General features: G+C 34.0%; 5 protein-coding genes across 5 annotated transcripts; 3 read left to right on the top strand and 2 right to left on the bottom strand.

Moving 5' to 3' along the window:
- Positions 1–20879: 20879 nt before the first annotated feature.
- LOC142608618 (cell division cycle protein 48 homolog) lies at positions 20880–25708 on the top strand. The gene is made up of 9 exons (XM_075780312.1): positions 20880–21039; positions 21177–21342; positions 22142–22370; positions 22944–23710; positions 23824–24045; positions 24145–24216; positions 24304–24585; positions 24726–25085; positions 25213–25708. Exons 1-9 carry the CDS (start codon positions 21011–21013, stop codon positions 25504–25506), a joined length of 2421 nt encoding a protein of 806 aa, XP_075636427.1. The 5' UTR covers positions 20880–21010; the 3' UTR covers positions 25507–25708.
- A 14498-nt stretch (positions 25709–40206) lies between these two features.
- On the bottom strand, positions 40207–40925 carry LOC142608586 (small polypeptide DEVIL 16-like). Its single transcript, XM_075780276.1, has one exon. It carries the CDS (start codon positions 40825–40827, stop codon positions 40651–40653), a length of 177 nt encoding a protein of 58 aa, XP_075636391.1. The 5' UTR covers positions 40828–40925; the 3' UTR covers positions 40207–40650.
- A 5850-nt stretch (positions 40926–46775) lies between these two features.
- Positions 46776–48185, top strand: LOC142608651 (uncharacterized). The gene is made up of 3 exons (XM_075780349.1): positions 46776–47127; positions 47290–47393; positions 47535–48185. The coding sequence occupies exons 1-3, from the start codon at positions 46776–46778 to the stop codon at positions 48183–48185; spliced, it is 1107 nt and encodes a 368-aa protein (XP_075636464.1).
- Positions 48186–55111: 6926 nt separating this feature from the next.
- On the bottom strand, positions 55112–61567 carry LOC142609381 (syntaxin-81). The gene is made up of 8 exons (XM_075780953.1): positions 61325–61567; positions 59996–60134; positions 59539–59622; positions 59239–59343; positions 58640–58783; positions 57983–58225; positions 57727–57858; positions 55112–55428 (listed from the first exon to the last, which is right to left on the bottom strand). Exons 2-8 carry the CDS (start codon positions 60071–60073, stop codon positions 55285–55287), a joined length of 930 nt encoding a protein of 309 aa, XP_075637068.1. The 5' UTR covers positions 60074–60134; positions 61325–61567; the 3' UTR covers positions 55112–55284.
- An 8440-nt stretch (positions 61568–70007) lies between these two features.
- Positions 70008–70475, top strand: LOC142608650 (polyubiquitin-like). Its single transcript, XM_075780348.1, has one exon. It carries the CDS (start codon positions 70008–70010, stop codon positions 70473–70475), a length of 468 nt encoding a protein of 155 aa, XP_075636463.1.
- The last annotated feature ends 1614 nt before the right edge of the window (positions 70476–72089 follow it).

Below are 72089 nucleotides of genomic sequence, written 5' to 3'. Positions count from 1 at the left end.
GGGGTACAGAGACCGGTTTACTACGTCAGTAAATCTTTGAATGAAGTCGAGGTGCGTTACCTACTTTTGGAGAAGGCACTTCTAGCCGTAGTTCATGCCACTCGGAAGCTTCCTCACTATTTCCAGTCCCACACCGTTGTAGTTTTGACCCAACTGCCTCTCAAGTCAGTGTTGTGCAGTGCTGACTACTCTAGAAGGGTGGCTGAATGGGGAACTATTTTGGGAGCCTTTGATATCAAATACATGCCACGCACCTCGGTGAAGGGCTAGGTTCTCGCAGATTTAGTGGCAGAGTTTGCTGAACCATTGTTGGAAGAAATTGTGAGGGAATCACACATGGATGAAAAATCAGTTGGCATGATTACAAACAAAGGACCTCCGATTTGGAAAGTGTCCGTTGATGGCGCAGCTAACCAGAGAGGGTCTGGTATCAGGCTTGTTTTGATATCCCTTGAGGGAATCGTCTTTGAAAAATCCTTGAGGTTAGCGTTCTTGGCAACTAATAACGAGGCCGAGTACGAAACAGTTTTGGTCGGTATGAACATGGTGCGTAGCATGGGCGGAAGGGAACTTCATATGTTCTCGGATTCTCAGTTAGTGGTCGGCCAAGTGACAGGGACCATGGAGGCTAGGGATCCAAGAATGCAAGAATACTTGACCCAGGTCAAACGCTTACAATCTAGATTTGATTCATTTATCCTTTCCCACGTTTCTAGGAGTGGGAATACACATGCAGACTCGTTGGCTACCTTGGCGACATCCTCGGCTCTGTGCTTACCTAGGATTATCCTAGTCGAGGATTTGCTGGAGCCGACTTTCACCACTGTTACTGCAGCCCATGTCCATTTGATAAGGCCTGGACCTAGTTGGATTGACCCTGTAGTATCTTTTCTGAAAAATGACATTCTTCCAGAGGACAAGTCTGAAGCAGATAAGATCTGTCGAAAGGCTCCTCGTTTCTGGTTATCCGAGGATCAGAAATTATACAAACGCTCCTTCTCCGGATCATACTTATTGTGTGTACACCCCGAGTCAACGGAGGCTCTTTTGGAAGAATTGCATGAGGGAATCTGTGGAAGCCATACCGAGGGAAGGTCCTTAGCCCATAAGGCCCTGACTCAGGGATATTGATGGCCCAATATGCAGAGGGAAGCTCAGGACTATGCAAGAAAGTGTGACCAGTGCCAAAGGTTCGCTCCTAACATTCATCAGCCTAGGGGAGTCCTTAATCCTTTGTCCAGTCCTTGGCCTTTCGCTCAATGGGGATTGGACATAGTAGGGCCATTTTCGAGGGCTGTAGGAAACAAGAGGTGGCTACCCGTGGGAACCGACTACTTCACCAAGTGGGTCGAGGCTGATCCTTTAGCAAATATTAGGGACATCGACTCCAAGAAGTTCATTTGGAAGAATATCATCACTAGGTTTGGAGTGCCACACACACTCATTTCGGACAATGGCGTTTAATTTGATAGTAAAGCTTTTAGAAAGTATTGTGGTGACATGGGCATCATAAACAGATACTCTACCCAGCTTATCCTCAGGAAAATGGGCAGGCCGATGCCGTTTCAAGGTTATAGTCAATGGACTCAAGAAGAGGCTGGACGACGCGAAGGGCAGATGGGTAGAAGAACTACCACATGTTTTATGGACGTATCAAACTACGCCGCGCAGATCCACTGGAGAGACACCGTTCTCTATGACCTACGGGGCCGAGGTAGTAATACCTCTAGAATTTGGTTTCCCAACCCTAAGGACGAGTTCTTTTAGTCCAGAAGATAATGACGGCCTCATGGAGAAAAGCCTTGATTTGGTTGAGGAACGGAGAGAAGCCACCATGGTCCAAATGGCTTATTATCAACAGAAACTTAAACGAGGGTATGACACCCACGTAAAGCTAAGGCCGCTAGCGTCCGGGGATCTGGTGTTGAGAAAAGTTGTGGGTACTGCTAAAAACCCAGCTTGGGGAAAGCTAGGACCAAATTGGAAAGGACCATATCGGATCATTTCTATAGCAAGCATAGGGTCATATCGACTAGTTGATTTAGATGAAAAAGTTGTACAACGCCTGTGGAATGTAAACAACCTTCGAAGGTATTATTATTAATAAAATGCACTTTTGTCGTTCGTGGTTTAAATTATGAATGTATATGGGCTATAAGTTACAACTTCTAAAATATCAAACAGAAACTTAGTAATGCATGGTCCTCGGACCACATACCTTGTGAAAATTGATATGTTCTAAAATATCAAATATAAACTTGGTAATGCGTGGTCCTTAGACCACATACCTTGTAAAAATTGATATGTTCTAAAATATCAAACAGAAACATGGTGATGCTTGGTCCTCGGACCACATACCTTGTGGAAATTGATATGTTCTAAAATATCAAACAGAAACATGGTGATGCTTGGTCCTCAGACCACATACCTTGTGAAAATTGATATGTTCTAAAATATCAAACAGAAATTTGGTAATGCGTGGTCCTCGGACCACATACTTTGTAAAAATTGATATGTTCTAAAATATCAAACAGAAACATGGTGATGCATGGTCCTCGGATCACATACCTTGTGGAAATTGATATGTTCTAAAATATCAAACAGAAACATGGTGATGTGTGGTCCTCGGACCACATACCTTGTGGAAATTGATATGTTCTAAAATATCAAACAGAAACTTGGTAATGCATGGTCCTCGAACCACATACCTTGTGGAAATTGATATATTATTAAGTATCGCACAGAAACTTGGTCAGGGATAGTCCTCAGACCACGTACCTTACATAAATTGATGTCTTATTAGTTGTTGCAAATTCTTAAGCATCAAGCAGAAAGTTGGTAACGTAATGTCCTCGGACCCCATACCTTGGCGAAATTAACGTTTCAAGTTATGAATTCTAACTATCACATCGATATGCACGGTTCTCAGCCTATATGCCTTGTGCAAATTTATGTCGTACTTATCATCAGGTTCTTGAACACTTTACTTCAGAAATGCTAGCAAAAATCTATGTCATGCTAATATGGAGATTTTGATGAAGTATTCTTGATTACTTCATGCCTTAAGTTGAATTCTAAATTAGTTTTTTAAGCGTTATCATTGCGTCGCACAGGTTATACTTTCAAGTTGTAATTTGTAAAGCACAAGTTAAGCGTGTTTAAGGTTATGATAGTTTAGCTATAGGAAGTGGAGTTAGTTGTTCCATTCATGCTTTCTTTATGTGTCAATGAGAGCTCTTATGGTAAAAACAAAAGTAAGATAAATGTAGTTCAAATAAAGACCAAACAAGACAGATTTTCATTAATTGTTTTTTATATACATTACAAAGAAAATCTTAGTTACAAAAAAAAAAAAAAAAAGAAGTCCTAGGTTCGGCCCTAAATTTTTGGAAAGGGGTCTTGCTGGGAAGTACTGGTGGCCTCAGTGCTTTTTAACTCCATTTCAAAGGAAGACATGACTTGTTTTCCTTTGTCTGCTGTAGTTAATGGAGGGACGATGGGCTCAACACTTTGACTCAGGTCCTTCTCAGCACCTCCACCATGTTCCTTCTCTTTATTGGAACCTGTAGGTTCTGTAGGATCTGGAATGGGCTCTAGGATCGCTGGAGGGAGCGCAGAAAGAGCCGTCTTAGGGGTAGGAGCGACAGTAGGAGGCTCTTCTATCTCCTGTATGTCCACGGGAAGCCAGGTGTTCTCGGGCTTCCTCAACTTGGAAGTTAAGGGAATCCCTGCTGCGGTTAAGGCTTCCCCCCAAACCTGCTGGCAGTATTCTCGGCACAGAGCCGCGAATTCTTCTGTCATCTGGTTTTCTATGGCCGCCACCCCTTCGTCGTAAGCAGCCTTCTTCGCGGCCTCTAGCGAACCCTTGAAGGTACGAGCTTCGTCCTTTATCTTCGCAAGCTCCTTCTCAAAGTTAGAGTGCTCCTGCTGAGCTTTAGATAGCTCTTCATCCTTTTGATGAAGAAGCTTGCGCTGCCCCTCCACTTGGGTCCTCATGGTTCTCAGATTGGCCTCGACGCCGTCTCTTTCTCTTTTTAGATTCGCCAGCTAAGAGGTGAGCTTCTCGTTTTCTGCGAGGGCCTGGCCTAGGGACTTCTCGGTTTCTAACTGAAACTCCAGTTCCAGTCCCGCTTTCTTCTGAGAATCCTCCACGAATTTCTCGACAGCAAAGACTTCTTGGATGGCCTGTGACAGAGTATCAAAGAGTCAAATGCATAAAAACATCCACTAATACTTAGATATTATGAAAGACGAAATGGAGATAAGGAGTGAAACTTACCAGGGCCAAGTCCCTTTTCAAAGAAAGGAACAAATGAGGCTAGCTCATTTTCTCCAAGGCCTCCATGTCTTTGGGCAGAAGAAAGGGACGTTCCAACGCATCGGCCAGGTGGAGGGCATGGCCTTGTTGGAACACCCTAATGTTGGACTGGCAAGAGATTGGTGCCCCGTCCAGTTTCAGCTCGGAAGACCAGGTAGTCGGTGCTCGATGCACTTCGGCCAGATCCCTTATCTCCTCGCTTTCTATTGAAGGAGCACGTCCCTTACCTTTGTCCAGTTTCTGCTACTGGGTTTGTTGTTGCTGTTGTTCCAGCTTCTTCTGCTTTTCGCCACCAGCCTCCTCGGCCTATCCCTTCCTCTTCTTCTTGGGCTTCTTGATGGAAGGCTTAGGATCGGCTGGAGGAGGGGGTGGTGGCAAGGATGGAGGAACTTGAGACCCCCCTGCTCCTTTTTTGGCGAATCTCTCGCCCCTTTTATGCATAAGTCCCTTAAGCATGTCCATCTCTTCCTCCTCGAAGCTGGTGTCGGGGCGTGCGACTATCAAGCCTGCTATCCCGGAGGCCTCGACGGGCTCGTCCTCCTCGTCAGAGAATACGACAAACGGGTTTCCTCAGGGTCTTTCGATGTCCTCGAGCTGAAACTGGTCTATCTCCTCATCCAACAAGTGTGACGAGGACACTTACTCCTCCTGGGCAGCGGTTGTCTGAGAGTGCGCCGAAAGAGGGATTGCAGCGATGGGGCATGTGTACAGGATTGTGTTGGGTTCATCGAGGAGATCGTGGTTGGAGAGGAAGCTCGGTCATGCGACGTTTATCCTTCTGCGTCTTTTATCCTCGGCAATTATAGCATTTTCTATCTCTTGGAAGTCCGAGGATATGGGGTTGTATCCTAATATTAAATGAGCCGCTCTTACTTGCAAGTCTTCACTCACAAAGACTTCTGAACGGAGAATGCGGTTTAGGTCAGCAATGTTACAATGGCTCAGGTGTGAGCGCACGTGCTGTTTATCTGTGAGAAAAGACACCCAAGGAGACAAACATGGTCAGACCTGTAATGAATGTGAAAAACCGGAAGCAATAGCGTACAACAAGAAATGAAACATTGAAAGGTGTTGGGATTGAATCATGGGGTAGGGAAATTAGCTCCTAACGAGTCACACCTGGATCTCCCCATACGACTGGGCAGTGAGGGCCGTCGTGCCAGTTGCCTGAGGCGATGAGGTAGTCGTCCTTCATGCCTTTGTTGGACTTAGGTAGACAGGAAATCAACCTAACTACACTAGACCGCGACTTAATGTAATAACCTACGTTCTTGAGTTTGTGGCATTCGTACATGAAGGCAACATCGTGCCATGTGAGGTTCAAGCCCATCTACTCATTTAAAGCGTCGACACTTCCTAAAACCCTAAACACATTGGGTGCACACTGGTTTGAGCATAACCTATGATTGCAAAGGTATTCCCTAGTTACACTTCTCATAGGGAGAGTCATCCCACCTTCTATGAAGGCAATCATAGGGATGATAGCCTCTCTCGTTTTCCTAGAACCACCTACGGCTTCTGCTGGGCAATATTCTAGGCCTACGTCACTGGGAATCTGGTATTTGGCCCTAAAACCTTCCATCCCAGCGGCGGTATCTACTGAACACTTAAACCTACCCATCTAGGAGAAAAGAAAAGGCAAGTTTTGAGAGGAGAAGTAGTTAAGAAGGGAGCCGAGGACAGAATCCAGGAAGAAAGGAGCAAAGAAAGCAAGAACTTACGAGATTTGGTTATGCGAGTTTCCATGGGTTTGTAGAGAGAAGAGGCGATGACTGATACTTTGATGTGATTGAATTTTGAAGAAATGAATGAAGGCGCGGGTTTCCAAGCGTTTTGACGTGCGGGAGACGGCCTTGAAATTGGATTTGTCCTGCTCAAATTTTCAGGGGGCGACCTGGACCGTTAGATGTCCATCTCACCGTTGAACGTGGGGAACAGGGTGTAACTTGCGGCCATAAATGCGCACATTCCAAAATTCGAAGCGCCAGACAGCGTTTTCTGGGAAACGAAAGGACCCCCACACACGTGGCGATGTACGAAACGTGTGGGAGGTATTCTGGTCGGATCAAAACTCTATTTCTCTCCTCGGATGAGGGGAAAAATAAAGTTTTGAGGGGCTATTGTGGGGGGTAAGATTTATAAGATAAAAAAATGGGTCGTGGGCTTGATTGGTTGGTACTAGTTTGTTTTTGTCATTTGGGCTCCTAAGCCCATGAGTCAGCCCATACTACAGATATCCGAGGACCCGTCCGAAGATGAATGCCTCCTCGGATGGGCCCAGCAAGCACCCTGGGATTTACCAAGGAGATTAAAGGCAGAGTTCTGGAAGAACTATTGGGTAAAAGGGGGATTCAAGTACCCTCTAGAGGCAACGGTGTGATGGAAATATCTGAGAAAAAGGCTGCTACCGCCACATTAAAGACCCTGCACCTACCTCCCTGGCCGCATTAATGGGGAAATGACCCTGAACAGTAGGATTGAACTTTCCTACCACTATTTAAAGACTTCAAGAAGGTGGTGGAAAGGAGGAGGGGCAAAAAAGAAAGAAGATTTGGGTGACACGTGGATGTAAGAGGAAAGAAGAAGAATATTTAAGAAGAGAAAGGGAGAAAATGAGGGAAATCCATCCATTGAAAGAAGAAAAAAGGAACTAAGAACTGTAATTTTTAGCATAAAAGACAAATAATACACAAATCATCCTAGGCTCACGTCCGAGGAGGGCCCCTTGTCATATTTGTTTATCATTTGTTAAGATTATGGCATTCTAGCTTGCTTATCAAGTTTCCAGTACCCCTAAACTAGATTTCAAATCCACACTCTACAAATCTTATTGTTTAAGGCTCATTGGACCTGAGCCCACGCCTATCTTTGGGTCCAGGTGCAATTGTGCTCTTACAACAATCACTATTGTAAATATTTTTATTGTTTTTTTTTTTAAGTTTTTGGGTTGGATAGTTACTATTTGGGTTAAGCTAACTAGATTAATTGGGGGAAAGGGAAGTCCAACTATAAAAATGAAATATAAAATGACTAAAAAATATATATTTTTTGGACCCAGGGGGCCGTGGGCCCCTATCTGGGTCCATCCTTGCTCAGTAGACTAATTAAGATTAATCACATCACAAATGTTCTTTTCATCATTCTCTTTTTATCTAAAATCATAGTCTTTGTTTATTCTTTAAGTGATTATTTATAGTGAATTTATTTATTATAAAATGACAATTTATGCCGCAACCCTTCTCCTTTGTTGGGTATGGTTTTAAAAACCGGACTAGGACAAAATGGTTTTTGCCTTTGATTCTCAATTTAATCCAGTTTTTGATCGGTTTTAATTGGTTTTCATTGGTTTTAGAGATTTTTCTAGATTGGATTGTGCTCGGTTCTTGGTCAGACTGGTCGGTCTGGTCCGATTTTTAAAACCATGTTGTTAGGGCTTAAAATTGACTATGAACAAAATACAACACTAAATAAAAAAAGTAGGTGGAAATTTTTTGCATTACCAACCATCAAAATATCCACACATAAAAACAAAAAAACAAACAAACAAAGTTAAATTAGTCGGTAGAACGGAGTATGCCGGATTTTTAACTTTTATAGACCTTTGAGAATAAATACAAATATATAGTTTATCCTCTCTCTCTCTCTCTCTCTCTCTCAATAATATCTTCTTAATAGTAAATAGATTAAAATGAGCGGAAGTCAAGTTTAATTTTGTTTCAATTTGCCAAAACTTCAACAGAAAAAAAAAATGTTTTTCTTATAAGTAGACAATATTGATCTCCCTACTGGGAGACAAAGAATATAACTAAATTACAAGACTCTTTATAGTTAAAAATCTATTCATTTATAAGTTGATTTAATTTCTTTTATTACTCCATTGTCGCCTAGCAATGCAAGCATAAAAAACATTTATAAGCACGGGAAGCTTACACCAAGGAAAAGGGAGATACAGTGCCATACTGATGAGGTTTCAGGAGCTTAATCAGACTTGTTATCAAGCATCATGTAGGTTATGGTGATTCAATATTCTTGTGGCATGATGCTTGACATGAAGATGTACATAATTATATAATTTTTATCCTTTTAATGGCCTTGTAATTACTTATTATGCAACAAATTCTATTCAAGCTAAAGTTTCGTTGAATAGTATAACGGGATTTATGAATAATATCAAAAAGTCAACGGAACCCATGATAATAGCCTCATCAAATCTCTAATTGTACATGTGTTATTACCTATTTTTGTCGCGTAGTGTCAATAAGTCTACACTAAGGGTTTGTTTGGTTGGGAGGATGAAAAAGTGAGAGGATAGAAAATAGAGAGAGGATGGAAAAGTGGGAGGATATAAAAGTTTTTAGTTTTCTTCATTTGTGTTTGGTTTGAGAGAGTGGAAAAATAAAGGGATGGAAATTATTTTGGTTTGGTTGAAAATAAGGTTTGTATAAATTTTTCATCATGTCCCTCTTAAATAAAACAAAAAGTAATACATTATACTTTTTTTTAAAATTGTGTATAGATGAAAGTAGACATTTCCAAAAATATCATTCAGAAGGGTTTTCTTAAAAAAATAATAAAAATAAAAATTAAGAAAAAAAAGAAGGAAAAGAAGAAGAACCCACCGCTTGACAAAACCAAAAAAAAAAAAAAAAAAAAAACAAAACAAAAACAAAAAGCCAAGGTTACCCAAAAAAAAAAGAGAGCTAGAAACATTAATTAGAGGTGAGGGCAGTTTTGTCCAAATATTTTTCTTACTTTTCACTCCAATTTAGAGAGATTTTATTTTGAAGGGGTAGAGAAAACTGGTGTTCACCCTATTTTTCTCTCTCTATTTTTCATCTTCTTTGTTTTCACCTTAAAAACCAGTTTTTTATTCAGGTAAGAAAAAGTACTTGAATAAGATAGTTAGGCCCATCAAGCCAACTACTTCCTCTGCCCAAAACGAATGTGGAAATTAGACTGGTCCCCATTGAGCCATCACTTTAGATTTTATTGGAAATTAGCCCACCAACATTAATAATACGCATTACTTTTATATATATATATATATATATATATTAAATGAGCCCATGACATATTTGGGTCCATACCGTTTCTTCCCTAATCTGTTGTTGGATAAAATTAGAGTGTTTTCACAGATACAAGCCGAATCCTCGGGATGATAAGGATTGTTAATATTCCTATTATTAGGAGTATGCATGAGCGAAGATAGAGGGTTTTTTCAACCTAACTCGATTTTGTTGTGTAAAGAAATTTTCAATTCAATTTAACCCATCACTTGTGTAGTTGTATAGAACTCAACTCAATCTACGATAGTCAGATTGACATCAGGAAGATTAGTGGGTTGTTCTTACATGTTTCATACTTTATTAAAAAAAAATTTGAGTTTTCATCAACTATTTAATTTTTTTTAAAGAAAAAATAAATTACTACAATTCACACAATATGTTTGAATTATATTTCAATCTTCTAAATTCATCAAAATTAATTCACAAAATACCAAAATAAATCAATCTAAAAAATTAAAATAAGGGCAGTAAAAATACTATCATCATAAATCCGACCCAACCTGAGGCTCAAAATAAAATCAACCCACCTACCCAAGGCATTGGGTTATGTTAGGTTGGTTTTGTCAAATTGGTGGGTTAGATGCACATCCCTAATTCCCACATATTTGGTGCTATCAGGATTTGTGGTGATTCTATCGCCTTAAGTCAAACAAGAAAAGAAAAAGAAAAAGGAAAAAAGATGTGCAGTGAGTCAGTGACAATAAGTCTAACAAAATAGAAATATTTCTTATTTTTTCACACTTGTTTGGATGAAAGATTGTATGATGTGATGACTGATGTATAATAAAAATGACACGAGTTATAAATTCACGTGAAAGTGATATTATAGCAATCATAACTTGTGACTACAATTGTAAGTTGTGAAATTTTTTGTTGTCTAAAGTTTATGATTATATTCAGTGCTTGGATGATTGGATCAGCATGTCCAACCTAATGAACGGTCAAATTATGGACTCCAACCTTGGCTCAAGCACCCACAAAACCGAAGTGTGCATTCAGGATTAGGTATTTAAGTATAAACCTTTTTCTTTTCTAGGCATGCTTGGGACCATGTGATTTCTATAACCTATTCACGTACATAAGGGTGAAGGGATAGAATTTCATTTTTCCCATCCCCCTAATACAAAAACCTTAATATTCTGATGCTGCATCATTATCAAGGAGAATTTCTACCAATTGAATGTAAGCAACGCAAGCTAAGGGATTATCTTCACTTTTGCACTATGATTTATAGTTTTAAGAAGTTATACTTTGCATCAAAAGAATGAAAAAGATTGTACTTGGTTCAGTTTTTGATTATATAGTCTTCCAAATTGCAACTTTGTGTTGATTTTTGAACTGAAAATAGATAGGTTGTGATTCAAGGGACGCTTTGCATGCTAGCAGGTCTAAGTTTGTTCTATCTTTGGGCCTGGTATATGGGCATGCATGATGCAAGGTGTATAGGATTATTATGTGAACTTGATGAGCCCATCTAATCCATTAATGGATCTAAGAGAAGGTCAATGAGGGTGGATCAAACTCCCACGACTTGCCAGAGGAAATTTATCAAAATAAATAAATAAATAAAAGAATGATGGGCCTAATACACACACACACACATATATATATATATATATATATATATTAAAGAATCAAGATGGGACTTGTAACAAAGGCATCCATACTTCAAGTCACCTCAACTATCAAATGAATTAAAAAAAAAATAAAAAAAAGGAAGAAATTGATGTGTCAAAGATTAAGATAAAAGGACCTTTTCTATAGATTTTGTTAAAAAACTTTTTTTAAGGGGAGTTCATGACACATTCTGTGCAAAATTATTTTTAAGTACTACAGTCATGCATCAGCAAAAAGTTAGAGTACAAATTCCACAAAAGCAATATATTTATAAGGTTTGAATCGGGTCAATTCATTTAAGAAATAGTGAGAATTCTTGATCTCTCATAATCTCTCTCTAAATTTGAAAATCCAGAATTCAAATAAATTAATATCGTGTTCGTTTGCTATTGTCTTAGAAAGTATACTTTTAATAGTACAATTTTATTTGTATAGTTTTTGTGATAAAAATTTTAAATGAAAAAAAGTAGAGGTGTTCACAATTTAGTCATGATTCCATGTTTGTAAAAAGTGCTTTTGATGGAATCAAGAAGAATTGGTTTCTTTGTGTTGATGCCTCTCGTTCAATGGAGCATGGTGAAAATCAACAGTCCCATATTCCCCGTTCTAACAGCATATATTAGGTAATTATTAAGTACTTTCAGAGTATCATATATGTGTACTCCTCCCTCTCACATAACTGTGAGTTTTATTAATTAAATTTATGGTGAGACCCACAATTCATATGAGATAAACGAGTACGCATTTATGGTACTCTCAGAATATTCAATAATTTTCCCAACATATTAGCCTGTTTTGGCACCAATAATAGTACTTCATTCGATAAGGTTGATCTTCCTTTAGATGGTTCTCTCAAAAGGCCATCCAATATTAATCTTCGCCACTGCTGCTGGCTGGGAGCTACAAGAATGTAAAAGAGAATGTTCCTATAGCTGACCAGTATGGTTCAAGTGATTTTGGTGTAGAAGTTTTAAAAGAAAAAAAAAAAAAAAAAAGTTACGATTACGGTTGAAGGTTAACCCATCACTTTGTCAAGTGTAGTATTTTTATACACTCTACCAATCGATTAATTGGACGAATTCAACCACACCCACTTTTTGGTAGTCAATTGGATCTTGGTCGAGTCTCATATTTGTAGTCTCAACAGAAAAGAAAAGAAAAAAAAACCATCACATTTTACTTTTTTGCTTAGTAAATTAAAATAGTTGAATTAAAAATATAAAAAAAATCAACCAACAACAAGGGGTTGATTTAGTGGTTCCTAAGATCTTTATGATATTCATGAGATCTTGGATTTAAAACATCTTGGAGCCACCCCAATACATTGTTCAGGAACAGGATTAAAAAAATTTATTAAATGATCTTTGGCTAACCACTTCTCTCCGAGGAGTTATAAATGTTATACCACCGCATATCATTGATGCCGAGATTCAAGTCTCCAGGAAAGAGCTTCATATATATATATACACTTAAATTAGGTTAGAGTAGAATTTCTATCTGGTATTAAAAAAAAAAAAAAGTATTTCTCGTTAAACAAACTATGGAGCTAAATTGCTTTAAGGTTATTTGGTAACCAATCACTAAGTAGTTGTTAAATGTGAGAAGACCACATTATAAAAATGTTTATTGAACCCAAATAATTCAATTAATGGAAATGTTTATTACTATTTTTATTATTATTCTCAATGCTTTTTTTTTTTCCCTTTCTCTCACAATGAGAGGTCATTGCCAAGAATTTTGTAATTCAACTAACACTCAGTTTTTTCAACGGAGATGTCCATGACTTCAATGCCACCTCACCCAATTATTGAATTATAATAATAATAAAAAATAACGACCATTTAGTGTCATTTTGAAAATTAAGTATGGCCATATATATGAATATTTATTATTTATTATTTTGTTTTTATTTTATATATCAATAATTGGGAGCGAAGGAATTAATCCTTAAATGTTTTAGTTGGAAGCATCCAAAAATGTCAAAGCTACTTTCTATTGTTTATATCACAAGTTGAAACAATGCACTAAAAGCTTTAATGCAAAATTGCCAAACATGTAACAATTTCTGCTTACGCACTGCTTGACAAGCCCAGTATGATAAAAAAATATTAAAAAAAAACACCTGCATAATGTTTTTCAAAGAGGATTGAAGGTCCTTTTATTTTATTTTCCCGTTGGCATGGGTATGTTCAAATATAAAATTCTTATTTTTGTATAGATACAATTTTAGTTTAACATAATTTATTTGTATAATAAATCAAGAAAAAAGGTTATTTTTCCCCGACAAATATAAATTCATTATTGCCGTGAACTTGTCTAATGAATGTTCTTCCTTTATAATATGAGTAGTGTGTAACCATGGGTATATATGCGAATACATTTAAAAACAATTACAATATAGTTGGATAAGACTTTTTAGTTTTTGCACTTAATATTCACTTGGCATAAATATTAAAATATTAGATAAGACACATGGCACAAAATTGAACTCTAATTAAAATTCAATTTTGGAATCTAATTAAATTTAGACTATTTGATTTTTGAACCTATTAATTCACTTGACACACAAATTTAAAAATTAGATGAGACACATGGTACAAAATTATACTTCAATTTAGAATTTAATTGAATTTTCTCTCAGTTTTGGCAATATGTATATATATATATATATATATATATATATATATATATATATATATATATATATATATATATATATATATATATATATATATATATATATATATAGACACACATTAGGCCTATTTTCATTTCTTTTTGTTTTTTGAAAAAGACATTGTAAGGATAAAGGGCTCAGAAATGAATATTGGGTCGTGGGCCGTGTCTGAGGACACAAAGTTGTCCGAGGATAAGTAGATACTAACGAGAGCATACAAGTCAGTAGTTTGTGGAAGAATTCTGGTCATAAGTGCTTGGGAGTGTAATCGGAGGAGAAACACCTCTTCGGCTAAGTAAAGTAGAGGTCAAAGGTCCAATCTCTCGTCAAGAACAAGGCACCAAATGATCATGTTGATAAGGATAAGTATCAGATGGGGATAAGACAAAGGAAAGATGGGAAATATCTAAGAAGAAAGCTGCTACCACTGCATTGAATGCTCTGCAACTAACTTTTTGACCGCATTAATGTGGAGGTGATACCTAAACAGTAACCTCCAGCTTTACAGCTACTCATGAAGATTTTAGAAAGGTGCTGATGGGACAAGTATCAAAGCCAGCAATCTGATCTACACATGGAGGGCTGAGATGAATTGAGGAAGGGGAATATAAAGAAGGAAATCTCCATTACATGAGGATCATTAGATAATTTGTGGAGAAATCACTGTACACTCAAGAATTGTAATTGTATTCAAGTCTAAGAGAAATATATAAGAACTACCATCCTTGGACTTTGCCAAGGAGGATTTTATTTGCATAAACCTATTTATTCATGCTTTCAAATATCATTTGGCCTACTGTGATTACTATACAACTTATTGAAGTTCAGTTTCTAGTACACTCTCTACCAATTTATTGTTTTGGGCTTTTTGGCCTTTGTCCTTTTCACGTTTGGGCTTTAAAATCAAACCTTGCCCTTACAGACATATTTCCATTTCTGAGTTACCTAACTCTGTGAATAGACTTTGCTAAAAAAAATAAAATAAAAACTTTGTGAATAGACTAAAAAGTAAAATCGGGAGATGGGTATTGTAAACGGCCTGCCGTTTTAAACAACCTCTCATATCCTTCCTTGAGGATAACTACTAATGACACTTTATTTATTTATTATTATATTAATTTAACCATATAATTATTAGGGTATATTTCACTAACTACCCCTGAGGTTTGGAAAAATACTAAGGAGGTCTAGAAAATTACAAAATTGACCATTTCAATCCTTAAGTCCAAACGAACTCTAACACTGTTAACCTTAGTCCTCTCACCCCTTTCTCTTTGCTCTCTCTTCTACACACTAGAAACTCTCTGTGTCATGCTCAAGCTAGCCAAACTCAACAAATGACCAACAAAACAATCAAACACAAATAAACCCAAACAAACAACCGTCCAACATCAAACCTCAAACATACCCAAATCAAAAACATTTCAAAGCAAAACCAAGACCCATAACAAAACCAAACCCAAACAAACCCAAATCAACAATTAAAAAAAAAAAAAACCATACCCACGATGGTGACCTCTGCCAGATTGGGATCTTGCAACCGCCGGCCACCACTCATCGCGACCCATAAAGCCTTTGCTCAAGCCAAAGCAAACCCACCTCATCGATCCAAACCAAAATCCACAAGCCTCCACCACTGACCCACCACCGATTCAAACCAAAATCACAAATCACCACCATCGACCCACAATTGATCCAAACCAAAATCACAAACCTCCACCGCCAACCCACCCCAAAACCCACAACGTTGCTGCCCAATAACCACAAGAACCAACATCGATCCACACCAAAACCCACCAACACCGATCCACACCGAAACTCACCAAAACTACTTACCCACACTACCACACCATCGCAAAGACCACAATAGAGAGAAGAAAGGAACGTGAGAGTCAAAGAGAGGTTTGACAGAGGAAAAAATGAGGGAATCAGAGAGAGTGATGAGAAGAAAATGTGAGAAGAAAAGATGAGACGAAAGAGAGTCAAAAGAAAGAAGGACCTAAGTGAGGGTGAGAGAGAGAAACCAAAAATAAATAACGGCGTTAGAGTCCGTTTGGACTTAAGGACTGAAATGATTAGTTTTGTAATCTTTTGGACCTCCTTGGTATTTGTCCAAACCTTAGGAGTAGTTAGTGAAATTTACCCTAATTATTAATATAAAAAATTAAAGTGTATAATTTATATAATCTATTATTTTAAGCTTCTATTAAGCCACACTAGTATGTAATAATGTGCATGTGCATATGCAAGGGTACATTTAAAAACAATCATATATATATATATATATGATTTAGAATCTAATTGGATTTAGATTCTTTGGTTTTTGCATCTAATAATTCATTTGCCACAGAAATTATAAAAAACTTAGATAGGACACATGGTACAAAATTGAACTTCAGTTTAAATTCAATTTAGATTTTAATTGAATTAGGCTCTTTGATTTTAACACATAATGATTTACTTGACACACAAATTTAAAAATTAGATGAAATATGTGGCGCGAAATTAGACTCCAATTTAGAATTTAATTGAATTTTCTCTTAGTTTTGGCTATTAATATATATATATAGATAGATAGATAAATTAATATAGCATTATAGTCCATTTGATGTGTTTTTATTAAAAAATATAGATTTTAATCTCGTTCCAAATTCTATTCTATTTTAGCAATTTATTCTCAAATTGTTTCCACATGATCCAAACTCATTTCACACTCATCTATTTTTATTTTAATTTGCTTAAAAATATACAACTTAATATTAATTATTGTTAAATTCTAAAATACTATTAGATCACATTCAAACCTTATAGCTACTATATTTAATCCTAAGGCCTAACATATATTAAGTAATATAATCTATTAATATTTTGTTAACATTTTGTGATTATGTCTACTAGTTACTATTGCCATTATTAATATTTAAACCATCCAATAATATAAATAATCCAAAAGAACATTTATATTATAAAACTAAGAGGAGGTAAAAAAAAAAAAAAAAGATTATAAAACTAAGAGAGAAACAAAGAAATGGTAGATAAAGTTTCTCATAAATAAATGATGAAAAGACAAAATACCTAATAACATGATATAATCAACCCTTAAATACACGAATCCACTTAATAAAATAAAATTGCAATACTTGTATGTATTTACTAAGTATTAGTCAAAACTAAAATGAATTTTAAGCTTGATTCATATGGTGTTTGAATATTTCACCATATTAATAGTTTGTCCTAGATTCTCTATGTAAAATGAATGAAAAAGTAAAATGAAATAATTTTTTTTGCATAATGCACTTAAATTTAAGAATGAAAATAAGAACAGTTTAGACTTGTTAGATTGAGAAAAGCACCTATATATTTTTTAAACCTCCAATACTAATAGATTGATTAAAAAGATAAGTAATTTCCAAAGTATTATTGACCTACCAACTTCTAAACCGACAATTGAAAATATGAACAATTTTGACTTGGTAAGTACTTTAAATTGAATTAATTAGAATTTATGCTATAATTCAAATTTAAGATGTTTAAATAAGATTATTATCATTATTTTTCCTCTCTTTTATGTCAGAAAAGATCAAATTTTGTAGATAATTAAATAATTAGAGAGAGAAGGAGATGACTTAAACTTGAATATTTTTGTTAGAAACAATACAAATGTGATAACTAGTTTTTTATTAATGACTAATGACACACGGAATAAAAGACTTTTGTGCGGTGAGAGTCGTGAGACAAAAAATAAAGAAACTCTTTTACGAAATCCGACTACTAGTACAGTAAGCAGGCATGTCACACATGGAACATTCTAGACTTGCCAAGCTATCAAATCGAAGTTTACTAGATATTCTTTTGCTGTGATTTTTTTATTTCTAAAAAAAATTCTTTTCCAATAACCTTGTGAAAGTAATCAAGATATGACACGGCATGTGCCAACCATTACAAAAGAGAATATAAAGCATTTAGTATTGGTGTAGAAATTTTGTTAAAATGCTAAATTTATCAAAAAATATAGTAAAATTGGGGTGCATCAGTGGTTGTTTATTTACTTTATTGTAGTAGATATTATTTTATTGTGTTACTTATATTATTTTATTATCGTGAATGCTAAAATTATATCATTGATGTTGGATATCTTGTAAAGTGAGGTGGTAAAATATATAAAGTAACTTTTTGTGGTGTTAAATTGCTAAATTTTTGACACCACCAATACTTATACTTGTATCAGTCAAAAGTTTTGTAATTAAATTGGATAATGCTTTTAAAATTCCAAATTTTAAATATCATTTTCCCTCAAAGTGTATGCCGTATAATATTTAACTTGGTTAAAAAAAAAGTATACATTTTTTATTTGTTAACTTCTTCCCTAAGTAAGGGGAAGAAGATATCTGTTAACTTTTTGTCCATTGTTATGAAGAATTTATATGTTTTTATTTTTTATTTTCAAATACAATTGGATTTGAACTTATTTATATTCTATAATAATTGTTCTTTATTATTAAAAATATTTATTAGCTTTAGGTAGATGAACCTTTTTCCTAAATGACCCTCAATTTGACCATGCACTTATTATCTTTTATTTTTATTATTATTGTTAATTTCATTGGCAACATGAAAAAACCAATTTTCAACCGTGAGGGTTCATTGTTAGAAGGAAAATCATTCCTTCATAATAATAATAATAATAATAATAATAATAATGAGTTTTAGTTAACTCAATTGATAAAGTTTCTCATTCTAAAAAAAAAATGATAAAGTTTTTAACGATTGAATAAGAGATTTAGAGTTCAATTTTCGCCTACACAAAAAAATCGATTGGTGTCTTGGTCTAATGATAAAGAGCTATTATTAAGAGCAAACGCCATATATTAAAACTCTCTAAAAAAAATAACAATAATAATGAGTGCAAGTAGAATATATATATATATATATATATATATATATATATATATATATATATATATATATGATTTTTTACTTTTTATTTTGACAAGAAAGGGTAGGAGACTATCGGTGGAGAAAGCAGTGTTTGAGATGGTTAAGAGGGGATGGAGGTTGCAAGTACTCTCTCAAGTGGAGTCCAGTTATAACTTATTTTCATCATGTAATTTTTGTAATTAAGTGCATTGGTCAATACTTGTTTCGCTACATTTAATTTTTTCAGCTTATTTGGTTATGCAACACCCTTTTATAATCTTACTTTTCTTTAAGCATAGCTTTATATATATATAAAGCCTGATAAACCAAATAATTGAAGACATCCCAAACAAATACTAAGATTATTAAGCTAATTTGCTATAGGTAAAAATAATATATTAAGCTTATTTTGTTTGTTTGATTTCGAGGATAATAGTGAAACGTTTTTTTATGAAAAAAAAAAAAAATCATTATACCATTCACAAATAAATTTTAAGTAACTCATTAACTCTAAGTTTATGAGTTACTTACCTCATGGGAGCCAAATACCCGCAACTTAAATCTCTTACTTGCTTTACGAACTTCCTCCACACAAGCTCACGAGCTTTGCTGTTGTAGAGGCAACTAGAATCTCTATGAAATTTCCACACTCCAAGTTATTGGGCTTGTTGATGGTGACCCGAATAGAGAAGAGCACTTACAAAAAATCTGTTTATAATTTCCTATCAATTACTTCTCCGTAGGGAGTTCTACAAGATGAAGAGTCAAATTGACTCTCCTTATCCACTTTTATTGATAAATCCTTGTCAAGATAATCTTCGGTTTGAACTCAAATTCAAATTCCCATCTATTTGATAGTCCATGGTGTTTGGCTTGGTTCAGATGCTACATTGCATTGAATTTGTGGCGATGGCAATACGTGACCAAAAATAAACGTGTTATCATCTCAACAGGTCCAATGCACTAAAACACTAGACCCAATCTTTACCTTAGTCTACATAGATGCCCCATAGATTATTTCAAGTCCAACTGACCCAACCCAATTAGTAACAATATTAAAAATAAAATCAAACATTGTTTAACTCAAAATAATATTAACGTAAGTTGTTGTGAATGCTTTGGATGATAATCACTAATTTCAAAAATATAATCAAAGTTAAAATAAATTATAAGTGATTTTGTAATTTAATTTATGACGCTTTATTTATATATAATTTAATTGTTATAACAAGCGGGAGGTGGATTTTAGTCTTGGTTCTTATATACCAAGAAATATCAATAAGGTACAAAACTCTTAACATGATACCGTTCATATCAATAAAAACATAAAATTTGTTCTTCTTTTATTAAAAAAAATCAAAATTTAAAACAAAAACAAAGAGAGCCTATCATATGAAGGGTTTCAAACTTTCAATCCCTCCCACTTATCCATAATAATAATGTTATATTTTGTGAAATTATCCCTAAAAACATTTTTTGAGAAGAAGATCCCTAGTAACATGAATGAATGATGGTGGTGAAGATAATATGACAATATTCTCGTGGTCCCTTTTAGGCATTTTTTTTTTCCAAATAACTCCACTAGATTTTTTTTTTTTTTTTTTTTTGGGGGGCTCTCCATAATAAAATGAATGAATGATCATGATAATAATAAAATATGAGAATATTCTCATTGTCTATTTCATGTAATTTTCCAAATAACTCACAAGATTTCTAATAATTTCCCAAATAACTAACTAGATGCTTAGTAAAACTGATAAAGATGCATAATTTATGGTTTCCTTTATAAAATTTAAAATCATAATATTATTTATTATTCACCATTTAAAAAAAAAAGAGATTAAAGATTGAAATTAGAATTGAAAAAAAAATCAAATAGTCGTTAATATCACAACTATAAAATTAACCCTAACTTCACTATTAGCACAATTTTTATTTATTATTTTGGAAAAAAAGTCACATAAAAGGTATTTGTGTTACACAATATATTAAAAAAAAAAATGAACGGGTTATTTTCATTGTCATCGTTATAATTGGGACACATATCTATTTTTGAACGAGCATTGTCATATTTACGGAGTTAATTCACTGGCTTAAAAAAAATAAAAATAAAGTAACATTCCTAATCTATCTAATTTCTTATTCTTCTTTAAAAAAAATTAAAAAATCACAGTTATCCCAACTCGTTATGGAAAAGGAGAAAAAGAAAATACAAATATTCGAGAACTGAAAAAGAAGTAAACAAAACCTTTTCTTTCCTAACAAGAAACGGAGCTGTACTCTCTGTCTATCTATAAATATATCCCACCACCCACATTCAGATCCCTCACATACTTCTTTAACTCTTTACAATTCTGGGTCTTCTTTTTCTTTTTCAACAATCTCATTTTTTTGTCTTTCTGATTCTGAATAATCATGGCGAGCCAACCCGAATCCTCGGACTCGTAAGCCCTTCAATACCCAATTCCCAGATCTCCATTATTCTTATTAGCCTTTGATTTGTGTTCAAAATCCAATCTTTTTTGGTGGGTATTAATCTGATTGCGGTTTTTTTTTTGTTGATGTTGTTGTTGAATTTCAGTAAGGGAACGAAGAGGGACTTTAGCACAGCAATTCTTGAGCGCAAGAAGGCCCCGAATCGGCTTGTTGTGGATGAGGCAATCAACGATGACAACTCTGTCGTGGCGCTTCATCCCGATACCATGGAGAAGCTCCAACTCTTCCGGGGAGACACGATCTTGATCAAGGTGAGCTTTTTAGGATCTTGTTGAGTTGTTTCGATTATTACTTTTAAGGGTTTTTGTTTGTGTTGTGAGTATTGTTGTTTTTGTTGTTGTTGTTATTGATGATGATGATTATGTTGTATGGTTGTGTTGGGTTTATGGGTAATCAGGGTTTTGGGTGGTGAATTAGTGTTGTGCTTTTATCTGGGTTTTGGGTTTTTTAGGATCTGTGAACTGTTTTTTTTTTGGGAGGTTCACAAAGTTGGGTTTAGTTTGTTAATGTAGCGGTTGTTATACATTGTGGAATTGGTTTATTAAATTGGGTGCCTTATGGACTTGTTTAAGCTAAAGGTAATGTAAATAGAGATTATCGGTTGTATGTTTAGAAAGGGAATTGGCTGTTTAGGAGGCAAATTATGCTAATGCTGTTTAGGAGGCATTAATGTTGTTTAATGCCAAAGGCCTTGTAGCTGAATTGGCACCTCCCATGCACAAAGTGCTTGGGGGTCTAGGAAGGGAAAGGGTTCGAGCTGCGGGGGAGCTGCATGTTGTAATTATCTCTTTAAAAAAAATATTATGCTAATGTTGTTTAAAAGTTGGCATGTATTTGTATTGAAATTTTGATTGCTTTCTCAAACTCGTGCATACATGCTTGTTTTTACTTCTTAGTGGTACTCTTAGCACGAAGTGTGTTCTGTTTTGATGAATTCCTTCCTGCAAAGTGGTACTAATAATGAAATCTCTATATATGAGCTTTGAGATTATTAAGGGAGACTCCTATTAATCTGATTTATGCATATTTCTTGTTGCTTTTGGTGTTTAGGGGAAGAAAAGGAAAGATACTATCTGCATTGCCCTTGCTGATGACACTTGTGATGAGCCAAAGATAAGGATGAACAAGGTTATAAGAAGCAACCTCAGGGTGAGGCTTGGAGATGTTGTTTCTGTGCACCAGTGTGCAGATGTCAAATATGGAAAGCGTGTCCACATTCTTCCTGTGGATGATACTATTGAAGGGGTCACTGGCAATCTCTTTGATGCATACTTGAAACGTGAGTTTTAATGCATAAATAGTTAAATTATGTCTAAGCTGGGGAAGCTAATTGTAATTTGCCAGCCATTGCAACGCAATTAGAGTTTTGTTCTTAAGAGCTGAATTAACAACCAAAATATTTGGTTCGGGATGGGCAGAAATTGTAGCAACTTAGTGACTTATTATAGTCTAGCCATAAATAACAATATATTAAGTTAGATGCTGAGATAATTTACGGACACTGTTTTATAGAAATTAGTGCTTAATTTTGGTGTAACATAGTTTGATGATCTACTTATAATGAATTAATGATGCTGCTTTTCTATACTGACATGAGTTTCTTTTTTACAAAATTTGGAATTATTATGGGGCAATATGGGAATAGTTTTATTTATTTATTTATTTTGAAATTGAATACGTATAGTTATTTTGTTGTCCCATCTGTCTCTCTGTCTCTGTCTCTCTCTCTCTTTCTAACCTGTCTGTTTTGTTCTGTTAGTGGTTGATGTTGGTACAATGCCAACACATTGATTGGTTGCTGAATTATTTTTTGGGGTATGTGTTGTTAATCATTTTCTATACTTATTGGCAGCTTATTTCCTGGAGGCATACCGCCCAGTGAGGAAGGGTGATCTGTTCCTTGTGAGAGGGGGGATGAGAAGTGTAGAGTTTAAGGTTATTGAGACTGACCCTCCAGAGTACTGTGTGGTTGCTCCAGACACTGAGATCTTCTGTGAGGGAGAACCTGTGAGAAGGGAGGACGAGAATAGATTAGATGAAGTTGGTTATGATGATGTTGGTGGTGTTAGAAAGCAGATGGCTCAGATTCGTGAATTAGTGGAGCTGCCCCTGAGGCATCCACAGCTATTTAAATCGATTGGTGTGAAGCCACCAAAAGGAATTCTATTGTATGGACCCCCTGGGTCTGGGAAAACTCTAATTGCCCGGGCTGTTGCCAATGAAACTGGTGCCTTCTTTTTCTGTATCAATGGACCCGAAATCATGTCAAAATTGGCTGGGGAAAGTGAGAGCAACCTCAGGAAAGCATTTGAGGAAGCAGAGAAGAATGCACCATCCATCATCTTTATTGATGAGATCGATTCAATTGCTCCCAAGAGAGAGAAGACACATGGAGAAGTTGAGAGGAGAATTGTTTCCCAGCTATTGACACTTATGGATGGACTGAAATCTCGTGCTCATGTTATTGTCATTGGGGCTACAAATCGTCCCAATAGCATTGACCCTGCCTTGAGAAGGTTTGGAAGATTTGACAGGGAAATAGATATTGGAGTTCCAGATGAAGTTGGGCGTCTTGAAGTTCTCCGTATTCACACAAAGAATATGAAGCTTTCTGAAGATGTAATGTTGAATCCTATTCCTGTTTCTCCAAGTTTATGCATCTTTTTCTTATTACTTTATCTGTAGAGGAATTGTCAAATCTAATAAGAATATTCTTGTTTTGAATGGAATAGGTTGACCTAGAAAGAATTGCTAAGGACACGCATGGTTATGTTGGTGCTGATCTAGCAGCTCTGTGTACTGAGGCTGCTCTTCAATGCATTAGAGAGAAGATGGATGTGATCGATTTGGAAGATGAGACAATAGATGCAGAGATACTAAATTCAATGGCAGTTTCAAATGAGCACTTCCAGACTGCTCTTGGAACAAGCAACCCATCTGCTCTCCGTGAAACTGTAAGTATTTAGCAATATTATTAAATGACTCAAAGTTTCATTGTTGATTAACTTCTTTGTTAACTGGGATCCCTTATTCTGAATTTTCTGCTGAGCCAGGTTGTTGAAGTGCCCAATTGCAGTTGGGAAGATATTGGAGGTCTTGAGAATGTTAAGAGGGAACTTCAAGAGGTAATCAAAGTTTGTTTGTTATGTGTACACATACTTTCATTCTTTTGCAACTTATAATCTTGATTTCTGTATTATATTGTCATGCAGACTGTTCAATACCCAGTGGAGCATCCTGAGAAATTTGAGAAGTTTGGAATGTCACCATCAAAGGGTGTTCTTTTCTATGGCCCTCCTGGATGTGGGAAAACCCTCCTGGCCAAAGCTATTGCTAATGAATGTCAGGCAAACTTTATCAGTGTCAAGGGTCCTGAGTTGCTTACGATGTGGTTTGGAGAGAGTGAAGCCAATGTAAGGGAAATATTCGACAAGGCACGCCAGTCTGCTCCCTGTGTCCTATTCTTTGATGAACTTGACTCAATTGCTACTCAGGTAAGATTGATTTTTTATATGATTAACTATCTTATGATCATAGTGATTGATTTGAGTTTTGGCAATCACTGGCAGGAGAATTGTAGCATTTTTGTTTAACTTGTTGCCCTTCTTGAACTATCATTTGCTGTATTGTGCAGAGAGGTAGCAGTGTAGGAGATGCTGGAGGTGCTGCTGATAGGGTTCTGAACCAACTCTTGACTGAAATGGATGGCATGTCTGCAAAGAAAACTGTTTTCATCATTGGGGCCACCAACAGACCAGACATCATAGACCCTGCACTTCTGCGTCCAGGTCGTCTTGATCAATTGATCTACATCCCTCTCCCTGACGAGGACTCCCGCCATCAGATATTTAAGGCATGCTTGAGGAAATCTCCCATCTCCAAAGACGTTGATCTCAGAGCCCTTGCCAAGTATACTCAAGGCTTTAGCGGTGCTGACATTACTGAGATATGCCAGCGTGCATGCAAATATGCCATACGAGAGAACATTGAGAAAGTATGATTTTACCCTTTTTACTGTTTTCTAATTACATGCTTCAACACCCAATTTTATTTATACTCATGTTTCCTATAAATTCAATCTAAACGTGCCAAGTACTTTTTATTTTTGGTACATTCTGCAGGATATTGAGAGGGAAAGAAGGAGAAGGGATAATCCTGAGGCAATGGAGGAGGATGTTGAGGATGAAGTAGCAGAGATCAAGGCAGCCCATTTTGAGGAATCAATGAAGTATGCTCGGAGGAGTGTTAGCGATGCTGACATCCGCAAATACCAGGCATTTGCTCAAACATTGCAGCAGTCAAGAGGGTTTGGATCCGAATTTAGGTTTGCTGATAATACTACTTCTGGAGCCACTGCATCTGACCCTTTCGCAACGGCTGCTGCTGGGGCTGATGAAGATGACCTATACAATTAGGTTCTTAAAATGGGTGTTTGTCTTATTTATGTTAGACATTCCTTTATTACATATGTCAGTGTAATGATATGTTTAAGGCTCTTATTGAATTGCCCTTGTGTCCAAGGAGGCCTTGGGTTTCGCCAGCGGATGATCCCCTGGCTACATTGAAGTTTAAAGAACAGTTTTTATTTTGATAGTTATAAAGGATAATTTTAAACTCTATAAGTTTTAAGTTGAAATTATTGTTTGCTTTAATATCTTGTTTGCTTGTGGTGAGGCTTTTGATATCCACTTGTGAGTAGTGTTAGGAACATAAATTTTTTCAAAATGCTTATCAAAAGCCTTGACGCTTAATTGACATTACTCTGCTCATTTAATCAAGTAAACTCAACTAACATTACTTGGGAGATGATCAAGTTTCAAATCTGCCTTTTGTGTTATTGAATTATATATAATAAAAAAAGTCATAATTGTCGACATGCATTTTCATGAGTTCACTATTGCAAAATTATCATTATTATTAACAACAATTAAAGTATGTCATTTAAGTAATTATTATTATCATTATTATTATTATTATTATTATTTTGGTTTTTACACTTATTGATCCATTTGAGAATTATTTTTTTGTTAATTTTATTGAGCTAATTGGAACTCACTTGAGAAATCTCTCTTATTTCTCTTTTAAACTAATCTTTTATGATATTAAGTTAAATCACATATTTTCTATGGTCGAAATTTTTTTAGTAAAAAATAATAAAATATAAAATGTGAGCTTGGTCATTTGACATAACAATAAGATTTATTTTATTTTATTTTAAAGGAACAATAAGAACTATAAATCTATAATTCTTTTAAAATTTATTAGTGGAAGAGGAAAGTAATGAAGTATATTAAGTAGTTAGTATTTAGTAATTAAAGAGTACTCTTATAATGTGCAGCAATAGAGTATGAAACAAGTCCGGAACTTAAACTAAATGGAACTCTGAAAAATCTTGTAGTTCAATAGATACTTCATGTTTTTAAATTATCATTCTCCCAACTATCAATTTTTTATAAATAAATAATAATAAAAACCCTCTTAATCCATACTCAACAGGGTTTTCCAATCCAAATTGGCTTCTTGGGACAATCTCAATGAAATTAAACATAATCTAGAATCCTAGCTTCCTTCACCCCTAAATTGGTTCAGGGTCAAATTTGATACTGTCATTAAAAGTGACAACTACTCAATTGCTGCTTTGTGCAGGAATTCAAAAGGGAAAATTAAGCTATCACAACCAACAAGACTACTGTTAATCTAACCATTTCTTTGAAGCTTAACTATTAGCAAATATTCTTGGCCTCCAAATTGAAGATTATCTCCTTGAAGGTGACAATAAAACAATTATTGAAGCCAGATAAACCAGATTGTTCCTCCATCTGTTTTGTACTCCAATTCTTTTGGAAATTCATAGGTGCTTTTTTGTGTGTGGATAATTTAATAGTTATGTTAGGGTCAAATGTTGTAATGTGTTGGCAAAATGTAATTAAAACATATCTATGTGTAATTGAGCTTGTAAGTCTATAGTGTCCAAAGATGTATTTAAAGATCTTGATAGAATACATTAAAGATTGCCCATGAATCTACTAAAGAACTGCTAAATTTGTAGGCTTGACTGTTGTTTGACCGATCGATTTTCATTTAAGCTTGATACCTATCAATCGATTAAGACACATGATTCTAGTTTTTTAGATTCAAGCTCATGATGTCCAAAGGCTTTGGGATTCGTGTCCTAAGTAATTCAGAACATAAATGAGGGTTTCATAAGTAATCATATAAATAGAGAAGATGAGAGTTTGTTGTGGTTTTAGTCATGAATAAGGTATTTGTGTGTTGAACAAATCCACAATAGAAGAGTTCAACCGGAGTTGAAGTTGAATGTGGTCACGTCAGTAAGCCTTACTGTAAGTAGCAATACTAGGAGATTAATATTATGTATTGTGTAATTTCATTCTACTTAGTAAATTCATCTGTTATAATTCTCATGGGTTTCTGTTCGCAACCATATTGTGTGACCCCTTTACTTTTTCATACTTTTATTCTCAATATTGGTTATAAATTTGTTACTAATCAAATTGCCCATCTAATAATCAAGCCGATTCAATTTGATTAAAAGCAATCAACATGGGTCTTAAACTTCTTAAGATACAATAGGGAAGGGTGGGGGTTGTGATTGTTGTTTTGTTTCTATACAGGCCAATGTGTTAGCCCACAATTTAATTGCTTGGACTTCTCTCTTTGCTCTATGGGGGCCCAACCCTATCTCTCCCTTCCCTGATGAGTCATATTGAATGCTTGAGATGGGTAGGTCCTTTTATGCAAGTTTGTGCACTCCATTTTTGTTGCTCTTCAATGGATTACAATCATCCGCTCAAAAAGAGGGGGGGGGGGGGGGGGGAAAAAAAAAAAAGGGAGATAGGTAGGCATGCAAGCTTTTGTACTTTATATTTATTTTTTGTTCTTCAATGGTTTACCATTATTTAGCCTTTATTCTGTTTTAAGTATATTATTAAAACTTTTCATTTGTTATAATAGGAAATTCTCCCTTTTCCTTTTCTGGTATAATTTAGTCAACAACCTTAATAATTGAACTTGAAAACTATATTTCCTTCCTATGTGCTACACTAGCATCGACAAACTAGATAGTAAAACCAAAACATAATTGTCCTTTCATACCTACTTTAGCCTATGTTCAAAATACATTTGACCCAACCAGATTAGGGGTAGGAGGAGAGGTAGCCCAAGCAAGGTTTTGAAATGCAGGTTAAAGTGAGTCATGTCCCTAGCAATGGAGGCAGATAGGGTGAATTGGAGGGTGAATGTGATAAGAAATAATTTGGCTAAGATGGTAGGGGAGGTTCTGATTAGACTAAAGCCAAGTTAATGGGTCCTCATTGCTATTAGGTTCAATTGTCTAGGGCCTAGAGTCCCAAGGATTCTTATCATCAATTGTCCTAGCAACCTCACATTCATTGTTGATTCCAACTAGGGAGGTCCAAACCTCCCTTGAAAAATATCATTGAAATTGTTTGAATGATTTCGAACCTTTTTTTTTTTTTTCTTTTCAAGCTTGCTCTAATGGCTACCCTACTATGTCATGTCTGTAGTCCTGTTTGTTTGTTGCTTAATATACCAATTTATTTACTATATTTTTCCAATATATCATTGTTTTCCAGTATAAGTCTTTTTGTTGGTCGACTGGCACCGGACCCTTTTGTGTGGTCTTGTGTTGGAGTTTTATCCCCTACCCTTATCTAGAAAAAAAAAATCCTAAAAAAATGGGAAGATGATATTTGAACTAATGAGTATTGACCTTTGCATCATGAGGCAAAACACACGGGGAAATTGGGCCATTGTGGCATGGTAAATAAATGCTACTTATCTTTTTGATTAAAAAAAATAACAAAAAAACATATATTTTACTTTTTGGAATAAAAGCATAGTTACTAATTAATGGGACAATACCTTTGGTACAGAATCTACACATGTTTATTTGTTTATTTTTTTATGGGACCATACATGTTTATTTGATTCAAGGTTTTACAATTTTGGTATTAAAAATAGAATAAAAAATGTAAATAAAAATATTTATGGATGTATTATAGATTTAAATAAATAATTTAGTACTAAAAAGTAATGACTGCATATGTTAGATTGTCTCTTTTACTTTATTTCAATTTAATAACATTGTCATTTTATTTTTAATATAAAATCATGAGATTATAAAAAAAACCCAACGAATTTATAACATTAATTAAGTAATTCAATATAAGTAGGATATGTTTCTCAAAAAAAAAAAAAAAAAAAAAAAAAAAAAAAAATATATATATATATATATATATATATATATATAGGATATGATTTTCATATATTAATTGTGCTTTCAAGTAAAAAAACAAATAACATTTTTTATTTTCTCATATTATTATAGTCTAGATTCTCAAAAAAAAAAAAAAAAATTTTATTCTCTAAAATTGTTTGATTTATTTAGAAGATATAATACACGCGTGCGCGCACACACATGTATGATATTAATTACATAAAAAAATCTTAAAAATTAAAGAAAAAAAAAGAAATATTATAAATAAAAGTATGAAAAATAGTGATGTTTGATATAAATAGTGAAACATATAATTAAACAAGTATTGATTTCGATTATTTTATTATTATACACAATGATATAACTTGTCTTTTTTTTTTTTAAATTAGAAAACTTTTATTTATTTATTTATAAATTTAATAGTAAATTAAAATTTCTTTTATAGGTACATGTACTGATGTATACTTATGTGTACAATGTAAAATGTAATACATATATTTTTCTGGCTATGGAGGAAAGAGTACATGATTGGGCTCACTTATGACTTTCTTCAATGAGTTGGGCTTGCAAGAAATGTACTTGCTAGAGTCCCTTGTATTATGGCCTTTCTTGCCAGTATATGCTTCAGAGTTCTGATGTGCGGGGACATGGTTAGTTGGCAATCATCTTATGCATTTAGAGGTCCAATAATGGTAACAAATCCATCAAATCATATCATGTATTATAATAATGATGGCGTGAAGAACATCATATCAGCCACCTATATATCAATCATGTCTGCGGAGCATAAGGTGTGAACTCCCACCACATCTCATCGTCTCTCTTTTTTCAACTTTTTGAATTTTAAGTAACTTGAAAATCATGATAAATTAAGCACAAAATACAGCCGTTTGTCTCTTCATCTCATCCCTCTATCAGCTTAAGAAGAAGAAGAAAAAAAAAAAAAACCTTAATCCATAGCAAATTCAGAGTGTGTTTGGGTTGCGTGAAGAGTTATACAACTCAGTTTTCATCACCCATAATCCAAAACACGTAGGACTCATGAAAGAATTGTTGTTTGGCAAGATTTTTAATCTTATTCTCAGTTTTTATTACCCATAATCCAAGATTTCTTAAGAAGAAGAAGAAAAAAGAAAAAAAAAAACCTTAATCCATGACAAATTTAAGAACTCTAGCATAAACTTACCCTTACATTTTTATTTATTTATTTGAGTTACAATATCCCTTCAAAGTTTACCCAATAAATCCCTTGTTTAAGAAAATCATTATAATGCCTATCCTATAGCCCAAATTGGAGTTACCGTGTATAGAATAGTTAGACACAAGCAAACCATTGTTGAAAAACATCATCGAATCCTCTTTAGCGCAACCACAATCACTATAACCACCCACTGTTTAACTATAGCACTGAGAAAGTTACAACTCCACTCCTTCATTATCATTGATTGAAACCTATCTAAAGCTCCATGGAAACTTGTCTCACTAACTCATGTTTGAAACTCAGTCTTACCACCACCACCACCACCGCCGCCACTATAATGAGCGAGAAGGTATGGCACTTCCTCTCCCTCCTCCTATCACTGGATCACCTAGCTCATCCCCCTAAGCTCACTTAATGTACCTTATTTTGTGCCTCAACTGACTTCATTCAGTCCTTCTACTCTATCCCTAACTTGCCACTTTTATTAAGCATCAAGTCCCATGTCACACTCTCTCTAGTGATCCTAACTTCTCTCGCGCAATTCGTAGAGAATTCCAATTTGATTAACATCTTCTTGCCATGAATCCGCATCAGAGTGTGAGATGAAATCTATTTTGAGACAAGAAACTCTCTAAAGCTTAAGCCAATTGTGTCTTTGGATTGTGAACTTTCATTGGTGCCAGAAAGTAGATCAATATTGAATTACAAAGTTGGTAAGGATGAAGTTTTTAATTTTATTTAAGGGGTGGGGGGTTATTTGGGAGTCAGTTTGTTTGATTTCATTGACAATTTTAGTGATTACTGATTAATTATGGTAGAATATAAGGTAAAAACATCGTTACACCATATTTTGCACCTACTTGAGTCAATTTAGTCATTTTCATTTTTTTTTATATATAATTAGAAAAAGTGAACTTTGACTAATGCATGGGCCTACAAGTCATGTGATTTGCGCATGTCTTACTTTTTCATCCAAAATAACTCTAATTTAGATGGCAAAATAGACGTAATTGTCTCAAATTATGGGATTAATTAAACAATCTATAAAATAAATTAGGATAAAAAAGTGTAATATAATCTAATTTAATTCAAACAGCATGATTGATAGGTGATAGTGCTTCTTCTTCAACCCCCCACCCCCACAAATAATTATTTTCATATCTTTCCATCCATTCATTTAGAAGGTGAATTGTTATATGTTTGCTTTATTAATGATTTAGACTCTTAAGAAGTCTTGTAAGAAACTCACATCTTTTAGTGTTTCTAATGAAAATGTTTAGGACTTAAACTAATCCACCTCCAACTATCAAATACCACAAATCTGAAAAATTGAGAGGTATACATTTTCGTTAAAATAATGTCATTAAATTGCATAAATTTGAGCCTTTTGGGCTTTTTGCTTCAATTATGGTGCCCAAAAAAAGAGCATCTTATAATAAATTCCATTCTCAAAATCATTTAATTCAGTCAACAATATAAATCAGCTTTATATTTCCAAAACAATCCAATCATAGCAGGTTGTACCAATAAATTTTAATGGAGTAAAAGGTGCAGTTCATCAAAAAAAGATGTGGATTGTGACACTAGATCCTCCATGGATAGCAATAGCAACAGCAATACCATTTGTCAATAAAACCTGAATTATGGGACATCTGACAAGTAGTTGTAGAAGATAACCTATAAAGTATACTATAAAAACAGAGCAGAAAGTAAAAAAGTCCCTCCAAGTCTATACACTCTGCAGTACTTTTGTGTGTATCCACACGTGCGTCTCCACGTGGAAGGTCTTGAATGGTTACTACATGAAAACATTGTAGCCTCCCTACGATTATAAAAGCAGTAACACCTATTTTCAACTATGTCAGAAATGCACGTGTTAATTCTGCAACTGGGTCCTACATTTGCCATTCTATCCTTGACTTTTTTTTTTTTAAAAAAATAATCTAATAATTGGGAGGATTTTGAAGCATTAAAACATTTCTAAAAAATTGGGTAACAACATTTGCTGCAATTTTAATGATACTCACTGCGGTGAGAGAAAAAGTTACGAGTTATTTTGAAGGGTAGACAATTATTTATAGTTTGCTATATTTAAATTATGGCATAAAAATTGTGATTTTAAAAGAATTATTTTTGAAAACATAAAAAAGTACCGATTAAACTATAAAGTTTTAATTGATAATATTTAATTTGATTAAACTTAATATTTTCAACTTTTCTTTTGTGATCAGTTTAGTAGAGAAAAAGTAATATTTTCTTTTGTGATCAGTTTAATATTTTTTTTACAAAAATATTAAACTATAAAGTTCTAATTAGAATTTTAATTGTTTGCTAAAAGTTCAATGAGATTTATAATTGATACATGTACATGTGTTTGTGTGTGACGAGAAGGTATTTGGTACCAAATAATGCTATATTAGTAGTATTAAAATCTAATAAACGTGAGACATGTCAACAAAAAATAGTTACCTTATCAACAAATGAAAAATATGTATTAATAAATAGTTATTATTATAGACATATTTTCCATTATTAGATTTTGATACTACCGACGTAGTATCCATTGATAGAAAATATTTTTTCGTGTGTGACACCACGCACAACTAGCATGAAAAGCCTAATGAGTTATTTTAAAATTTTATCTAGTATTGAGTTGATGGTGGTACATTTTTAGAGGGCTAGGATATAGAGGTACGATCCTATAGAACTGATCATGTTCAAGTAAGGTCGTAGTTGATGGGGGTACATAGTGACAAGATAACAAAACCATCAAGATGGATGACAGTCGATCCGTGCACTTAGCACAAGTGGCAATAGGGGCCATGGTGGGATGGCCCCCCTGTCTTTTGAGAAAACCCCTCTCCTTCCTATATTTTTTATAAAAAATAAAATATTATAAATAAAATTTAACTAATAGCCCCTATACATACATACATACATACATGTGTATATATATATCATTAAACCAGCTAATGTGTATTCAAGGTATACGTTCCAAAAAATATATGTAAATAATTTTCTTTAATAGAAGTCCCCCCCCCCCCCCCCCCCCCAACAAAAAAAACCCATATTTTATTTTGCATATGGAGAACTAGAGATAAAGCCATTGTATTTTTATTTTTTATATTTAAAAGGAATAATTTTTTTTATTGTTAAGAGTTAGCGATTTATTGCATTTTTCATTTATGAAAAATAAGTTTCCCCTTTAGTTTTTATTTATTTTTTGTTTGTAATTATGTTAACTTGTTATGACATGTAAAATATTGTTTATTATTTAAGTTACTTTAAATAGTTTAATGTTTATACATTTCATTTTTTAAACTGTTAGTATACTTCTGTTGTTACTCAACATTATAGTATACTACCCTAACCGTATAATCTCTAATTTATTTAATAAAAATGATTATCTAACGTGTTAGCAGAATATAATTTGAGATACTTTATAGTTTACTGGGGAAAGAATTACTTCGAATTATACAAAGACTAACTTGTTGTTATAGACATAATTTCGATATCAAATAACACATGTTAAATCATGTCACAAACATACTTTGTATATGAGCAATATTAATACTAATATATATATATATATAATTACTTAATTAATTAATTAACAAGTTATTTTTTCAATTTAAAATTTTGGCATATTTTTATTTGATCCCTCTAAAAATAAATAAATAAATCCTAGCCCCATCACTCCTTGAAATTATGAGACACGGTACATTACCTTGCCATATAGGGTCAACAACTTGCCTTTAAAATTGATCATCAAGATATTTTCGTAAAGAACCTCTCATAGGGCCATGTCAAAACATATTGTTTAGGCTCTCTTTAATTCAATTCAAATAATAAAGAAAATAATAATAAATCCCTCTTTAAATAATTTTTTTTGATAAAGACCCTAATAGAGCCTTTATCAAAACATTGTGTTTAGATGCTTTTTATTATTATTTTTTTTGATAGATATGATAGAATTTTAACTTATGATGTTCACTTCATAATAATTGTTTTTTATCATCAAGTCAAGATATAAACCTAGATCTTTTATTTGACGATAACACATTTTACCAATTAAGATAATTGGAACTTACATTAAGGTACTCTCACAAATATTGGAATCATAGAGTGGATTAGAGACAACCTTTACATTGCCCATAATGCTTTGTCTTTAAAGCTTTTCATCAAGATATTTTGGTAAAGACCTTTACGAGAGGCATTGCCAAAACATTTTGTTTAAGAGTAAGGATTGGGTCCAGTGTCCAATTGCATTGGACTCATCAAGATGATAATACATGCTCACTTTTAAACACATGTCACCATTTTGATAGGTCTAATATAAATGAACACTGACTTTAAAATTACTAAAGGCTATCCCAAGTCCCAACAGATTCATAATTACACTTACAAATTCATACAAGATTTCGGTAAGGAGACATCTTATTCTTGGACCTTAATTATAACTACTAATAAGTGTTGCAGTAACAAAGATACATTATAGGAATTCACGGGATATCTTACTGGTTCTAGTACCTATTGTAATACTGATGTTTGGACATTGGGTTCGAACCCACTAACCTCCCTCTCCCTATTTATCTAGAAAAAAAAAAAGAAAGTGATTTCGTAAATTATAACATTTCTCGCTTGCTAACTGTTACGAAAACTTTAACAATAGCTCTAGAAAATTGAAAATATCACCTCTACAACCGCTTTAATAATTCTTTTTTAAAAAAGTTTTCTTTAGACAAGGCAATAAAGGTTGGGTCCAACGGCTTTGTGCATTGGACCTGTTGAAATGTGGATATGTAATAATTATTTGATACGTGTCTAAATCTCAAAGAATTCAGTTCACATTATTATTGCTGATTCCAAAAGCTATATGTTGCTTTTGTAGTAATTATTATTATTATTCTTTTGTTAATTAAAGAATTATATTCTTCTTAACTAAACACAATGAAAAGTGAGATTCTTAAGTTTTAATGCATGTTTCACGTCCTCCATAAAATAAATAAATTTTTAAAAAATATATCATTTTCTGTTCAAATTTATTCTTTCTCATGCTAAACAATGATCTATTAGAGCCCTCGTTGTAGTTCATAGCTCATCAACATATGCAATGATTAATAAGACACGCATAATAATAACCTTCACATACAAGGGCCTAACGCGAACAAAGGTAGAAACTGAACTAAAAGTGTCATGAGGTGGATATATACTTGGATCAAACGCTTCACACCAACTGCATCCTAACAATTAAACTATTCTGTTTCCAAATTTTTGTAAGCGATGAGTGAAAAACTCAAATAGGAAAACGATGGGATTGAGTTGGTAAGTCCACAAGCTAACTTTAGAGCATTCAATTAATATAAAATGGTCTTTATGGAAGAATAAATGGCTCACTACATTAACATATAAGGATAAAATATATCTTGTTACTTAAACTTTACCAAAAAAATTTCTCTAAATTTTATAATTTATTTTTTCGTTCTTAAACTATTGAAAAGTTTTTATTTTATTTTATTCATCCATAAACTATTGAAAAAAAGTTCTCTTTTCATTCATATGGTTGAATTAATTATTGAAGAAACAGAACAACTTTATAAAGTTTAGGAGTGAATAATCCAATTTTTGGTAAAGTTAAAAATCAAAATAATATTAACCCAACATATAATTATCAATAAGTTTACCTACACAAGTATTTTTATAATAATAAACTCACATGAAAATCAATAATAACTTATCATTTTTTTTTTTTGTATATTTATAAAACTAGTTGTGATATATGGAATTGGCCTGTCCATGGAGTGAATGAGTGATTTTAGTTACTGATTCAACTGTTTTCTACCGACAGTATATTTCTTTTTCTTTTTTAAAAATAAATTAAAATAAAAAAAGAGTAAAAAGAAAAATAGTTCAAAAACAAGATGATGATGATGATGATGATGATAAGAACTAAAACCCAATAACGAGGAAAAAGAAAATAGTTTGGAACTAACAGTGGATGTTGACTAAACCAGCCAGGTCGGTGACTGTAAAAAAAAAAAAAAAACCAAAAGAGTGGGTGGTGAGTGGGGACACAGGAAGGACATAAAGAAGGGCCGCACGAGGGGGCACTAAAGAGTATACAGGGGGGCTGCAGTGGCCGGGCCGAGGGTTCGTACTCCTCTCTCTCTGTCCATCTCCTTTCCTCTTAAACGATTCTCGCTGTCGGTTGACATTGCACCTACGTGTCTGTAGTCTGTAGACCCCGCAACAGCATGCATCTTTTTCATCTATCTATCTATCTTTACTCGCATGTTCGCACACTTTGACATAACTTAAGTAGGCTGTAAGTAAGCGATTATTGAATTATTTTTCATTAAGTTTTTGGGGTGGATGTGTTTAAGTGATGTAATGCAATCACATATTTACAAATATATAAATTGTGTCAAAGTATATGTGCATAAAAGAACTAATCTTTACCACCGTTAGATTGCGTATGAGTTACGCTACATTTACTCACTCACAATCTCACAATACACTTTGACAAATTTAATCCCCTTGTTTAAAGACAACTTATTAAAATGGTAAATGTGAGTGATGGAAATATAAGTGTTTGTTCGTCAACAAAACTACTGCATGTTATGCACAAAATTGTCACAAAAATTATGTCATCCTTTTGCTTGCTCAACCTCTCATCCAATTAATTTATCCTCTTAACTTTAGTGTGTATGTTGAAATGTTTACAGGAAAAAAATTTATACTTCCTAAAGTTATAAATTGTTAATAATAGATAAAAAATGTAATATTAGTGATGGGTCGAAACAAGAACTAGTAAAAATTTGCTAATTTAACTTGCGTGAAAAATTGTTATCAAATTTTGTGTGGACTAGACATTACTCATGTTTACTAGCCAAGGCAAAAGCAATAAACTAAAATCATTTATTTTGTAACTTGAAAAGATAAGGGAGTGAAGGGGATTCGGCATGAATATAATGTGAAACCGACTGTTTACGTCTAAGAAATGATGCGAAAGACAGAGAACTGAGAGAAGAGAGAGTAGCAGACATTTAATTAGCTTTTACTGGAGCAGAGGCGCACGTGACCTGTAGCAAAGTAAATATACATAGAGGAGAAAGTAACCTCTTCATACCACACATACATGTGGCTGAGTGATAGATGCCGCCAAATGCCATGTGATTTTGTGGCAGTGTCTCATTTTCTTCGTGAGAAGAATTTGGATTGGAATCTCAAATGCCATGAGATTCCTTTCCATTGAATCACACTATTCTCTTTTTATCTAGATTAGAACATATAACATTTAAAAATCAAATAAATGTTACCCTCAAATTATTTTTTAAAATTATGTAAAATAATATATATATATATATATATATATATTTTTTTTTTTTTAATGAGCGACACATCAATTTGTAATATTTAAGTAGTAAAATTTATAATGTTCTTAGCATTATTACACTATATGAATGTTACCATACTATTTTTTTATTGGATTAATATTTTAAATCTCACATTTAAATTATAAGTTTTTATTATTATTAACAAGCATGTTAAATTTCCTATCAATTAGTTGTTTTAATATTTGATTAATAAATTCATGTTTTATGTATATTTTAAAATACACAAATTTAGGAATTCAAGTATTTTATAGAGCTTGGTAGTTATTGCTAGCTAAATGTCTTGAAATTTTGCAAGTATGAAAGGTATATAGAGATAATGTAATCTAAAGGTTGATTTGTCAAGATATATCTTTCTTAAAAGAAAATTAAGAAATGTAAATTTATTTAAGTTATAAAAGGTGTAATTTCAAGTAACTTTGCTAAAAAATTAATCAAGCAAGCAAAAAGGTATATATTCTGCTTAAAAATTAACCTCCCATTGATTATCCTCTATTTTTTGTTTGTTCCAATCTTTTCTCTCTTGTAGTCAAAAGTTAGGTTCATTGTTCTTTGAAAATGAGAGTAAGAACTTTCCAATTTGCCCCCGTCATGAGTCTTATTTGTCACTACCTTTTCCGTGAAAACTTGATTTACACTTTCAATTCAACTTTACATGGTGGTAGTGGTGATTGGTGAAGGTGAAAAAGCAATGCCATGTTTGAAATAGTTTGTTTTTATTTTATACATTGTTGGGCTCTATGATTATTATACAATAGTACAAAATATTGGAAATTCAAGTTTCAAAAATGTTTCTAACACATGAAAACAACAGCACCATGGTGTGGACGTTTGAAAAAACATGATTTGTCTAACTTGAGGGGGTCTGCTCTCTTTGTGGAAGTAAAACATGTATACGCTCCACATGACATTAGATAAGGCTAGCTAGTGTTTTGTGCTGGTCACATGACTTTGGGTACACTTGTTTGGCCATTTCAGCGATGCATGTTTTAATCATTGTCGACTGGTTTCTTTTTTTTTTTTTTTTTGAGAATCCGACTGGTTTCTTTCTAATTTCCCAATATGAGTGGCTATATAATTTCGTGCAAAATTGAAGTTGCATCAACCAAAAGTGTGAAGTCCTTGTCTGAACACAATTATTTGAAGCATTGTGTGTACGTTCTACTATTAAATTTCAAATTGATTGGTAATAATCTGTTTTCTGATTAAAGAGAAATCCTTTTCTCATTCATTGCTTTGCATGAAGGGCCAACCATCTCAATTGGTGTGGAGCATCGCAAATTTTGTTGCTTATAAAGAAACATTTAAACAAATGATGGTGGGTTTATCAGGAATCTGCAGGGTACCCAAAACCATAAAGAACTTAAAAATCTTAAGAGGCTGGTCATAGCAAAGAAAAATAATTCTCATAAATGATGCTTGCTCTTGTCGTATGTTTCCTTAGCATAAGGCCCCAAGTGCTGACGGGAGAAAAGAGGGGCGGGGCGACCATTGTGACTCATCTCCTGGTCGTGACCATAAGGGCACCCCACTAGAGAACATAAGACCCCAAGTGATTAGATTGTCTGAGTTGACAATTGATACATGATTTTAACGTATAAGTAGAGTGATAAAACATTATCGCATTATAGTACTGATACGTACTAAATTATTGTGAGTACTAGATGTTCCTCGATGCTTCTACACGAAACAAAATTCTCTGGACCGGTTGTTGACATAAAAATGGCTAAACACAACGATCCAATTCATTGACAAGAAGAAGATAAAAAATGAATATATACATGTACTAGAACAAGTTCATATTACTTTTCTTTATATTAACTACCAAAAAAATGAACTCTTTTGGAGTTAAAAACGGAGGGGAAAAACCGAAAAAGAGAATTTACAATTTCTATACTACTGCACGTCTATTTTGAAAGATAGAACAGAGAGTCAGAAGAGAAGGACCAAGCAACAACTAGTAATTAAAATAATGATATGGAAGCTAGGAAGGAAAATATAAATAGGAAAGAAGAATTATGATGGAATGTATGTCTATATCTCTTTAACATTAACAAAAATTGCTAGTGTTTTGATACAATAATAAAGAATAATTATCATAAAGTGAACGTAGATTTCAAATCTTATGACACACACACACATATATATATATATATATATATATATATATAAATTCGTTAATCGATTTCCTAAACAGAATTCTAAAAATTAATGATAAGGGATGACTAATTTTAACACAGCCTACCTTGGAAATCGGGTAACAAAGCAGAATCCCTGTCAATCTCATCAATCCGTTGGACTTCGGTCAACTCCAAGAGCTCACAGTGGCTTCCATGATCTCACAGTGGCATTGCTTAAAAAAAGGAAGAGAAAATGGACAAAATGGGAGCAGAATATAGAGAAATAGTAAAATTACACCACTCCAAAGCTAATCTATACTAAGCCTTAAGAGCATTATAAAAATGGAAGAAGCCAGCTTACTTTGTCTAATCAGATAATAGTGGAAAGGAAACAAAACTAATCAAGAACCCATTTCATAAGCCAATTTGCTGAACATTATAAAAGGGTGTCCCTAAAAAAAAGAAGAAAAAACGATGCTACAGTTTCTAACATAATAACAAAGCACTCCTAATATACACCCCTGTAGATATATAGAGTAATTAAATTGAATAATAAACCAAACTAAGAAGAAGCAGAATCATCATCAAGACTCTCCACGGTCACGCCAACAAACAAGCATTGCAATGCAACGCCTGACGATGTAGAATCTAGCACGCTGTTTCTTCACAATATGGCTGCACTTCTGACCAAAGGATCTGCAGGGCTCACACGCGTGCTGATTATTGGTGAAGTTTATGTTGCTTTCTTTCGCTGCTGCCATGACTGTTGTCAGCTTCTTTTGGCTAGCTAAGCAGCTAAAGCTACCTACTATTATTATTGGGTATAGTAGAGACAGTAAAATATAGAAGTGCAGAGAGCAGAGGTGGGAACTTTGCTTTGCTTTGCTTTGCTTTATATATATATTAGATTATAGAATAAGGTTATGATTCTGAGTTAGGCTCCTCTAAATTAGGTATGGACTCAAAACTTTGCACCCACCAGCTGTCAGGCAGGATATATAGTGTTACATTTGTATATATGATATTATATGCAGTGACAGAATGGGCCAATGGACTAAATTTTATTTATTCACTTATACCCCACTTTCTTTTTTATATACATCTATAATTACTAGATTTGGAGAATTTGAATCCTAAATGTTTTCATTCATAGTAAAATACTATGAAGTGCACCAGTTCAGCTGAAAATTTCTTGTACACAGTTCCCACTTTCACCTTCACTGTGCAAAGTAACCTTTACAAGTTCCAACAGTCAACAGTTCCGCCATTGGTATAAATGAAGTTCATACCAGCTAGTTCATAAGAGTTAAATAATAATAATAATATCTTGTTGCCCTTCTAGATGGCGGCTAATTGATGATGAGTTTTTAACTTTAAGAATAGAGCCTGATAGATTATGTTAGGATAATATATATGTATATATCTGAATATTACTATATATATATAATAAACCATGATTATTTTTTTAATATAATAGACTATAGTAATTTTATAACACCAAATGTTATACTAAGCCAAATGTATTTCATTGGGTTCATTTTATATCACACACAATTCACAATATTAAAAATGTAACAATTTAGGCTAGCTATAATCAGTGGACTTGGACCTTTAAACCTTGAACATATTAATTCTTTCTGTCTCTCATAGATGGGTAACTGAAAGATTGATGATACGTTGATTAAACAGGCTTTGACCATAATTAAAACGTGTCTACTTAATGATCAAAGGGGAGAAAGTTAAAGTTATTTGTACAGAGCCATAATGCATTGTCATGGGGTGTCCTCGCAATTATATATGCATATGTGATGTATGCAATATTTGTGAAATTGCCAGTCAAATTAATAATTATAATCATGATCTGATGAGGAAGGAGAAGAATAATGAAACTTTCATTACCTAATCATTACTTTGATTTCTTACTGCATTACTTTCCCATTTGGGTCAGTGTCTGTTTTATCTTTTATGTCTGCGTCAGCATTATGAAAGAATTGTCACTAAAATTGTCTGATATTTTCAACTGCATTTCTGCTCTACTTTTAGCTTTAGCTTTAGTTTAGTTTAGTTTAGTTTTTTTTTTTTTTTTTTAAAGAATTAAATTATTATAATAAGTGGGAAAGGGGGTTTAAATCCAAATTACAAAACTCTTGAACTTCTAACTTTGTTTGGCATAACCTTAGATTGTATTCACCTAAAAAGAAGAGAAAAATTCAAAGATTAGCATTGACTCATTGAGATTGGATTTGTTTGATGATGTTGATGTTATTGATGCAAAGTGGTAATAATCTTTTTACTTTTTTACCATTCTTTTTTTTTTTTTTTTGATAATCACTTTTTTACCATTCCAAACAATGGAAAGAGGTCCTGAGTGGGGCCTGCCATGTGCAAAGCCAATTTCAGCAAAAAAGTAAATTTGTTCTTAGCTAGGTAACCTTTCAATGATGGGTCTCCATCTCTCATGATCCAACATTTAAATTTTATCAAAGACAATTTCATCATCATTTGCTGTGATTTTAACCTAACTACTTGCAACTTTGGACTGGTAATGACTAAAGGGCATCCGGAGTTCTTGACTCAGTGGGGTCACTTTCTTTATTGGTATCTTTCCTTTTTCTTCTGAAATATTTGGGGAGCATGTTGTCTTTGACCTTATTGCAATTTGGGCCATTTAAGTTGAACTTCTTTTGCTGTAATAAAACTTATAGATGATCGAGCACAAATTGGCAGCTTTAGTCACATCCTAAATAAAATTTAACCTTCAACTTTGCTAACTTTTTAAAGATACTTTCGAAATTGTAAAAGATCTTGATAATCTTGCTTAGTAGAATATTCTTTCTTCTCTCTCAGGGTAAATTTATTTTTCCATTTTTATGGCTACGAGGATAATTATCTTTATCGTCATCGTCATTGTCGTCTTCTTCTTCCTCTTGTTTTAAATGCAAAAAAAAAAAAAAAAAAAAAAACCCTATTGTTGTGGCTTTGCAATTGTGCAAGTGCAATGAGTAGAGGTGTGTATAGGTTTAGTTAGAGGGTTTTCTCAAACCTTATTGGATTGAGAAATTCTTAACCCCAACCCATGAAATATGTAGAAACCAACCCAACCCACATGGATTGGGTTGATAGATGATACTTACATCTTTTGTATCTTATTAAAAAAAATTGGGTTTTCATAAGTTGTTTAAATATATTTTTTCCAATAAATTATTACAATTCACATATAATATGCCTAAATTGTATATTAAATTTTCAAATTCATTAAAAATAATTCACAAAATACCAATTTATATAAAAATAAAAATAAGTCATAAAATAAAATTATAGATATGAAGGGTTGGATTAGATCAGATGGGTCAAAAAACCTATCAACCCGAACCTACCAACCTTAAGCATCGAGTTGATTTTATCAGGTTGGTGGATTAGGTGCATGCCCCTAGCTATGAGCAAGGACCCCAGGAGAGTATTAGATTTTTCTATTTTAGATAAGCAGATAGTGAGACAAGGGGAATTGTGGATTATGCATTGGGTCAATTATTAATGTCTTCAGAGATTATATAGTGGCCAAAAAAGTTTGGGAAGCACCTGGGTAATTGTTGCTAGACAAGATTTTTTTGGGCTTCCTCTGTTGAAATGGTTGAAAAGGAGCTATGAGTCCCAAGCTACATTCAATCATCCTTATATTCCTTGGCTTCACATAAATTATTTTTTATTCCAAACTGGAACGGTCAAGAACAATATACCCACTCCCAATATATAAAGAAAGGAACAGGATTTTATACAATTGTAGCAAATAACACTAACAAACCCCCAAGAACACAAGTACAAGTAAAATGAAACAAACCTCTACCGGGATGGGTCAAGCTCAACATATATAAAAAAAGTAATTGAGAGCTCCAAATTGGTTGGTGGAAGTGGTGTCCTTCGTAATAACACTAGGGATTGAATCTCAAGTTTTTCAAGGAATTTAGGGACCACTTCTAGTATCATGGTTAAGCTCTGGGCCCAGAAAGATGACCATGCTCTAGTTCTGCAGCTAGAATTTGACAACATTAATGTAGAAATGGATGCTAAAGTTATTGTATACATGTTAACCTTATGTTAGGACCTCTATTATCTAATTGCAGGAACCTGACGATGATCTTCACTAACTCCATAGTAACACATATCTTGAAAGAGGTTAATAGATGTGCAAATAGTTTAGCTAAATTGGGTGTTGTACAATGAATAGACTTCCTTATTTTGAATGACCCACCGCCTGTGGTAGAACCTGGCTTTTGATAAAGCTGAGTTATTTTGTAATATAATTGTTATGGCTAGTTAATATTATGAGCATGTTTAACCAAAAATAAAAGAGAAGGGGAAGTGAAGTTCGACCTACAAGCAAGGGACAGGGGAAAATGGGCCATTAGCCATAATTGCTCAAGAATATAGTTAGTAGGCACTGTTCTGGAAGTATACATAATACTAACATCTCAACTCTTAGAGAGTCGATTTTGAACATATAAATCGATTCTTAGACACTCGATTTGTATGTGCTAATCAAATTTGATGTGTCGCTTTTCCACGTGACGGCCACCTGAAAATCGAGTTTCTAAGAGTCGATTTACGTGTGAAGAATTAAATACTCTATTTATGTTGTCAGTTGAATCAACGGGGACTCCATGTAGATATCGAGTCTTATAGACTCGGTTTTTAAAAAGGGAAATCGAGTCTCAGAGACTCGATTTGCAATGATTGGTCCAGTTTAATCCATGTGGTTAGGGTAGCTGCTTTTTATCACACAATATCTAGGGTCTGCCATTTGCCACACCAAAAAATCCAGCAGCTCTCTCTTCCTCTCTCACTCTCTCTCTCTCACTCTCATACAAAACTTCAAATCAAACTCGCCCTCCATTTACACATTCTCATGTCAAGTAAGGTTTTTATACACTCTCTCTAGTTGTTAGTTTTTTTTTTTTTTGAATAGTTGTTAGTTACATATATGTAATGTTAAATTTTTTTATGGGTAGTTGTTAGTTACATATATGTAATGTTAGGTTTTTTATGGGTATGTATCATGAGTTTTTTTGTTTGGTTTGTTATTTTTCTTAATATTTTTGATAGAATGATTTGAATATTTGTGTGTTTAGTTTTTTTTTAATTTTTTTTTTTGAGTATGATTAATGATTTTTTTTTTTTGGTTGTTTAGAAACAAATGGTAATGATTGAGTATATATGCTAATGTGGGGTTTGTACATGCATATGATGTAACAAGTTAATGTATATATGCTAGGCTTTTTTTTTATTTTTTTTTATAAGAAGTAAAAAATATTTAAGATATATTTGAATTGTTAGGCTTTTATCATGGCTATTTTTGTTGTTGTTTGGTTTAATATTTTTCATTATTTTTTTGTTAGAATGATTTGAAATTTTGTAGTGGGGGTAAGTGTTGTCTTTAGATTTTCTATTTGTTTAAGTATGAAATGATAATGATTGAGTGTGTTTGTATGTGATGTGGAGTGAGTATATGCAAATGTGGGGTGTGTTTGATGTAAGAAGTTGTAATTTTTGTACTTTGAGTACATAAAAATGTTTTGTAATTGTGTTAAAATATGTCACTAACATATTACCCTTGACTCTAATAGGTTCACAATCTCTGAAGAATATTGACATAAATGTATACTACGGTGGACCCCTTTTCAATCCTGAACAGATTGATAGATTCCCATTTCAAGGGCCGAGTATCAAATGCTATTACATGATGATACGTCGTAAGTTGAAGACATTGAATGATTTGAAGATGAAAATAATGAAAGAACTAAGTTTGAGCCCTTTTTGTTATGACATAAATATTATTTATCGTTACCCACAAGAAGTCCTTCATGAACGGATAAATTACAAGTACATGGCGATCAAAGAAGATAAACATGTAAAGGTCATGTTTAATAGGATTCATAAAATGCCCCCAAGTAAATGCTGCTAAGTTGTACATAAGTTCTGAGCCGCTCACAGAAGTTGATGTCGAGGAGTTGCAACAAACAACTACATCTTTGCAATATACAGTCTTAGACGATGGATGCACTACAATGGGAGGTTACACATTCCCATCTCAAGATATGCTGCCAATACTGGTGAAACACTTCAACCTCAAGAGACATATTTAGGGGTGGAGGACGAAGATCATTTTACGAATAATGATGAAAATCTCGATGATATGGATAAGTACGAAGAGAGGATTGAGCGAGGCGACTTTGAGAAGGATGTGGATGACCATGAACTTGCTTCCAATTTTGAAGAGGAAAATATGGAGTGCCATGATGAAGGTGATGCGGACGATGATATTGGCATCCAGCATGTTACAAATACGACCACTGCCTACACACCTCCTGCCGAGTCATTCTCCACAAATACTTGCGAAAATATGGTTGATCCTTCACGTCTTCAGATACCATTTGTTTCTACTTGGGAAGATGGGATGCATTTTAATAAAGGGTTGACTTTTGCAAATAAAGAGGCGGTAAAGCGTGCATTAATAATATACGCAGCAAAGGATAATAGAAATTTTATAATCCGGAGGTCGACCAAAACTAAATTGTGCACCGCATGCATTGACACCAACTGCAAGTGGTATGTTGGGGCATTCATGAAGGCTAAATTTAATGGTCTGTGGATGGTCACGTCTTATGTGGGTCCACACAGTTGTATACCCTTTGGCCTGCGAAGAGACGGTAAAATGATGGATTCTAATTTTGTTGTATCAGAAATTGTGGGAAAATTGCGACAAAATCACATTGCTCGTATTGATGAGCTCCGGGGCCACATAGATACTAAGAATAATCATCAGCTTGCTTACTATAAGGTATGTGACGCAAAACAAAAGACAATTGTTAAGATATTTGGAGATTGGGAGGAGTTTTACCAAAGGTTGCGAAAGTTGTTGTTGGCATACTTGGATCAGGATTTGGGTACCCAGTACACCTATTGGACCATACCTAGCCCCATAGATGGTACTACATTACTGTGCTATGTATTTTGGGCATTCGCTCCATGCATTGCTGCATTCAGATATTGCAGGCCAGTGATCAGTATTGATGGGACTCATTTGTATGGTAAATATCGAGGGGTGTTGATGATTGCAATGGCAACCGATGCTAACCAAAAGATTTTGCCTCTCGCCTTTGCTGTTGTGGACAAGGAGTCAGAGGCTAGTTAGGGGTGGTTTTTAGAGTGTCTCAGGAATTTGATAGGGCATGTGATACCTGACGAGGACATTTGCATTATTTCTGAACGACATAAAGGCATCAAATGCGCCATTGCAGAGTGGCCTATAGGTGATGACGGAAAGTTACGGGTACATCACCGATATTGCCTTCGACATGTTGCTAGCAACTTCAACACACACTTTGATGACTCGACTCTAAAGGCATTGGCCTTGAAAGCTAGATATGTGACTCATGAAGCTAAATTTAAGTCCATAATGTAAACTATTAAGGATGTCGAGATTAATGCACTGAGGAGTGTAGACCCTGATGATCCCCATCTTGAACACTATATGCCATACACATATCTAATGAGTGAGGATGTGGAGAAATGGACCCAGTCACATGATAGTGGAAGACGTTACGGGGCAATGACAACCAATATCTCTGAGTGCTTTAATGGGGTACTTAAAGGTGCCTGCGGTTTGCCCATTGCTGCAATGGTTGAGTTTACTTGGTGCAAACTTGTTGCATATTTCCATGATCGACATAAAGAAATTACTTCTGATTGCTCTCAAGGTAAGGTGTGGAGTGATTATGCAATGAGGATTCATACCACAAATTTGCAGAAAACTTCAGGACACACTGTGAGGGAATTTAATCATGAAACTAGTGTATATCAAGTGGTTACCCCGTACAACGACCATAGAGGTGGAGGGGGAAACCACAGTCATGAAGTGCGCGTATTTGCTAGAACATGTGGTTGTGCAAAGTGGCAAAATATTAAGATCCCTTGTTCACATGCAATTAAAGTTTTGCAGCAATTGCATCTCAATGCGACCAGCTATATTGACCCATGTTACAGTTTGGAGAACGCCATTCAAACAATCCAAAACAAGGGATCATTAACTTTGTACAACTTTCCTACTAAGAAAATCATATGACTATAATGTAATCAATCTATGGATGGTCAAGTTAATGTAATGAAGTTGTATTCCCAATTTGCATATAAACTCTCTATGGATGGTCAAGTATTTATAACCTTAGCCCACCCACTAGCTTTTTTTTTATCATTACAAACATACTTTGTTATGCAACATTTAGAGTATGTTTTCTAATAAGATAGTTAATCTAGTCAACTAAAGCTTGGTTAACTAAGCAGCTTTTATATACTTATAAAATAATTTAAAAAAAAAACTAAAAATTAAGAATAAGTAGCATATATATTAACCGAATCATATAATTTAGGAAATTTGACACAAAATTAGAGTGTATAACCTCTGTTTAAAATTGTTTAATATTGACTTAAATAATTCCTAGAAGCTTTTAAAATAAATATATAAATAAATTGAAGTTACATGACGTGTATGAGGTAGAGACTTACTTCAGGGACAGTGGACCACGCACTGGAGGACTATAAGCACCCACCAGCGGGCCATGTTCAACTGTCGGGCACAAATATGGGAACCTGGCACATGCCCAATACTGGACCAACAGCAAACACCCACTAATCTGATTAGCTTTCTTATCGCTTGCCCTGCATAACTCTCGGTACAACCATGCAAGGCAAGCACTTCCCCAACTGTACCTTCATAGGTTGCAAAGGTTTTTCAACTGCTGCACCCACATTAGATGCACCCTATCGCCAGATTTGTCCATGAAGATTGTGTCCCCTAGTAGCGCTAGGATGTAGCATCGTGCGTACTTATGCAACTGATCCTCTGTGGCATTAGGTGGCAATGGATTGGCAACAGCTTCCAAAAGCCGTTGGATGAGAATCCTCTGGCCATGAAGTTCCTTTCTCTGATTATTTACAGGTCGGAAGCCAAGAAATTCATCACACACATTCTCCCATTCTTTCTACGTGCTCCCTGTAATGGCCTCGCCGTCAATAGGAAGCCCGAGAAGAACCTCCACATCTTGCAATGTGATGGTGACCTCACCATGTGGCATGTGGAAGGTGTGAGTCTCCTGCCGCCATCGCTCCACTAAGGCCGTTATCAGGCCGTTGTCAATCTCTCTACCCGAGATCTTGAGGAGTCCCTCCAAACCAAGTGCCTTAATGATGTCAACAACTCGGTCGTCCACCATTGGCTCTCGATTGGAGAACTTTTCACTACGGACACGACATTTAAGGGACCCTGGATCCTGCACAGAACAAAACCATGGATTAATATATGACAGCAAGTGCGTGTACATTGTATGAATTAAATGTGTGTACATTTGTTAAATCTTTAGTGTTGTGTTTTACCTGCCCATTCCAAATAGCTTCTGACCGATGGTTGGCCTGCAACGTCAACACCGACTGGTCAATGGGGCCAGGCTGTGCGTGGTCAATCTGTCCAGCATTTGCAGCAGCCATACTGCACAAGAATGATAAGCAATTAACACGTAATAGACATTATTGAAAACAAAAACAAAAACAATCTTCTTCTTTTTTTTCCTCATGGACACTGGAATAATTGTAAGCAAGATCCAGCAGCATGTGATGCAAGCCAGATAGAAAAATTGCAAGGTTAGTATTTAATCCAATAAAAAGTTATTAGGTGATATAACATTACTTAAAGTTATACCATATAAGTATGTGTATACATACATACATACATACATATATACATATATACATATATACATATATGTAGGGCAAGAGTTAGGTACAGTATTTAGATGTTGTTCCTTAAGCTCCCATTTTAAGATTCTACCATGTGGATTTTTGCACATGGGATATAGTGGATTTTTTAGTTAAGTAGTCACATGGCTAAATCTTAAAAGGGGAATCTAAAATATAGCACATAAGGTACTATACATAAATTTTATCCATATATGTGTGTGTGTGTGTGTGAGAGAGAGAGCGTGTATGTTTGAGATTTAGATATAGACTGCAAACTGAAATTTCAGATGCCTTTGCAGTTTCAGATGCCACAAGCTCAACAACTTTTATTCTTTTTTGACAATGAGGGTAGAAAAATAGTGCACAAATCTGTGAAGGATTTAATTGCTCTTAATCTTAGTGATTTAAGATCATTGAGAAAGCAAAATCTCAACTTTTTTGTCAGATATCTCAAAATAAAATAATGAACACAATATGATCTCATTAACTATTTTGTGATCATTACTACATAAAGACCAGTTTTTCACTTTCATCGTTCCTTCTTGATCTCTCCCAAATGATCTAAATTCTCCTCTTCTTAATATTCTTTTATAGCAATTAAACCTTTAAGTAATCATAAGTACCAATTGCTTTCATTAACATGAAATTATATTAATGTTCATCATAATGCTAGACCCTTATGTTACATTGGAATTCTACCTTGAAAAAAAAAGGTGTGTACAGCTAGATTCTTGACTTATTTGCTATGATAGATAAATTTTCAAAGCCGTAAAGCAAATCAGTAGCCTCTAATATCTGGAAAAGGGAAATCATAGAATAGGATTTGGCAAACTATTCTCTCTAAATATAGGTAAAAGAATGGGTTAATAATACAAAATCATTAGTGTTGCTTTTGTCAAGCTCTTACTTTGGCTTATGCTATCTATTATTGACCAGTTGGTGGCATAAACTAAAGCTCAGATACATTGAGAGTAAAAAAGGGGGGAGAACTAGACATATTCCTTTAACAATTGTTCAATCTAAACTTTCATTGATACAGTCAAGTGTGAAATTGATTATGTGATTAATTATGTTCTAATTACATGCCAAATATTCAACCTTAAATATGTAGTTCCAAATTGGGATGACCAAAATATCAGTATTTTATTGTTTGATTAGCATGAGGTTTCAAGTTTCAACAGAAAGCAATTTGATTGGAAAATTGTAGCCATCGAAGTTCTCCTCTGTACTCAAATGAGTGAGATTTGGTGATGTGATCATTTGATTAGTCTAAACTAAAACTCCAGCTTTCTCTTTTATTTGTAAGCATATTAATGTGGATTTGTACACTGTGATCATGTAGATGGATATGGTAGTGAAAGGTAAATTCCCCATACGCAAAAACTCTAATTGAAGCCATACAGAAAATTTTAGATAACACAAAAATAAAAAAAAAGAGCAACATTTCAATAGAACAAAGAAAGGATGCCTAGTAAGTAATCAAGGCAAGAAATTTTGTAAATTTTGGTGTTTGTGATAGTGACAAATCTAAAATTAAATAGAGAGCATAGTGTTACCTCATGTTAAATTTTCTCAAACACGACAATCTTAGCACAATCAAATCAATCAGAGTACCAAATGGAAAATTAACAAATAGAAAATTCCTCATGTTAAATTAACAAATAAAAAAAATTTCTCGCATTTTTTTGGGAACCAAACAGAGCACCACACGAAACAATCAAATCACTCATAATTTTGGAACAAAAACCACATGAAAAAATCACACAATTAAGAAAATCATACCTGAGAGAACTGAGTGAGAGTGGAGAGGGTGCTTGAGAGTGGAGACTGAGTGAGTGAGTGAGAGTGGAGAGGGCGAGTGAGAGAGGCGTGAGCGTGAGAGGGTGGAGAGGCGCGAGCGTGAGACGGTGGAGACGGTGTGAGAGAGGCGTGAAAGGGAGAGTGACAGAGAGTGGAGACTGAGATTTCTGTGCGAGAGTGAGATAGGCGTTAGGCTTGGTTTAGTTTTGAAAAAACCCTTTTAGAAATCGAGTCTCAGAGACTCGGTTTCCAGGTGGCTCCACAGATCACATCAGCTAGCTTCCACGTGTTGTACAGGTCACATACAAATCGAGTATTTAAGAGTCGATGTATAAATCAAGTCTTAGAGGCTCGATTTCTAGGTGGCCGCCACGTGGAAAAGGGTCACATCAGATTTGATCAGAACATGAAAATCGAGTCTTAAAGACTCGATTTATAGGTTTAAAATTGACTTTATGAGAGTCGAGATGTTAGTATTATATATACTTCCGGAACAGTGCCTACTAACTATATTCTTGAGCAATTATGGCTAATGACCCATTTTGCCCTAAGGGACACCACAAAAGATGCTATGCGGGTAGGAGGTCCGAGCATGCATGTTGGTCTATGGCCATGCCCAAGGATGGTCAAAGGGATTGTTGGGCCTGGATCAATGGGCCGAGGACAAAGGTAAAGAGTAATGGGTCAACTCTGATTATTGAGGAGTTGGGCCACATCGGGAGGGGTTCAGGGAGGTAACCATTATGGAATGATAAGTTTCAGGGAAAGTAGCAGAAAACTCAGTCAAGCCTTAAAGACAAAATATTTGGGAAGAAGGCTGCCACTGCTACATTAAATGCACTACACCAAATGAATTGGTTGCATTTATGAAGAAATGACACCTGAATAGTGGCAATTCAGCTCACAACTACCTACCAAGCTTCTAGGAATTCTTGATAGGATAAGCATCCAAAGGATTTTGTACTAGATCAACATGTGTAAGGCTGGGATGAAGGGGGACAAGACTATATAAAGAAGTGATCACCATGAAAAAGGGGCATGTAACAGAAAAGGAACAGAAAAAGGAGAACAATGTGTATACACATAAACTTGGGTTGAAGATAAGAGCATCTCATCCTCAAACTTGACTGAGGAGAGTTATTTCCATCAATCCATGTTTTTAATCTTACTATCTCGAATCCTATTAACTGTGGTCCATTTTTTTTTGTGTGGAGTCATTCCCTCGATCGACCCATTCTCTTACAAATACATTATTTTGGGCTTAGTGGGTCATTTTCCATTGTTCTTGGTGGGCTTGAGTTCATTTCACTTCCTTACAGATGCCATTACCCATTGACTAGTGGCAAAGTCAAAATTTGATTTTAAGGGGAAAATTTTATTTTAAAATATGCATACGCACTTGAATATATATTTCTTGAGACTAATATATACAAAAGTCATTCATGAGTGATATATTAGTGTAAAAAGAGAAATAATTATCATTATATTTTGTTTATTTGTCTAGGGTTTTTTTTTTCCACGATAATCCATTTTTATATTTTTGTAAATAAAAATTTCATTCATAAATAAAAGGATATTTAGTAATTATATAGACACTAGTTACAACTAACGTAAATTTATATTATTATGTTATTATTCAAAAAACTTTATAAATAGAATAAATTATTACATAAATAATTTGAGGTTCCATTAGTTTTCATTTTTTTTAATAATCTATTATTTTTAATTTTATATCTTTTTTTATGAGAGAGAGAGAGAGAGAGAGGGGGGGGGGGGGGGGAGGCCCACAAAAATGTATGTGGTGTGCCTTAAATTTTATATCACTTTTAAAATGTAACAATAATGTTCTTTTCCCCTTTCTCCCCACCTTCTTGATTATATTTTATTTTCTATTTTCATTTTCTTTTATAGATTTTGAGCATTACAAGTAAATAGAACAGAAATTTTTTTTTTTAAAATGAATTTTGACATATAAAAAAAGGATAATAGTATCATCAATTATAAGATATAAAAGCAATATAGCGCACAACAAATACATAAAAGAAATTCATCATAAAGAAAAGAAAAGATCAAATTATATAAGGTGGGTGAGAAGGGGGAAAAGTTGGAAGTCCAACCTATTCAAATTTTATTTTTGACGGGAGAAAGGTCAGTCACCCCCTACCACCTAGCTCCTTCTTTGCACTGGCTATTACTTGAACCTAGAGATAATAAGATTTTATTGCACTCAAGAAGCATTAATCAAAATTTCCTTTGGGCTTCTTCACAAAAAAGAATTTTTTTTTTTTATTTGGGCTTAGATAGGCAATCAGGTAGTGCCCTGGGAATTCAATAAGCCCAGTACTAAACATAAGATAATCATGTGAGCCAGACTACTCATTAACCTCTTTCTGTTATTGTTGAAACTTGAAACTTACTAGGCCCAAAGGGAATAGCTGCTCATTAGACTCAACCCCCTGGTTGTTCCCAAGGGACTTAAAAAAAATAAAATAAAAAAAAACCTTAAAGCTGATTAAGATGTTAAGGTGTACCATTTTGCTACAACACAAGCTCAACTGATTGCCCATTGCTCATCCTGACTTGAACAGGTATGCAGAATAAGAAAGTTTTCCACATGACATTCAAATTTGAGATAATGTAGACCAGGCGCCAGGATTGAATGTGGGGGTGTCATTCAAGAAAAATGAAGCTCAGAATTCTAAGGGGTAGTTGAATGTATAAGAAATATGAGAGGATAAAACTTTGTCAAAGGCACTTGATTCAATGTAACAAACACCACTTTAGACACGTACATAACAGATTTGAGAAAATTCAGAGGCTTCACATTACCAGAATTAATGTGCTTAAAGAGGAAATCGTTGAGTTGATGGAAAGTGAGGAAGTAATGTGAAACCAGAGAGCCCAAGTGTCTTGGTTGAAAAAGGGTGACAAGAATACTAAGTTCTTTTATGCTAAAGTAAACAAAAAGATCAAAGCACAACAAGAGGAAATTAATCCATCCCTTTTCCATTCCTCCACTCCAATTCACATCAACCGAACAATGATATCCTATCCTCTCTCTCATCTTCTTTCCTTTCCTTCCCTATTCACTCAAACCAAGCAGTGTAACTTTGGGGGCTTCTCTCTATGTTACATTACCTATTATATGCTTTATTGGCAATCAAGGGAGCATTAAAGGTTAAGATTGTTTTTTTGCTTATAGGAAGTGACAGATTTTGATTAGTTTAGGAATTTTTTCCAGAAAACTTTCAGATTGTGGATACAAAAATTCATCTATGCAACTCTTAAAAAACACGCATGTACTTACCATATTATATATGTTTTTGTATCAATATGCATTCCTTTTTTTCTTTAATTTTTTTTTATGTGATTCTATCAAACCAGTAGGATTTAATTCAGAACTCATTCTGCCAATAAGTTGGTTACTAGTCTCCAATATATTTATTACTAAAAAAAAACTGATCCCAATAAAATAGAGTGACTAGCTCTATCCTTTTAAAATTAATGCTGATAGTATGATATTCTGTTACAAAAATAATTTTTTTGTCACTATATCAAAGATACAAGAAGTAAAAGATATATTTATCTTAGGTGAGTAAATAGTATTGAAATGATATGACTCTCAATCCAATTTAACTATACCAATCAAGAAAGAGGATAGAGAAGGTCAATACAAAAAGGAAAAGCATAAGAAAGGTCCTGCTGCTGCTATTACGCTGGATAGCTTGGTTCAATTCTTTGTTACCAAGCTCCACATTCTTTGTAGCTTCAACTGCCTGTAAATTAAGCACAAGAAAAGACAGGAAAAAAAAAAGGAACAAATATGAGAAAAAAAAGTGAAAGATATATTAACTCCAGTGTCTAGAATAATCCCAACAATATGGAGGCACAAAAAAGAAACACCCTAGTACACAGGGAGTGAACAAGGGGACAGCAAATCAAATACAAAAATTGCAAGAATCTAGGAAATCAATAAAAGAAGTGAATGATTGGTTTTGCAAAGCAAACAACCAATCCAATAAAGTTCTAAAAATAAAAAGCTTGAGGTCCAGAATAGATCTCTCAATATCTTCAAAACAACTACTATTTCTCTCCCTCCAAAGTCACCACATTTCAGCATCACTTTTTCTACCCTAGGATTCATCTCTAATTGTGGTGTTTGGATGCATCTAGGGCCACGTTCAACCATTATAGACAAACCGCAACACAATTTTAAAATGTAAAACATGCTTCCCCAAATGTCTGATAAATGGTGTTAGAGATTAGACCATGATAATTAAAACATAGAAAACAAAAGGGAGAAACAGACAGTTAAACCTAGGAGCTCATACATACTTCCAAATTGGCATACCCATTGTTTGTAAAGCTTGCACTGACCCCAACATCTATCAGCTTCTAATCTCCCCCCCCCCCCCCCCCAACCGCCTTCTCTTCTTTTTTTTGATAGGTACCTTTGCCTTCTTTTTTTCCTCTTTTCTGATAAGAAAAAGTTCCATGGTAGAACTGATTGGAATGATTTTGCATATCCTTAGTCTCTAAAATTTTTAAATCAGGTACTACAGACAATAGGGCCTTTCATTTTCCAATCATCATAAGAGAAGATTAGGCCCTGTTTGCTTTTTTTTTTTTTTTTTCATCACTCATTACTTAAAATACACCAATTTCCACTACCCCACCCGTTTGGCACCATCACTCAGTTATGTTTTCAACCAAAAAAGCCAAAAAAACTGGGACCCACACACTCTAACCTCACCTGTGCACCTGACCTCCTACCCAGCCCTATTAACTCCACTAACCAGTTGAAACACCATCACATTTCTTCTCCACTCACTGCTGGTTTCTTCCTCCCTCATCCTCACTGAAACCGAGCCCACAACACCTCTCCCTCAACGTCCTTACTCCTCATCAAAGCCGATCCGACTCCCCTCGTAACTTCTGTCAAGGCTTAAAGCCGATCCGACGCCCCTGTTCCGTTGCTGTTGGGAGTTTTGGCCGGCTGATGTTGGATTTTCTTTGTGAAACTGATGTCGGTTTGTGTTTTTGGAAGGCTGATCCGACTCCCCTGCCTCTCCTTTTTTTTTTTCCCCTTCATCTTTGTGGGTTTGTGTTTTTGGAAGGCCGATCCGACTCCCCTGCCTCTCCTTTCTTTTTCTTCTTCTTCTTTTTTTTTTCCTTCGTCTTTGTGGGTTTGTGTTTGTGTGTATGATCTAACTCGTGTTTATGGGTTTGATTTTCTGGGTTTGAGAAATCGGTACAATGTATATATATATATTTTTTGATAAAGTATATTTGGTGTTTCTGTGAAGAAAAAAAGAAAGAAAAAAAAATGAAGAAGACGAAAAAAATGGCCGTTGGAGTGAGACTGTGAAGAAGAAAGAAAGAAAAAGAAAGAAGAAGAAGACCCAAACTCACCGAACCCAGTGAGAAGAAAAAAAAAAGAGTTGCGGCTGACCTCTGACCAGTGGGTCCCTCAGTGTGTGTTTAATTACCAAAATGCCATTGAAAACTGAGTTTTGGAAACTGAAAACACCTAAAATGTGTTTTCAGTTTCCCTATCTCATTACTCAAAAATCAGAGAATTGAGTTATGAAGAGTGATGGAAACAAAAACCTAACAAGCTTCTTAGCCGTGGGACTCACGTATTTTGAGTTATGAGTAATGAAAACAGAGTTATGGACAATGGAAACACAAAATCCAAACAGGCCCTTAGCATGTGATCTAAAAGGGAAGGGGGTCCTTCATGATGTTTTTTTCCCAATTATCAATTACAACCGATCAGGCTAACAGGTCAACAAGACCTGCAGCCTTCACCTATAGAGCACTGCAGCTCTGGAATTGAATGCAGAGTGCATATGTTTCCTCAATTTAAAGCAATGTTGAAGCTCACCCACAAATACTATATGATAACATAGACTGGAGTTACCATCTGAACAAATGCTAACTGAAGAGACGCACCATTTCAATCATTTTCACACAGATACTAGTGGTACTTGTACAAAGCCAGAGATAACATTATGAATTGTTGCTAAACATATAAACAAGAAGAAATATGGAAAACAGATAAAATATCTCACCTGATCATACAGAACTTCTATCTGTTGGGCTTGTTGCAGAACATGGGTGGACATGAGGTGATTCAATGCTGACATTTCCACCATCTTAGTTTCAGTTTCTTGAACCGCATCCAAAAGACTAGTCAACTCTACCTGCATAATGAGCACCCAAAAGAAGCTTTAACTTTAGGACAACCTCAAAGCCTAGAAGAATAAGAAAAGAAACACAAGAATAGGAGTATTAAACACGTCATCAGAGAGACACCAATTTGGTTACCTGAAGGGCACGTGTTTCATCATCCAAAAGCTGCTGTTGGACTCTTAGACGATCAGGTTGAAATTCATCAGGCTCCTTGAGCTCTGATGTACTTGATTTAGAGGTATCTACAGAATTGGAATTGGCCTTGCGCCGAAGTTTTCTTCTAGGCATTGCTCTATTAATGACATCTTGGAAACGTATGGCTCTTAGCTGATCAAATTGCGATGTGACTGAATGAAGTCTCTCACTTAAAATCAAAACCTGCAGTTCAAGAAAGTAGAATAAAAGTAAATTAATCTAATAATCATGTCGGGCAAAAAACATTACCAATCAGGTATTCAAAAATTCCTGACAACTGTTGAAAAAAATCAGCCACCCAATAAATTCAGATGAGGCAAGGTTAACCTCAGGAAATAATGAAAATGAGACAAGTGGTCCTATGATCACCACATCAGGCAGTTAGAAGTAGGGTTTCCATATCAGAGCAGATAAGCCAATTGAGATAGACAAAGGCATAAATGAAAACATGAATCAAGCCACACAGAGTGAATATACTAACTGGCCATTTCCAGAGCAGGTGTGACCAGACTTTTTAAAAAGAAATATGCTGCCCAAACCCAGCATATATATAATAAAAGATAAATAGTTCTCGTAAAAATTAGAAAAGAATCATACCACGCCATGTTTGTGTGCTATAGTATCGGCATTAGTAGCATCTGCCTTTACACCAAGCCACCCCTTGGAGTTTGCTTCTTCATTGTTTATGCTGTTTTTTAAAATATCAATTTGTTCTTGGCATGCTTTAATGAAAGTACTAACCTGCAAAGAATTAATTAGAAAATGTAAGTGTAGTCTAATAATAACTATTCAGCTTCATCTTTCAAGAATGTAAAAGGGGATTTCCCTAATAAAAAGAGAGATATAATATGTATTGTATAAAGTTACTCTGTTCTGGAGAATGGAAACAAGTAAAACTAGGCAATTAAGCACTTGCTCCAAAATTTAAAACAGGGTCAACCTGAAAGGAACTAAAATATTTCTTACATATCCATATAACAGACTTACAAAGCCACATTGAATGCCTGACACATGTAATCTCTAATCATCCACGCAGGACAAAAACATGTTAAGTACCATCACAAAAAACAAAAGCTTATGATTCTATTGTTAAAGATATTTTAGGTAATAGAGTAATTTTCCATATCTTTATTATGTTGATGAAGATATTAAAATGTCTTAAACAAAGGCTTCTGAGAATAAGTTTGAGAACTTACTTCATGCTCAATGCTATCTCTCTCCTGTTCAGTGGTGCGATGAAGATCCACATAATCCTTTCGATGTTTCAACATAAACTGCTCCAAAGCTTCGATGCTTTCGAGCTTATAGATGAAAAGGCAAAGAGTTAACAAGAAACTATATGTAAATGTTCAAATGCACCCTTTCCATCAGAAAGAAAGAAAGAAGAAGAAAAACCCAAAATCCTTCCATCTGTATCAAATTTCTAGTGAACCAATTCCCATAATCAAAGTAAAGGGGAACAGAAATATTAAACACTCAGACAATAGTGAATGTACCGTCTTCAGTGCAGCTTTGGTGAAAGCTGACCTTTGCCGAGGTTTATGAATAATGAAAGATGCCAAAACAGCTGCCAATTTCGACTGCCAAAAACAACAATACCTCATTCAGAAAAAGGGAGGTAAAAAAAAAAAAACAGTTTATTAATTATTATTTATCAAGGTAACAATATTATGTATTATATGAAAAGGCAAAGTCACTTATCAAGATATATGATTTCACAATATAGAAAGATACAAGTAGATTTTAACCGGTTTCTAGTTAATAATGAAAAATAGAAAAGCAACAAATTTTAGAGAATACAGAAAAAGCAAAAGAAAATTACAACTTGTAGATGATAACAAACTTTATAACCAAACCCCTTTCCCCAGAACTCCACCATGCCAAATATTTCCATCAAATGGAACACATCATAAACATAATTAGAGACAAAATGAATACTAATGATAAACTAACCTCATTATATCCTAAAGAAAGAGCAGTCTGTCGCACAGCATCCTTCAGATCCTCAGTCCTGTCTCTGATTCTTGACATTCTTCACCATCAACCAACTCAGAAAAAAGCCTCTAAAAGCTTGAGCAGCACCCAAAGCACACTACACAAAGCACAAAAACAGAAAGTATAGGGAAAAATTACATCAATCCCCCATAATATTAACCAGTTTCAAATTAAACCCAGATTTCTAATAGTTACCCCTAAAACCCCATATGACCTACAAAGGTTAGCTATTGGATTTTAGAAGAAAAAGGGAGTTCCTCTAAAGTATATTAAGCTGATTAAGGATATGTATGACGATGTGAATTTTTTTTTTAAATAACTTAAGTAACCTTCTAAATAAGAGCCCTTTGAACTCTCCTCTTGATCCCACCTACCAGAACCAATTGCCAGGTAATCCAGGGGCATTCACCCCTAACCAGCTAAGCAATTACACACGTGAGTTTCTTGTCATGGCAGATTTGCATAAAGGATAAACTTTTAAATCCATATCTCTTTGCATTGGTTACAGATGAGCTTACTAGATCGATTCAAGATAAGTGAAAATGCAGTTATGTGTTTAGCTAAGGCATCCTAACAATAGAGCACAAATCAAACAAATGCAAGGAAGGAATTCCATTCTTAAATGTAAATGCACAATACCCAAGTGGGATTTTGAGATTTTTTGAATCCACAGCACAATCAGCCAACTAGTGTGAGAACAAGTGGAGGCATCACATGTGAATTTCTTATCACAATGGGTTTGCAAAAAAGATTAAATTTTAAGTCCATATCTCATTGCATTGGTTACAGATGAACTTACTAGACCAATTCAAGATAATTGGAAATGCAGTAATGTATTTAGCTGAAGCATCCTATCAATAAAGCACAAATCAAACAAATGCAAGGAAGGAATTCTATCTTAAATCTAGATACCCAATACCCAAGTGGGATTTTAAGATTTTTTTGAATCCACAGCATAATCAGCCGGCCAAACCCTGTAACTAGTGTGAGAACAAGTGGAGACATCACATGTGAACTTCTTATCACAATGGGGTTTGCACAAAAGATTAACTTTTTTTAAGTCCATGTCTCATTGCATGCAGTGATGTATGTAGCTAAGGCATCCTATCAATAGAGCACAAATCAAACAAATGCAAAGAAGAAATTGTATTCTTACATGTAAATGCTCAATACCCAAGTACGATTTTTGAATCCACAGCAAAATCAGGCCGACCCTTTCATTTTTAAAGTACAATTCATCACCAAAATATAGAAAGAGAGAGAGAGAGAGATGTGAAATTGAATTACCTTTAATTTTGAAAAGCTAAGGCTTGCACTGGGGAGGGGAGCTCTGATCTTGATCTCTTTCACGCTCTTTTCCTCAGTTCGATTAGGACTGCTCTCTTTGTGAAGAGGTTGGATGTAACGGAGTCGTTTTTCTTTAAAACTCAGAGGCACAGAGAGCAATCCTTTTTCTCTAAAAAAAACTCAGTCACAGAGACAAATCCAAATTTCTTTTCAATTTGGAGAATTCTGAGAATGGGTTTTGGTGGGTTTGGGTTTTGAAGGGAGAGAGGAGAGTTGAAAGCCGAAAGGAAAGTTGGGTTTTGGTGGGTTTGGATTTGGATTTGGGTTTGGGTATGGGTATGGGTTTCTCTCTTAAAACTGAAACCCAGTTCTCTGACTCTCTCTCCTCAATCAGCTGTTAATTGGTTTTTTTGATTTCCTTTCACATTCTGGGTATTGGGCAGAACTAATCACAGGGTTCGTTGGTTTAGTGGTTTTTAATCAGGGTTTTATAAACCGAAAACTGGACACAAATTCGGTTTAGGTAAAAACCGGAAATAGTATGAAAAGCAAGTTTAACCAGAACCGGCCAATTAAACGGGTGGAATTAAGATCCGGTATGGTTGAACCGGTTATGAATGGTTCTAAAGGAAATATAAAATGATGGGGTTTTGGAAAAAAAAAAAAAAAACTAGTAAAAAGTAAAAAAAAGTAGATCTCCCTTTTCTTTCTACTTTGATTTCGACTTTAACAACACCAGCCCTAAACAAATCTTTCACTTCTTTCTTTGATTCTTAACCAAACCCAACCAAATGTGTGATTGTGATTGACGGGTGAAGCTTCTTGAGCATTGGTGGCAATTGTTGCGGCTTGTGGTTATGGGAGGCATGCTAATAGTAGGTGGTAAAGGAAGCGGCACTTGTGCCTGGCAATCTCCATAGATTATTAGACACGACCTGTGAATTCGACATGAAATTAGCAGGTTATGAGTTGAAACTTAATGGGTTCTTATCATATTATAATTGGTTATTTGTGATATTGGAATATGTTTTAGTTTTGAATGATTATTTGTAGTGCAGTTACTCGTTAGTTCTGAATTTTATATTAAAAATATTTATTTGTTTGTTTTTTCATAATTTTTTTTTCAATTTTGATAAATCTGATAAACAGGTCGACACGATTAACCCATTTAATAAATTGGTCATATTAGGGTTGATGAATCTTGAATCGCTTAATAAACATGTCGAGTTAATGTTGACTTATATAATCGAATACTCATGAGTTGACACGACATGAACTTGACATGCGAATACGAATTGTCACCTCTAAGATTTACAAGAAACAGAGATAAAAACTCTGAAACTGGGTAAATAGTAAAGAGTAGTTTTTGTTTTTGATGTTTAGTTTTCCTTTAATTAAAATTCAAATTACAACTTAATCACCTATAATTTAGCTGAAATTTAAGTTACCTACCTGTGGTTTGAAATTTGACACTTTACCTATCTAAGATTAGCTCAGTTAGAGTTCTGTAACCAATTTCTATTTAAAAAAATGGTTAAATATGTCATTTTGCTCTACTTTTATGTCTCTCTCCTCCAAAAATACAAAAAACATAAAGATACAAAATCAAATAAGATAAAAAATAATCAAGCAAAACACTTGTATCATATGATTTCAAATTAAAGTTAAGCAACTTAAATTTCAATCAAACCTCAAGTGGGTATAGTGTCAAATTTCAAATCACATATAGGTAACTTAAATTTCGGCCAAACTATAAATAGATAAGTGGTAATTTTCCCTTAATTAAAAATTTCCATCCCTAATGCTAATGCTTGCCAACTGGGTAACTTTCAAATTTGTCTACGATCATAGGTTGCGAATATGTTTTTTTTTTTTTCTTCCATATTTTGAACTTATCCTATAATATATATGTAATTAGAGCTATGTTACCACCCAACAAATAAAGTGTTAGTCCTTTATAGGTAAAAAAAATTTAATTATATAATAAAATGTTAGAATAGGATATACTAAACATAATGATTTATCATATATTTATTTTATTTGTTTTATAATTTTAAAATTAATTATTACATCATCTGCTCGACCACTAGTTCGACCCCAGTTGGACCATAAAACCGGTAACTAGTCTATTTTTCGGTTCCTTAACCGTACTAATTTTTAAAACCAACCATGAAATCATACATATGAAAAAATAGTCAAATATTCTAAGAAATATGAAATTATCTAAAGTTTTGTCCTAAATAAAAGTTTAGGAGTCTAATGATCACTACTTGTTCAAGGTGTTGAAGTATTTTCTGCTCATAATTTATAAAGTTTAAAATATTATTTTTCTTTTTGTGGGATTAGACTATTGGAGGAATTGTTAAGCAGAACATATCACACCGGCATAGTTATCTAATCATACCAAGTACTATGGCTAATCTATTGGTTCAAACATTGGATCTTCTTTTTTCTTTTTTTGTTTTTTTTGTTATTGGACTGGGATCGTTCATTGAATTGTTAGATTAATAATTAATTTATTTTGAAAAAATATATTAAGTAATTAATATATATAAATTAAATATGAGAATAGACTATAAAAATGAATTGTTATTCAATTTGTTTTATAAAATATATATTAAATAGGAAATATCATATGTTAAGGGTTAAAATAAGGTAAATATAGTGAATAAAAAATGCGTACCATAGAATTTTACTCAATTTAAACATAAATATGGAATTATACCTAATAATGAAATTAATAAATATTATTCTTTATAAAATTTATTAAAATATAGAATCTAAAAGGTGGAAGAATAGTGGTGAGGCCAAATTTTTTTTTCAAGAGGCCAAGACTTATAAATTAAATCCAAAGAATAAACTATAGACACACAAAATATGTTTGTAACATGATTTCAAATGCTATTTTCTTACATATAACAAAGTATATATATATTGGATCAGCATATGGTCCTATGCAATTAGCAACAATCTGTTAAACAGGGAGTTCTCAGTGAAATGGTGGGATAGCCTCAAAATTGATCCAATCATTGACCAGATAAATAAGGATTTCTCTCCTCCAGTCCATAGAGCCATTACTCAGAAGACAAGGTCCCAGTCCAGCCTAGAATTCATCTTAGTCGCTGAAAAATCTAGCAAATGAAAGAGATATCAACAAATATCCCTTTCTTTGAATATTTTGAAAACCATTTTGAATGGTACAGAAAGTCTTGTGTCATCACCAAAACAAACTGAACCAAAGAAAACAAGGAAGTAGTCTGATCTAGTCACCCTTCCTTGGAAAACATAACCATTAAACACCAAGGCTATGAAATAATTGCTACTCCTTTTAGAAAACCTACCAGTGAAGATAAACCAATAAAAAAGGTCATAGAGCAAAATAACTATATCAACCAGTGTTTAGATGTCATAGGAAAGCAGTTAGACAGAATAGAAGATATGATAGAAGTCAAGGACGGAAACCTTGTTAAGCCTATCTTGTCTTCAGAAAAGCCTTTAGTTAAGTTACCAGTAACTCCACAAACCAATCTCAGGTCCAAAGATAAAACCGTGTTAGAAATAATCAACCAGAAGTTAGAAGAGCTAGTAAAAAAGGAACCAACTACCTCTAGCGGAGACCACAGTTTAGCCACCCTAGACATCCATATTGCATCTAACATCAGTAGTAGCAACACCTCTTCAGAATATGAAAAAGAGATAAGACAATTAGAAAACCAGTTTCAAAATTTACAAGTGAACAGACTCCACCATCGTAAGGTCACCCCAACTAGTATCACCAAAAATTGGTATCCTAGACCAACACCCCTTGACCTTCAGTTTGAGGAAAAAAATATTAGCAACTAATTCTCAATATCTTCTGATAAACTCTATGAATGGAACATAGATGGATTATCAAAACAAGAAATCATAAATAAAATCCAACACATGACTATGGTAGCAAATAACTACCTCAATGAAGGTCACCCTCATGCCGAAGTAGTTGAACTTCTAGTCTTAGGTTTCACAGGAAAACTTCTGTCATGGTGGAGCCATTACCTAACAGAAGAATCAAAGGAAGATATCAAAAGTGCAGTCCAGAAAAATGAGGAATGACATCTAATCTTCGATGAGACCATAGGTCGAGGTGTCCCAGACGAAGTAAACACCTTAATCTATACCATTACCAGACATTTCATAGGAACTCCTAGCAATGTCACTACTAGGATCCATGACTAGCTAAGTAACCTCAGGTGTCCTACCCTTAGTGATTACAGGTGGTATAAAGATGTCTTTACCACTAGGGTGATACACAGAAGCGATTGTAACTCTTCGTTTTGGAAGGAGAAGTTTATCAATGGCTTGCCTAGTTTTTTTGCTCATAAGATTAGAAAAACTCACAGTAACTCCTCAGATGTCATAGATTATGATGACCTGACTTATGGAGACATATCCAGTGTCATCCGCAGAGAAGGCCTAAAAACTTGCATAGACATGAAGATCCAAAACCAAGCCAATAAGGACAGGAGAAAAGCTAAATATGAAGTAAGAAACTTCTGTGCTTAGTATGGCCTCCCTTCCATCGCCCCATCTAAAAGGAATCTAAAGGGAAAGAATAGAAAAAGAACAGCCTCCAAGTATATATTATAGAAGCCATAAGAAGCCCAATAATTTTAGCAAAAATGATTTCTATAAAAAGAGCAAAAATCCAAGGATTACCATAAAGTCAATGGTAAAAGGAAAGATTCAGCACGAAAAAATAAGAAAAATAGCGAATGTTATAAGTGTGGCAAGAAAGTTCATTTTAGGAATGAGTGTAAATCCAAAGCTAAAGCTTTAATCAACACCCTCCAAGGTGATCAAACCAGCAATGATTAAATTTTCGAGCTCTTAGAACTCAATCACATAAAGAGTGAGTCCTCCAATAGTTCAAGTGACAACGAAATCTTTCAGGTAAACCAATCCTCATCCTCCAGGGAGTCATCTAGCATCTCTAACAGTCCAAACATCAGAATAGGATGTAAAGACAATTGTTGCAAAAACAAATCAGTCAACGTCCTTAGCTAACAAGAGGAATTTCTTCTCACGCTAATAGATAAGGTTGAAGACCTAGTTGTTAAGGCTCAATACCTTATCAAGTTTTAGAGCACTTTAATCAAAGAAATAAAAGAAACCAACCCAAACACCTCGAACCCCCAATTAACCTAGAGAAAATCTTCAATAGGTTTACCAAAGCTAAGAAAGAAATCACAGTTAGTGACCTTCAACATGAAATCAAAGAAACCAAATCTGAGATTAGAACCCTTAAAGAAGAAGTTAAAAAGCTTGACCAGACTTTAACCATTCTTAGGATTGACCACAATTTCCTTAACCAGAGAATTGAGCACCAAGATAATACCTCTCATCAAGGCCATAATGAGGCAGGTCCTTCATACCAAAACCCTTCAAATGGTGAACAAGAAAATGATTATGCTGAGTCAACCAACCTACAACAAACATGGTCTTAGAACAACTAGCCCAAAAGTACATAGATACTATCAACAGAATTGATTTTCAAAAATGGCATTTTAAAGTCAAGATTGTCATTAGCAAAGATTTTGAATTTGAGGTTATAGCCCTTACAGATTCAGGAGCAGATATCAACTGCATCCACGAAGGAATCATTCCCTTCAAGTATTTTCAGCAAAGAAGGGAGCGTTTATCCTTAGCAAATGGGAGCCAAATGCAAATTAAATACAAAATCCCAAAAGCCCATGTGTGCCAAGACAACACAAGCTTCAAAACAATCTTTGTTCTAGTTAAGAATATGACAGACAAATTAATCCTAGGAAATCCTTTCATGTGTCTATTATACCCATTCACTATAGATAGTGAAGGGATCACTGCCTATCCTTTTGGTCAGCTAGTTAAATTCAAGTTTCTCAGGAGCATGAAAGCCCGAGAAATTAGCAGTCTCCAAGATGTATTCTCCATCTCCAGGACCCTTAACCTGATCAATAGGAAAACCCAACACCTCAAATACCTTAAGGATGATTTAAGACACAAGAAAATTGAGGAACAATTAACTTGTGTGTGTATATATATATATATAAAATACTAAAAACTAAAAGATTTTTAACTCCTAACTAAGAGACAGGGAAATTCGGTTGCTTATAACCTTGCTATACATATTAGTAATTTATCGGTGTGGATGGAGTATGTTTCTCCACACCTTAGTGGTGTATTTACTATTTATAGCCAATCTACCTAGCTTTTCTTAATAAAATTTGTAGCATGCCTCTAAAAAAATTTAAAAAAAAAACCCTAACCATGATATCAACATTTATTGTTTCTTGTTTCTAAAAAAAAAAAACATTTATTGTTTATTCTAAAGGAAAAAAAGTCCATATCTCTAATTCTATTTAATAAAAATTTGATGTTTTTATTAAAAAGATGTCATGTACATATAGGACATGCTATTATGGTATAAGAGTAAAGGGGTGTCAATGTTCGACCCAACCTGCAAATATGACATGAGCCTGACACGAATTTTTGCGGGTTAGGGTTGAGCCTTAGCGGATTTGGGTCATAAACGGATCAACCCAAAAGCAACACAATAAAAACATGTCATAAGCGAGTCAACCCGCGTAACTTGCAATAGACACGTTTGACACGCCAATTTATTTGTGTCAACTTGAAATTACTCATTTAACACAACACATTTAACTAGTATAACAAATAAATATTCATTTTATTTTAAATTTGTCAAATACATTTTATATCCAACTTATATTTTAAATTTAAAAAGAAAAGTGAATAATTACAAAAACTTACAAAGAATATAATTGGAAATGGAAATGAAAACTTTACAAACCCTGAGGATATTATATTTTTGTTAAACTATATTATTTTGAATTTGGGTTGAAGTGTATGCACTTCTTTTGGGGTGTAATGAATTTATTTCTAGATAGATATTATATTTTTGTTGAACTATATTATTTTAAATGTGGGTTGAAGACTTGAAGTGTATGCACTACTTTTGGGATGTAAAAAAAAATTTCGAGATGAATGTTATATTTAATATTATGCAGGTTAAAATAGGTTGTATTATATTCTTATCAACCCAACCCAACCAAAAGCTGCAAGTTTTTCCATGCATTGATATATTATTCCAAAAGAGGAAGCCATGTTCCTATTAAGGAGGTGCTGTTATTCAAACTGGGAGGGCGAATGTATTTGAGAAATAAAAAATAAGAGAACGTGGATTATGGATTAGGTCAAATGAGATTTCTTTTTTATAATTGTGCTAAATAAGATTTTGCTCCATTTGTTTCGATGAAAAATATTGTGTAAAAATAGTTTTTTATGTTTTCCTGTATTTGGTAGCATAAAAAAAAAAGTCAAATAAAAACTACCTTTAATCAACTAAAAAAGTATGGTTTATTTTTAGAAATTGTTTTTCACTAATTTTCTTGGAAAACAACTCTATCTCATAGCAAGCTAAATAAGTGAAGTTAAGAGATTTAAAAAAAAAAAAAAAAAACTCATTTAAGGTTGCTATAACATAGGAAAAAGGAAATAGTTTTATCGAAAATACATTTTAGAAAACGACCCATTTTCTAAAAAAACATTATTGCCAAATAAACATAGCAAATTGCTAAAATAAAATGCAGCCACATTAATAATGCGAAGATTTGGAATAGACGATATTTAAAATAAAATAAAAATTGAAAGTGAAGAAGTTAATGATTAAAATTATTAGTAAAATTAAAACTATTATTATTTTACCAAAATACCTTCAAAATTTAAATGCATCAAAACTATATATGTAGTCCAATTAATTTATGTCTTTAGAACATACACTTATCACCTATTTTAAGATTTTTTAATGAAAAATTGAAAAACTTATGAGAAAACTTAGTCACATTTTCATTATTCATAAATTTTTTTTTTAAATAGTTTACTATGTTAGTAAAACACACACACACATATATATATATATATACAAAAAATATATATTTTTTGATTAGATCACGTTTTTGAATCATGAGTTTGTGTGTGTTTTTGGAAGGCAATTTAGCAAAATCTCAAAAATGAACTCAATTCACTTTTCGCAAGCAACAATTATTTTTGAATTGAAGATATATAGTATATAATGTATCTGACATAAATAATCACCTACTTGTACAGGGGTGGGCGCTCGCAAGTATCATCACCTGTTAGCTAGTTAAGGTTATTATAAAAAGTAATGATAATAATAAAATATGAATCATCATTTATTATTTAAATTTTTGTGCTTAATAATATTAGAATCATCATGTACTTGTTACTTTCAGATTTTACATGCAAAAATGAGATTGGTCATACTCCAGCAGTACATGCTTCAATTCTCTCTCTCTCACACACACACACACACACACACACACACACACATATATATATACTCTGATTTAGACACCTTCTAACTTTGCACATCGATCCATCCCAAATTCACAACAAAAAGACAGGAAATGAAAATCGTATTCCCATTAGTAAAACGTAATTAGAGTGAACCAAAATCATGTCATTCATTACCATTCTTCCTTCCAGCACTAGTTTTATGTATATGTACTTACCTAAACAAAGCCCTAACTTATTAAAGCTCTAAAATAAACTAGAAAAAAAAAATTGCAACAATATTGTCCTGCAATTTTTTTTTTTTTTTTTTTTCTGGTTTGTCATCATTACCATGGTGCGCTTCAGAATCACCGGAGGTGAGCTGAAACCTGAGATTGAAATGTCATCTTCTGGAACTATTCTTGAACTGAAAGAGCGGATTTATGAGCTTTGCAATGTGGAAGTTGCAAGGCAAACCCTTTTTTTTGATGCCACAGAGCTGGAAAATGATCGCACCATTGAATCTTATGAGTTTCTGCAGCCATTTGAAACGCTTGGTTTAGTTGTCACACCACTTTCTGGAGATCCAAAATTTGACATTTTAGTGAAATCCTCTACCGCCGAAGATTGCGTTAGGGTGAGAGAAACACAAAAGGTGGCTGATTTGAGGAGGAAAATTGAAAGGCGTTGGGGCATTCTAGCTCAAAAAATCACTCTTCTTAGCCATTCCATTGAAATGAATGATGATCATCTGCTATCTGCATATTATGTTAATCGGGTTTCTATAGTTGAAGTTAAGGTCTCCATTGAATCTCGCTGATATTTGATGGAAAAGCATTGCAACTATTAGCTAGTAGTAAGAAATAAGCTTGATATTATGTTAGTGAGAATAAGTCAAGTTATGACAATTAATTACCTTTAAGAGAATAGAATAATTGTTCATATATTCATGGACAACGTAATTATATAATCGTTTTCTAAATTTAGCTATGATATAATAAAATAAGTTTATTCAGAAATAAAATCAATCCTTGTGTTGTCCAATTTGAAACTAACGATAATATACAAAATTCACATTATGTGCTAGAATTCCTTGCATAAAACATCAATAACAACCCTGAACAAAGCAACTCTGCAGCCAAAAGTATTTTGCTATCTGACTTCATTAGAAGGAAATCAAAACCAGTGAATATGAACGTCAAAATATAATACACAAAGCATGTGGTGCGAAAGTTGGATGGTCCAGCATTGTGCTGAGTTCCTTCGATGTGCGAGCAGTGTTGGAACCCACGGATGGCGAGATTAAGCATTACATGCATGCTTTTATATATAAGCATTACGTGCATGCTTTTATATATATATATATATATATATATATATATATATATATATAAACGTTAAACTATCTAATAATTTATTATTAAATTTATATTTTAAAAATTCAACCGAGTTGAATTACATGTACATGTTCTAAATATATTAATATTGTATGTCAATTTTCATATATATTTATATATTAAATGTCAAAATTTATCATTCATTCTAATTTGAGATTTATGCATTTTTTCAATTATTCTTATATATTTGCCCATCACTAAAATAGCTAAAAGTGGGATGAGACCTAGCCAACAAAAATGAACACAACCACACGTACGAAATATGTGCCACTGCATGTTTGGTTATAGAGATAATATATAGTATTTTGCTGAGTTGGCATCTCAAAGCATTGTAGAAAAACGAGTTGAATGTCAAGAAAGAGTTAAACGATAGAAATGACAAAAGCTTTCACCTTCATAGTTATTAAACTTCAAGTCGTGTATATAGTTGGTTTTTATTATAGGGTTCGGTTAATAGGTACTCTTATAGCATTTTTTAATGAGAAATGATATGTTCACAATATTTTCACAATATTTTTACATCAAATCATAAGTGGCAAATTGTTATTGGTTGTTATTGTTAGGGTAAAAAAGTAATCTTATTATTAGGTTCAAATTTGAACCAATAACAACTAACCACCTATAATTTGTTATAAAAATATTGTGAACGTAGCATCTCTCTTTTTTAATAGAATGTTTTGGTAAAATTTTAATATACCACATGTGAAACATAAAATACTGTCAAAGATTTCTAAAAATATATCCTAAATTAATGCTCTTAAAATATCCATTAACTTTTCTCTTTACTATATATATATATATATATATAGAGGGAGATTCTATTTTTCTGTTTAGTTAGTTAGTTAGTTTTGTGTCCCTGTTTTCATATATATTGTACATAGTACAGTGTAATCGATTCAGTTAAATACAATATATTGAGATAATTTTTCTTCTCAAACTTGATAAATTTGAACGTTGCTTCTCTACATTAGGAGGTTTCAATTAAAGTATAAAGCTTTTGGCAAATTAAAATTTTCTTTAAATGAGTGACACTAACG

The sequence above is a fragment of the Castanea sativa genome, chromosome 9 (assembly GCF_040712315.1).
Source record: "Castanea sativa cultivar Marrone di Chiusa Pesio chromosome 9, ASM4071231v1".
Lineage (NCBI taxonomy): Eukaryota > Viridiplantae > Streptophyta > Magnoliopsida > Fagales > Fagaceae > Castanea > Castanea sativa.
Note: the sequence above shows the minus strand (reverse complement) of the source record. Positions and strands in the feature narration are given on the sequence as shown.

Excerpts from the sequence above, each read along its gene's own strand:
- LOC142608618 (XM_075780312.1), top strand. The coding sequence starts at position 21,011 with ATGGCGAGCCAACCCGAATCCTCGGACTC. Across the intron at positions 22,371-22,943 it reads CTTTGATGCATACTTGAAAC|CTTATTTCCTGGAGGCATAC; the intron begins GTGAGTTTTAAT and ends ACTTATTGGCAG. Across the intron at positions 24,217-24,303 it reads TTAAGAGGGAACTTCAAGAG|ACTGTTCAATACCCAGTGGA; the intron begins GTAATCAAAGTT and ends ATTGTCATGCAG.
- LOC142608586 (XM_075780276.1), bottom strand. The coding sequence starts at position 40,827 with ATGGCAGCAGCGAAAGAAAGCAACATAAACTTCACCAATAATCAGCAC.
- LOC142608651 (XM_075780349.1), top strand. The coding sequence starts at position 46,776 with ATGATGGATTCTAATTTTGTTGTATCAGAAATTGTGGGAAAATTGCGA. Across the intron at positions 47,128-47,289 it reads ATATTGCAGGCCAGTGATCA|GGCATGTGATACCTGACGAG; the intron begins GTATTGATGGGA and ends GGAATTTGATAG. Across the intron at positions 47,394-47,534 it reads GTGATGACGGAAAGTTACGG|GATGTCGAGATTAATGCACT; the intron begins GTACATCACCGA and ends TAAACTATTAAG.
- LOC142609381 (XM_075780953.1), bottom strand. The coding sequence starts at position 60,073 with ATGTCAAGAATCAGAGACAGGACTGAGGATCTGAAGGATGCTGTGCGA. Across the intron at positions 58,784-59,238 it reads GAGATAGCATTGAGCATGAA|GTTAGTACTTTCATTAAAGC; the intron begins GTAAGTTCTCAA and ends AATTCTTTGCAG. Across the intron at positions 55,429-57,726 it reads TAGAAGTTCTGTATGATCAG|GCAGTTGAAGCTACAAAGAA; the intron begins GTGAGATATTTT and ends CTTAATTTACAG.
- LOC142608650 (XM_075780348.1), top strand. The coding sequence starts at position 70,008 with ATGGTGCGCTTCAGAATCACCGGAGGTGAGCTGAAACCTGAGATTGAA.